The 51,878-nt window shown below is 36.2% G+C and overlaps 3 protein-coding genes and 1 non-coding gene across 4 annotated transcripts; all 4 read right to left on the reverse strand.

Moving 5' to 3' along the window:
• Positions 1-15,509: 15,509 nt before the first annotated feature.
• Positions 15,510-15,581, reverse strand: TRNAE-UUC. Its single transcript has one exon. It is a non-coding gene; the product is annotated as a tRNA-Glu (tRNA).
• An 854-nt stretch (positions 15,582-16,435) lies between these two features.
• On the reverse strand, positions 16,436-19,918 carry LOC110605531 (glucan endo-1,3-beta-glucosidase 7). Its single transcript, XM_021744152.2, has 6 exons — positions 19,676-19,918; positions 19,191-19,486; positions 18,665-19,033; positions 17,897-18,220; positions 17,243-17,531; positions 16,436-16,684 (listed from the first exon to the last, which is right to left on the reverse strand). The coding sequence occupies exons 1-6, from the start codon at positions 19,734-19,736 to the stop codon at positions 16,647-16,649; spliced, it is 1,377 nt and encodes a 458-aa protein (XP_021599844.1). The 5' UTR covers positions 19,737-19,918; the 3' UTR covers positions 16,436-16,646.
• A 3,549-nt stretch (positions 19,919-23,467) lies between these two features.
• Positions 23,468-29,973, reverse strand: LOC110605463 (cyclase-associated protein 1). The gene is made up of 10 exons (XM_021744055.2): positions 29,434-29,973; positions 28,535-28,703; positions 28,384-28,448; positions 25,892-26,186; positions 25,639-25,786; positions 25,435-25,544; positions 25,268-25,323; positions 25,086-25,142; positions 24,828-24,971; positions 23,468-23,930 (listed from the first exon to the last, which is right to left on the reverse strand). Exons 1-10 carry the CDS (start codon positions 29,710-29,712, stop codon positions 23,844-23,846), a joined length of 1,410 nt encoding a protein of 469 aa, XP_021599747.1. The 5' UTR covers positions 29,713-29,973; the 3' UTR covers positions 23,468-23,843.
• Positions 29,974-34,214: 4,241 nt separating this feature from the next.
• On the reverse strand, positions 34,215-37,875 carry LOC110604644 (probable receptor-like serine/threonine-protein kinase At4g34500). The gene is made up of 7 exons (XM_021742904.2): positions 37,026-37,875; positions 36,471-36,575; positions 36,253-36,375; positions 35,639-35,809; positions 35,295-35,424; positions 35,003-35,212; positions 34,215-34,579 (listed from the first exon to the last, which is right to left on the reverse strand). The coding sequence occupies exons 1-7, from the start codon at positions 37,643-37,645 to the stop codon at positions 34,460-34,462; spliced, it is 1,479 nt and encodes a 492-aa protein (XP_021598596.1). The 5' UTR covers positions 37,646-37,875; the 3' UTR covers positions 34,215-34,459.
• Between the last annotated feature and the right edge of the window lie 14,003 nt (positions 37,876-51,878).

Consider the following 51,878-nt stretch of genomic DNA (forward strand, 5'->3'; position numbering starts at 1 on the left):
ACCTGCTCCTGCTAGCTGGTCGAATAGATCATCGATCCTAGGCAACGGGTACTTGTTCTTGGTAGTGACCTTGTTCAACTGTCTGTAGTCGATACAAAGTCTAAGGGATCCATCCTTCTTTTTCACGAACAACACTGGAGCACCCCAGGGTGAGGTACTCGGTCGGATGAAACCCTTATCTACCAGCTCTTGCAACTGTTCTTTAAGCTCTTTCAGCTCTGCTGGCGCCATCCTGTAGGGAGGGATAGAGATTGGTCTGGTTCCTGGCATCAATTCTATTTCGAACTCTATCTCCCTAGGAGGCGGTAAACCTGGCAGTTCGTCTGGGAAGACATCTAAGAACTCTCTAACCACAGGCACCGAGGCGGGCTCTCTGACATCTCTATCTAGCTCTCTCACATGAGCTAGGTAACCCTGACAACCACTCCTGAGCAGCCTACGAGCCTGTAGGGCTGATATCAAACCTCTAGGTGTACTCCCCCTGTCTCCTCTAAAGACAACCACTGACCCATCCTGACATCTGAACTTAACTACCTTGTCTCTGCAATCCAAGGTAGCACCATGGGTAGATAGCCAATCCATCCCTAGAATGACGTCAAAATCTGTCAAGTCTAGAACCACTAGGTCGGCGGATAGGCATCTTCCCTCTATGAAAACTGGACTGTACTGGCAGACTGACTCTGCCACTGACGGGTCACACTTGGGTCCACTGACCCATAGGGGACACTCTAACCCAGAGACCATCAAACCCAATCTCTCGACCGCTCTCGGAGAAACAAAAGAATGGGATGCACCCGGGTCCATTAAGGCATAAGCATCTGAACAACCAATGATGATATTACCTGACACCACGGTGTTGGATGCGTTTGCCTCCTGCTGAGTCATAGTGAAGATCCGTGCTAGAGCTGACGGACCTTCCCCTCTGTAAGCTGATGAAGAAGAGGCTGACCCTCTCCTTCGGCCTCTGCCACTGGCCTGTGTCGCGGCTGAAGCTGCTGGCTGTGCCACACTACCCGAAGTAGTCTGCTGGGGCCGTGCCATAGGAACTGCTCTAGGACACTCCATGGACATGTGTCCCTCCTGCCCACACCTGTAACAGGCTGTTGTCCCAAAACGGCATACCCCTCTGTGTAGCTTACCACACCTTGCACATACTGCATTATCAGCACCAGAGCTTGAGCCACTTCCTAGTCCCAGACCTGATTTGATCTTGCTCCAGAACTTACTCTTCTTTGGTTTCTTAGTGGTACTGCTCCACTTCTTACTAGCTGAACTCAAGGATGAAGGGTCTATCCTTCCCCCACCTGGGGTCTTAGAACCTGAAGGCTGTGTCACTGACTGTTTAACAGTCCCCTCGATGATTGCACTAGCCTCCATTCTCCTGGCCATGTCTACAATGGCATGGAAACTTTCTCTATCAGCTGACTGAACCAAGGAGGAATACCTGGAATGGAGCCTCATGATATACCTCCTCGACTTCTTCGAATCTGTGTCCAGATGTTGCCCAGCAAACGGTAACAACTCTAAAAATCTATCGGTGTACTCATCGACACCCATTTCATCTGTCTGCTTCAGCTGTTCAAACTCAATCATCTTCAGCTCCCTGGAACTGTCAGGGAAAGCCCATCCTGCGAACTCATTCGCAAACTCCTCCCATGAAAGACTGTCCACCCTTGGTTTCACATAGCCCTTGAACCACTCACGGGCTTTTTTGCATTTCAGGGTGAAACCAGCCATCTGAATGGCTCTACTATCATCAGCACCTATCTCATCTGTAATTGTTTTGACCTTCTCCAGGTACACAAACGGATCATCACCGGTATCAAACTGGGGAGCACCCAACTTCATATAGTCGGTCATCTTGGCCTTGCTCCCTCTAGATGAGGTAGGTTGAGGTCTTTGGGTTTCTGGAACTGTGGGTTCTGCTGGTGGTGGAGGTGCGACATCCCCTGGGATAGGGTTTGCCGTGCCTGGATGGAAGGATGGAGGTGGGTACATAGGGTACTGTGGATACTGTGGGTAGAAAGGTGGGTATGGCATGTGAGAAGGGTAATGATTAAAACTGGGGTAATCCGATGTACTTTCCATCGAATACCCGGGGTATGGTGAAAAAGGTGGGTATTGGGGTGGTGGAACAAACCCCGAGGCCTGAGTGCCTCCCTGAGACTCACCCATGCCCTCTTCTGGTATGTTTACACCAAGGTTACTGTCCCTCCTCTGCTCCACATCCATCTCTTCTTCCCCATCAACTGACATTCTTTCTTGCACTGTACCCCTTACTGATCTGCTTCTACCCAGATCCAAGGACCTTCTAGGGTCCCTCACTGTTCTGTCCCTGTTGGACCTGCTCGACATTGCCCTTGGCAATGCTGGAGGACGGGCACTCGTGCCCTCATCCTCCGGTGGTACTCTAGTCAATCTAGCTGATCGACGAGTTCCTCGCATTCTGTTTACTGAAAAACAGCACAGATAACAAAACATTAGCATCAAATGGTTCATGTGGAAACACATGAACCCACATCATATACACATCATATTCAAAGCATAACTCATGGCATACATACTTGCATTCTAGACAGGACTCTACATCCTATCCTAGTGGACATGATTTCCTATTGTGCTTGACCTTTCTATAACATCTATGAGCCCGACACTCTAGGTCCGACCATATGAACCTAGGGCTCTGATACCATTCTGTAACGACCCGGAAACCGGATCGCTACCGGCGCTAGGATTCAGGTCGGCTTAAGGCCGCCGGAACCCGTAGCAAGCCAAACATACATCCTGTGAACCTGTTCAATCCCATACATGAACCAAAACATACATAAAAATTAAAATTTTTCTTTCATTCAAACATTTCTTTACCCAGTCTAGCCTGTGCATGCATAATCATAACATAAACCCCTCATTGGAGTTCTCAACAAATACTCCAATGGGGTACATAAAATATATCAGGCTTGGGTTACATAAACATCATAAAACATTTATCTCATGTATTTAAGGGATTACAACAGACTCTAGTCAAGCACACTATAAAACTTACATTACATTACATAACATACTTTTACATTATGAATAAACCATGTCCACAGCTATGCTATTACATAACCTCCTCTTACTCTTCTGACTTCTCTATCTACACAGTACCTGCAAGACTGGGGTTAGGGGAGAGGGGTGAGCTAAAAAGCCCAGTGAGCAAAAGTAAAAACATGATATTAATTCCTCCATTTTTAGGTATTTTATTCTTCATTTTATTATTTACATTTGCTTTAATTCCACACTTTTTAGGTATATTATTATTCATTTTATTATTAACATTAAATAACATAACTTTTACTTTACATGCTTTCATGAAATGCAACACATCACATTTAATCACATAAAGGATGGTATTGTCACCATTAGTCCTCACATCTCCAAGTGCCAGGGGCGTAGAATGGGCCTCGCTGGTCTTTCTCTTACATAACATACATATCATAACATTCCAAAGTGCCAGGGGCGTAGAATGGGCCTCGCTGGTCTTTCTCTTACATAATGCCAGGGGCGTAGAATGGGCCTCACTGGTCTTCCATAACATATCATCATAACATAACATTAGAGGACTATGGATCACCCAATAACCATCCACATCAACATCAAATTATGCAATGCAACATATTCGTGAATTTCTAATGCAAACATCCTAAAGCATCGCATGGCATTAATGATGCATGAGTATGCTATCAGATTCATTCATTTGCTCATTTATTCATTACTTAAAAACTTAGGGAATAATCCCACTCACCTGGTGACCGAAGCTTTAACGACGGACTCTGAAAGACTATCTCACAACCGGGGGTCTCGGGTCCTCGGGTCCGAACCTACACAGGTGGACTCAAATGAGGCACCAAACAACAAGAACATAACTCTAAACATACCCCCAAAAACTTCCTAAAAACACCTCAAAACATCCCTAGAAAACATGCAAGAAAAGGCTGGGAAGGGCACTTTCGGCGGCACCTTCGGCGGCCGAAAGTCCCTCCAGAGCCGAAAGTCAGGCAGGTTCGGCGGCACCTTCGGCGGCCGAAACTCCCAGACAGAGACGAAACTCATGCATGTTCGGCGGCACCTTCGGCGGCCGAAAGTCTCGGACAGAGCCGAAACTCAAACTTTCGGGGGCAGGCTTCGGCAGCCTAAAGCTGCCTCCCGAGCTGGTTCGGCGGCCGAAAGTACCTTCGGCTGCCGAACCTGGTTTCTGCCAAAGGGCAGAAACTTGGTTCTTCATGCCCAAAACAACCCCCTACACAACCAATCATGCATAAATCTATTCTACAACAAGCATACTCAAGCATACAAGCTCCTAGGGGCCTCCAACAAGCTTAAACCCCAACTACAACACACAAGCAAGCCACATTGCACATAAACACACATTAAACCATGGATTTTTCATAAAAACTCATCAAGCCTACTCATGCATTTCTACCCCAAAAACTTGCATAAAACTTACTTAAAACACATATAGAACTAGAGATCGGCTCTTACCTCTTGAAGATCGAGAGAGAAACGATCCTAGCTCGAAGATGGGGAGATTCGAGTTCTTGAACCTCAAAGCTCCAAAACTTGCTTAAACTTTAAAACTCTTCAAAAACAAGATGTAACTTGTTAAGATCTAAAGGATTTGAGGGAAAACACTTAAAATGACCATAGGAGGGCTAAAGCTTACCATCGGCCGAAATGGGAGAGAAAACCTCGCCTGTTTCGGTCACGGGGTCCTTTATAGGGCAGGTTCTGTCACCTTTCGGCGGCCTAACGTGCCCCCACATCTCATGCATGTTCGGCGGCCGAACATGAGGTTCGGCGGCCGAACCTTGAGTCTTTCAAACAAGGCTTTCGGAGGCCTAAAGCGCTCCCAAAACCCCACCATGTTCGGCGGCCGAACCTCACTTTCGGCGGCCGAACCTGGCAAAGCCTCCTTTGGTCTTTTTCATTAAAAACTCAATTTCCTTTTTGCTTAAAAACATAAAATACATTAAAAACATTTCATAAAACATGGTTTTACCCCTTCTAGAGGTTTCCGACATCCGAGATTCCACCGGACGGTAGGAATTCCGATACCAGAGTCTAGCCGGGTATTACAACTCCAGTGTGGGGTTTATGATTATGTATATGATTAGTGCATGCACAGGTTGAGTTTGGTGAATGAATGTAAAATTTCAAAATTTTTATGTATGTGTTGATCATGTATGGGATTAAACAGGTATACAGGAGGTATGTTAGGCTTGCTACGGGTCCCGGCGGCCTTAAGCCTATCTGGATCCTAGCGCCGGTAGCGGTCCGATTTTCGAGTTGTTACAGTACTTGCTCCCACCAAGCCTGTAATACCCGGCTCGAGTCCGGCCTCGGAATTCCTGTCGTCTGGTGGAATCTCGGGTGTCGGAACCCTCGAGAAGGGTAAGACATATGTTTTCATGTGTGTTTTAAGAAGTTTTGAATGTTTTCACGTGTGAAAGGAAATTAGTTTTGAAAGAAAAGCAATAAGGGAACATGCAAAGGTTCGGCCGCTGAAGGTCACTTTCGGCCGCCGTGAGTGGAACTTCTCTTTTCAGACTTAAACTGCTTTGAGCATTATCATGCATCATAATGAGTCTAGTAGGATGATTGCATTAGTTTCACGAATATGCTGCATTGCATAATACGATGTGTATGAGGCTGTGGATAGACCAAGGCGACTCCAATAGCCCAAACTCTGTTATAAGACCTGGCCGGGCCAGGCAGCCATCTGTAGGTAAGACCTGATTAGATCAGGCAGCAGAGATAGTAAGACCTGGCTGGGCCAGGCAGGCAGAGTGGTAAGACCTGGCCGGGCCAGGCAGATTGAGGTTGTAAGACCTGGCTAGGCCAGGCATCCTTTGAGTGGGATTGTTGGTGGTCATGTCTGATCCCTGAGATGATGTGATGTAGTGCATTCCATGAGATCATGTTTTCAACTCATGTTTTATAGTTCTGCTCATTGGGCTTGTATAGCTCACTCCTCTCCCCTATCCCCCAGGTTTGCAGGTTCAGAGTCCAGAGGGAGTCCAGCAGGGTTTGCAAGAAGAAAAATTATGTAATAGCTAGTATGGACATGTAATTGTAAAGAGATAGTGTACAGTGTATAGACTTGTGCTTGACTTAGAGAGTTGTAATCCCTTGTTGTATATACATGGTCAGTTTATGTATGTGTTTCCTTTATTGATGATGTCTATGAGAAAACCAGGCTTAACACTATGAATTGATAGACCAGATATAGCCCAATAGGAAAGACAAGTTTTAATGGTTTGACATAAAATGTATGATCATGTATGGGATTTCACAGGTACACAGACAGTATAGCAGGCTTACTACGGGTCCCGGCGACCTTAAGTCGATCTGGATCTTAGTGCCGGTAGTAGTTCGGTTTCCGGGCTGTTACAGATCCGAAGCCATCCCTTTCAGATGACAGACAACTAATTTTACTCTCCTTTCTACCAGAGTCTCTGCATGTTTGGAGTATCTTTCTATCTCAGCAATCCAATCTAAAAACTCTTCAATTTCCAAATAACCATTGAAGTAAGGAATATCTACCTTTAATCGAAAATCTCCACTGTCTCGAGCTTCATACCACCTCTGCTCATAGCCAGCCCTTCATTGATTTTGATCGAACCGAGGTAGTTCTGGATCGAATTCTTCTTTCAAGTCATCCTCCTCGTAAGCAGGTTGCGTACGTGCTGAGTTTGGTCTGTTGATAGGTTCACCATGAGTAGCATATCCTGGTTGTCTCCTATCATCATTCCTTCCCCTGTTTGTTCCGACTCCCTAAGCATCCCGACGATCTGCAAGCTCCTAAAAGCGTTTCTTGAAATGCCTGAACAAGCGCTCTATATGTCGCTCAAAGTGTTGCTCCAATCATTGCAACACCCTGTCCCCCTGTGGGGCTCTACCCTCCTAATCACCGTCACGGAGAGCACCGCCATTGCCTCTGGTCGCTATGCTCTGATACCATTCGACGGAGCGTAAAACGTTCAAAAGTAAATCCTAGATAGGTTTAGAGAAAAGTGTTTAATTCTGAATAGAAAATAAGTTATCTCACCAAAATATGATATTTATCTTAAATAGGCGTACAAAAAAATTTAAAATTGCTGATAAAAAACTTCAGAAGTCAATTTGAGGCCCTTAACAGCATTTTTAAGGTTCGTGACGGGCTGTTACGCATTTGAGGACAAGTAACAAACGTAGATCTCGGAACGAGCTTTTCGAATTGGGGTTTTAATGGTGATTCTGACACCCGTAGCAAAACTTACAGCTAAAATATCTTTTACCGTTCAATGGTCGCATTTGGGCCGATTTGTCCATTCTAAATATTATGGCCCATCTCATCCACATCACCTTCAGAGAGTTAAGAGCTTGAACTACTTTTAGAGACTCCATCTCAATATCAACAGGAAAACTAGCGATCAACCACAAAAAAATTCGATGGAGGGTAATAGCTTGCTTGAACCACTTCTAGAGACTCCATCTCAATATCAACATTGAAATAGTCTGGCCCAAAGTGGCTCAAATAACTTTTGGACTCACTTTCCACTTGGTCTAAAATGGTTTACCCAATTTATTTAGTAGTTTCGTACTAGTTATTATATACAATTTACATTTTCTATAATCTGATGATGTGGAACGGAAGCTGCAAGCAGGCAGCTGGCCGTTACACTCGGTGTAACATCCTCAAACACATAGCTAGAGCAGTGACATCACTAGGTAGGGCTAGGCTATTTCACTACTAATAACTGAATCATAGAAAACTCAAATAAAGAAACAGACGTATTCAGAAATAAAGCAGACAGTGTGATTAGCGAGTCGGGAACGAGTCACTTTCGAAAGGTGCTTAGGGTTTTCCGACGTGCTTGCTTGAGGTGCTTGTTTATATTCGTCATGCTTGCTTAAAAGGACTTCTAAAGGCTAAAAGCATATTTTAGTAGGTCAATCTATGATTATTGAAAGTTTAAAAAACTAAATTGAAACATGGTAAAGAGTTTAGTGGGTTAAAGTGTAAATATGGAAAGTTAAAACATAAAAGTCAAATTTTACTTTCCATGTGTCACCTAACTAAGGAAAGGAGAAATGAAAAAGAAAATTTAAAAAAGAAAAAGGGATTTTCTTCTTTCTTCCTCCACCATTGCCGTAGCTCACCCATTGAAAAAAACCAAAGCTTTGTTTTGTCTTCCTTCCACCAAAGCCAAGCCAAACTCCACCAAAGCCAAGCCAAACCTCACCAAAACAACTTCTTCCTTTAACCAAAATCTATCCTAAGATCAAGAGCTAAAGGAACAGCCATATAGTGAAAGAATTGAAGAAGAAAGGTTTAGGGTTCCATATACACCAAGCTTGAAAATCCAAGGTAAGCTTAGAAAGGTGAAGGAGATAACATCTTCTCATTTCTTCATGCATGAATTTTCATTATAGAGCTTTAATTTATAGTTTATTCACTCCTTTCCTAAGACATAAATCTACCTAGGTGAAGGAACATCAAAGGGAAAGGAGATAGCTAGAGATTAGAAGAGGAAAAGAAAGAAGGAATCCAAGAAAGGTTTGGTGTTTGTATGATTTTTCTGTTTTCCTTTGATTCTGCCATGAATAAGTGAAATTAGGGGTTGATTTTACTTGCTGGAAATGTTGTTTTGATTGTATAAATATGTTATATGAATGTTAAAATGATGTTTGAAAGGCTTAGAGTAAAGAAATTTAACATGAGAGCTAAAAGTGCAAATCTGGCAGAATAGGTTGTAACAGGACAGCTTGTGTTGATATTCTTATAACTTATTGTGTGGTTATTGAAATTAGGCCTAAGATATACCAAATGAAAGCTAAGACAAAGAGCTAAAACTTTCATGAATTGACCAAATTCTGAATTTGTAGGTAAGATGATGAAAATTTGAAGTGAACCTAAACTGGATACAGAGTTAGTGCATCCGGAACAGTGTGTATTGATTATACTATAACTAATTATGTACTCAGTGAAATTTGTTAATACCAGTGCCAAATGAATCCTAAGAATTATACCTAAAACTTTGTAGAAGACACTTAAACTTTAATTTGTATGGAAATGTATGAATCTGATAATTTTTGTGATACTATAAACAGGTACTAATACTGGACTGATTAAGACCTGATTGAGCAGCTTGTAAAGAAAAATTCATAACTTAAGTTAGGATGATCAGAATTGCATGAATCATACCTTGTTGGAAATATAAGACATAAATGTACATTTCTTATGAAGAAACTGAAGTTACATTATAAATCTACACTACTTGAAAAGTTAATGCAATATATGGCAGAATGTAGTTTTCTACATTAAAATGCTAAGTCAATAAAGTTTTGCACTATTTGCCATGAGTTTTCCATATTGTAAATCTTGGCATATGATATATGTAACTTGGAAAATGAATTCAAATAGCTTCAAATGGTATGCATTTTACATTGATACATTGAATTAATAGTGCTTGACCCTGGTAAACGTAATAGGAGTCGAGGTTAGTATAAGGGTATGGCATGCCATATAAACATACAGAGTTCGCAGTACTGCTACCGATACATGATCTATATTTGAGGTTACATATCTGGTACCTCATAAGCATGGCCACAGAGCTCTGCTATCACAGATTTGGCCTCTGAGCCTACCGTTCGGCACCCTGTGCCTACCGTTATAACTCCTTATCTACCTGGTCGATCCTACTATGTGTTTATAAGGGCTAAGATCTTAGTTAAGATTGATACTTGATTTTGTGAACTTATTAGTGAGTGTTAATATGTTTGCATCTATTACATGCACTAAGCTGTGGTGATTTGCTATGCATAGAAAATGTGCAATAAAGGAAAAAGAAGATGTTTTTATTCTGATTATCTGTAAACGTGAACTTGTTTACGCTATTTTGTTATTTGTTGTTATCACCCACTGAGCATTAGCTCAGCGTGTTGGTTTTTACCTCACGCAGGTTGTAGATAAAGTAGGCACGCGAAGTTCATAAAAGGTCTACATCATATATCAAGGCCATTATCATAGCTGGTTCTTTTGAGTCTCTGAGTCATAGTACAGTTTTATTTTGGCATGTACATATTAAATAGAGTGAGTTGTAAAGATTATGTAATCAAAAATAGTAAGATATCAAATGACAGTTGTTAGTGTAATTATAAGTGTGATGTTCATATGTATTACAGGTTAAAGTGCTAATGAAACAGAGGAAATTCTGCCGAAAAATTTTGGTTTAGAAATCTCACATTTATTTTAATCACTTGATGAAAGTTACATGCATTACCTAAAAACTTGGTATTTACAGATAAAAGAAATTGTTTAGTCCTGATATATCTAAAAAGGTATAGTTTGTGACATTCCTTGCTCTATCTACTCTTTGATAGGGTAAGGGTTTAGTCAATGGAGCTGCTATAAGTGAAAACCCTTTCACAAACCGTCTGTAGTACCCAGCTAGACCCAAGAAACTCCTGATCTCTGCAACATTCTTTGGTGGCTTCCATTCCAGTACAGCTTTAATCTTCTGTGGATCTACCCTGATTCCCTCTGCTGATACAACATGTCCCAAAAATGTTATTTCATTGAGCCAAAAATCACATTTACTGAACTTAGCATAAAGTTGCTTTTCCCTCAGAGTCTGTAATACTATCCTCAAATGTCTGTCATGGTCTTCCCTAGTTTTAGAGTATACCAGAATATCATCAATGAATACTACAACAAACTGGTCTAAATATGGATGGAAGATACGGTTCATTAGATCCATGAATGATGCAGGTGCATTTGTTAGCCCGAATGGCATAACCAGGAACTCATAATGTCCATATCGTGTCCTGAATGCAGTCTTAGGCACATCTGCCCCTTTAACTCTCAACTGATGGTAACCCGATCTCAAATCTATCTTAGAGAAAATACTGGCCCCTTTCAACTGATCAAACAAATCATCTATTCTGGGCAGTAGATATTTATTCTTTATAGTTACCTTATTCAATTGTCTGTAATCAATGCACAATCGAAGAGATCCATCTTTCTTTTTCACAAACAACACTGGTGCACCCCATGGTGAAACACTAGGTTGAATAAAGCCCTTATCAAGTAATTCTTGTAACTGTATTTTTAACTCTTTCAATTCTGTAGGAGCCATTCTGTACGGAGCAATTGAAATAGGTGCAGTGCCTGGCACAACTTCTATAGCAAAATCCACTTCCCTTTCTGGAGGTAACCCTGGCAACTCTTCAGGAAATACATCTGGAAAATGACATATTGTGGGTAGGTTTGACACACTAGGACCTTCCTTCTTAGTTTCAGTCACACTGGCTAGATAAGCTGTACAGCCTTTTCTAATCAATCTCCTAGCTGTAGTGACAGATATGACATTAGAGAGGTAATCTGACCTCTCACCCACAACTATAACCTCAGAACCCTCTAATGTTTTGAGTGTGACTCGCTTTAACTTACAATCAACTATGACATGATGTCTAGACAACCAATCCATGCCCAAAATCACATCAAACTCTCTAAAAGGTAACTCTATCAGGTCACCTAAAAAGGTATGACCTTGCACACATATAGGACAATCTCTGTAAACTCTATTCACAATCACAAGATGTCCTAAGGGATTGGTCACTGCTATGTCATGCTCTAAAGGTTCTACTTCAATTCCCTTCTCATTATTGATGGGTATGCTGGTGTATGAATGTGTGGAACCAGGATCAATTAATGCATAAATATGTTTGCCAAAGATAGAAAATTTACCAGCAATAACATCTGGTTTGTCCTGGTCTTCCCTTGCACGAATAGCATATGCCCTGGCAGGTGCTCTAGTGTCTGGTCTATCTACTGTCTCTGATACTCTGTGACTCTGAGCACTGCTAGATTCACCTCTACCTCTACCTCTGCCTCTAGACCCTGTCGGCAAAGATCTCTCTGTCTGTATAGGCTGCACTGACTGGCCTCTAGGACAATCCCTCATAAAGTGGTCTGAGCTTCCACATAAGTAGCAAGCCCCAGTCAATCTCCTACATACTCCACCATGTCTCCTGCCACAATGCTCACATACTGGTGGCAACCCTCTGCCTGGTCCTCCTGTACTGGATACTGAAGTAGTCTGCTGTCCAGACCTCACTACTGAACTCTGCCCCGGTCTCTGACTCTGCCTAGGTGGTCCTCTCTGCCCTGTCTGCTGAAATTCCCTATGTCTCTTACTACTTGTCTGAGATATAGAGGATTGTCCCTGATACTGGCTCTGGCTCCTTTTCTGTTGCCCTTTTTGCTTTCTACTTTGCTCTTCTTCTTTAATTCGTTCTAGGCTGTGGGCCGTCTCTACTAAAACTGAAAGTTCCTTGATATGCATAGCTGTGAGGTACATCCTGATATCAGCATGTAATCCCTGCTCAAAGCGTCTACATCTCTCTTCCTCTGTAGGAACTATCTCCGTGGCATACTTACTAAGTCGGACAAATTCTCGCTCGTACTCAGTTACTGTAAGCCTGCCCTGTCTGAGGTATAAGAACTCCCTCCTTCTCTCCTCTATATATAAGGCCCCAACATACTTCTTTTTAAACTCTGACAAAAAGAATTCCCAAGTCTGGCGCTCTGGTCGAACCATCTGTGTTAAAGTTGTCCACCATCGATACGCTTCATCTTTTAGCAATGATACTGCACACATCAAGCTCTCTACTGGTGAACACTGTAGCTGCTGTAAAACCCTTTCTGTACTTTCTAACCAGAATTCTGCAGCTGAAGGATCATCTTCCTTTTTACCTCTAAATTCTGTTGCACCATACTTTCTGAGTTTTTCTATTGGAGGCCTAGCTACCACAGGTGGGGGAACCTAGACTGCTACAGGTGGTGGTGGTGGTACCTCTGGTACATTTTGTGTAACCCTCCTAATCAACTCAGCTATTTGCTGAAACAATGCATCCTGCCCTGGTCCGCCAGCAGCAGCAGGTGGAGGAGCAGCAGCAGGTGGAGGAGCAGCAGCAGGTGCAGCTGCCTCAGAGGGAGCATGACTCTCTACCTCTTCATCTGCTGCTCTCTGTGACTCAGATGACATCTTTTATAGGACCTAAAGACACAAAGAAGAGATTTACATCAGAACCATATCATAGCTGTAACTCATTTTGGCATGTACATATATGACACATATACACCTACATACTATGACCTAGAATCGCCTAAACCTTTGCTCTGATACCACTAATTGTAACACCCCTTACCCTATCAAAGAGTAGATAGAGCAAGGAATGTCACAAACTATACCTTTTTAGATATATCAGGACTAAACAATTTCTTTTATCTGTAAATACCAAGTTTTTAGGTAATGCATGTAACTTTCATCAAGTGATTAAAATAAATGTGAGATTTCTAAACCAAAATTTTTCGGCAGAATTTCCTCTGTTTCATTAGCACTTTAACCTGTAATACATATGAACATCACACTTATAATTACACTAACAACTGTCATTTGATATCTTACTATTTTTTATTACATAATCTTTACAACTCACTCTATTTAATATGTACATGCCAAAATAAAACTGTACTATGACTCAGAGACTCAAAAGAACCAGCTATGATAATGGCCTTGATATATGATGTAGACCTTTTATGAACTTCGCGTGCCTACTTTATCTACAACCTGCGTGAGGTAAAAACCAACACGCTGAGCTAATGCTCAGTGGGTGATAACAACAAATAACAAAATAGCGTAAACAAGTTCACGTTTACAGATAATCAGAATAAAAACATCTTCTTTTTCCTTTATTGCACATTTTCTATGCATAGCAAATCACCACAGCTTAGTGCATGTAATAGATGCAAACATATTAACACTCACTAATAAGTTCACAAAATCAAGTATCAATCTTAACTAAGATCTTAGCCCTTATAAACACATAGTAGGATCGACCAGGTAGATAAGGAGTTATAACGGTAGGCACAAGGTGCCGAACGGTAGGCTCAGAGGCCAAATCTGTGATAGCAGAGCTCTGTGGCCATGCTTATGAGGTACCAGATATGTAACCTCAAATGGGGTGTTACACTCGGTCCTGCTAAATTTTCGACGAGATCAAATACAATTGCTAACCAGGACCGAACCCTTTGGTATTGTGGTTCACTAATACCTCGGGCGGCTCCATCTCATCTCACGGGGGTAGCTCTTTCCTCGTAGGCCCACTAGCTCCGCACAATTTGTCTGATCTAGGGTGGCTCTGATACCAATTGAAACAACCCGGCCCAAACTGATTCAAATAACTTTTGGACTCACTTTCTACTTGATCCAAAATAGTTAACCTAAGTTATTTAGTATTTTCGTGCTAACTATTATATACAATTTAAAATCTGACGATGTGGGATGAAAGCCGCAAATAGGCAGCTGATCGTTACAAACATGGTAAGGAAAACTAGTGATCAACCACAAAAGAACTCGGTGGAGGGTAATAGCTTGCTTGGACCACTTCTAGAGACTCCATCTCAATATCAACATGGTGAGGAAAACTAGCGATCAACCACAAAAGAATTCGGTGGAGGGTAATAGCTTCAGCAAGACGCAGACTAAATAAACCCATCATAGGACTCTGCAACAACAGCAGTGGCAAACTCTCCTCGATCATTTCTGATAATTGCTCTATATCCAGTCTTCCCATCTTAATTAAAACAGGCTGCATCTAGGATCTAATTAAAAACAAGCAACATCACACTTATCATGTTTGGAATGATTTTTTTCAACAAAAAAAAAATGAACTAATTTATACTTATGAATAAATCTTTTTATCTAAATAAATCTTAAAATAATAAATTCTAATTGAATTCTTTTATTTTAAATAAATTAATTTATTTCTCTCATTATTTTTATTAATTTTTAAACTAAATATAACTATTTATGCTTATAAATGACTATCATTTTTATTACATTGGAAATACTTTTTTAAAAAAATAGTATTCTTAATAGAGTTTAAAATCTAAACTTTACATAACTTTTTACCCTATAGAACCTTTTTTTAAATTAATAAAATAATATAATATGAATTATAAATACATTAAATATTATATAAATTATATTATAAAAAAGAAAGCAATTCTCTAAGCACAAGCAAATCCAAACATGGTGTTAATAATTTTAATTTAATGATATTAGATTTTTTCTGTAAAATAAAAATCACTGTTCACACTTTGATATAAATAAAAAATGGAATTAGTTTGAACTTTAAATTAAATTATTAAATAAAAATAAGTGAGATTAATCATATTTTTAATTTACTAGAATAACTATTTCATACCATAAAAGATTAAAAGTTAAAAAATTTATCATTTATCATTTTATAAAAAAAATTATGGTCAATAAAAAATGTAATGGAGAAGTTTTGTGGTACTCCAACAGTTAGTACTTCAAATCTGCTTTGCCCCCAAAGTAGCATTGTAAAAATAAAAATAATAATCAGAAAATTACGGTTAGGACTTAGGCGCATCACGGAAAAGAAAAAACATAAAGCTTTTCCGTTGCCGGGAATCGAACCCGGGTCTCCTGGGTGAAAGCCAGACATCCTAACCGCTGGACGACAACGGAACTAGTGCTGGATCATTTTATTCTTTAAAATCAGGTAAACACTCGAGAAATTTTTTCATTCACCAGTGTCCGAATACCTAAACACCACTTTGATTCTAACGTTTAAAATAAGAAAAACTAATCAACAAAACATATTTTTTAATTAGAAAAAAATTATATAAATTTTTGAAGTAAAGAAAAAAGTTATTAATATATTTTGAAAATCTTATTAATATCACAATAATAAATTTATTAATATCTTTATTTTTTAAATTAAAATTAACTAATGAAAAATGAATTATTTTATTAAAAAATATTTATCACAAAAAACTACATTCAATGGAAATTTTTTTAAATAAAAGTTATTTTGTACAAACAGGAATAAGTTTTAGGACTGGAAATTTTTAGACTTTTATAATTTTCTACTATTTAAGAGGAAATTTTTAAGGTAGTTATAATTTTTAAAGAGAAAAATCCACTAATTTAATGAGCCAAAAATGGAGATTTTTTAAAAGATTTTGAAAAGCTCAAAAAAACAAATCTTAAAAAAATCTCCACCTTTCCTAAACCAAGTACAAAATTTTTAAATTTTGAAAATCTGCCGTTGCTCTCCTCCAAACAAAGGCTTAACGAAAATTCGGTAATGTCTTGAATAGAATAATTTGGAATAAATAATGAAAATTTTGCATTGATCTATGATGGAGAGAGATTTTTAAACAAGAAATATTTTCCTGACACACCATGTGGCTTCAAAATCTTGTCAGGAAATTGAAAAAAGAAAAACTTCACTTGCCAATTGCCACTTGCAATAGATTTGTTAGTATGCCTTGCCCACTCAAGACACATGATTGAAAATTTGAAACATAGTACAAAAATGACAAAACCACGTGACTTTGCTGAAATTGAGTTCACTTCTTAAATAATTACACTTTTTGAAACACATGAAGAGAGATACAGAGAGAGATCTACACCAAAGCTTCCCAATCAAAGGAAGAATTTACAATTACAAATTATAAATAACAACCCCATTAAGATTTACCATCTCTTTTTTAGCTATTAATCAGATGAATCTTCTCTTGCTTTTCTTCAGGTACTCCCACCAGGGTAGACACAACTGTTGTAACCTACAAGGGAGCAATCAAGATTAAAGAGGAAAAGCAAATGTGTAGCCAAAAGCAAATGCTAATATGAAAGAAATTAAAGTATAATATACACCACAAAAATCAAATTGTGTTGGGCTTTTGATTGGGTATTGCCCTTATAAAGTTTTCATGAAAATATGAAAAGCTAATAATCTTTTACAACTCAGTAATGCATCAATGATGATTCTCATCCAATAAACAGAACATGAACTTTTTGTTAAATTCTATTCTCTCATCACCTCTTTTATAAAGTTATTATATGCCCATTGATGAAAGATTTGGCCATTAGTTATTCTAAAAGTTGTTCATTCCTATCTGGTCTCAAGTATAAAAAGCAATTCTGTAACCTTAGTGGGCATGTATCGTGTAAATCCAAATTAGTTGAGTTAGTGAAATTTGAAGTCCGTATCGTTTTTCAAAAAGAAGCATTCCTAGCAAAGACAAGACGCACTATTGCTAGTCCCTAATAATAAAATCACAACTGCTAAATTGTAGGATTCAGTAAATCATAAAAGAGAGCAGAAGTAAAAGAAAGATTACTGGGATTTGTGGATGTGAGTGCAGCAGTCTGCGAGAAATCACAGTCCCATGGGCTCTTGCCAGAAGCTTGGTAGTAGAGGTTCATAGCATAAGCAGCATGTGAAACTAAAGTATTTGGCTCGAAACAGGCACCTCCCGGTTGAATAGGGCTGCAATCTATCCCTTGACCACAGGCATAGTCAAGACTTCCCTGCAATTGAGCATCAGAAACACCGGACTTGGGCATACACCAAGCTGCTCCTGTCGGTCTTACTGACGGAGTTGCTGGTGTCTGCGGGGTCGATGGAGTCTGAGAATGAACCAGCAAACGTTAATCCTTACATTTTCAAAGAATTTCAATAGAACAGAACATATATGGTCAAGAAAACTTCCACTAGGTTAAAACATACGATTCTACGTTTTAGAGTTTAGACAGCAGTATCTTAACAGCAATCCTGAAATTATTGCCTTAATATTATTAAGTCAACAGTTTAACAGTATTTTAAAAATATTATAAAAAAAATTCACTCTTTTACCATGTAATATACTTTAATAAAATTATAATTTTGATATGCTCAACGGAGGAGCCAAGTGTAACTGTTCTGATCTATGGCTATAATTGTAATAATCTACAACCATTGCCTTAAACCTATTCTTCTAATAGTCATATCTTACCAGACTACTCTTTGAGAGACCAACATCATAAGTCATAGAAAGATCAGGTTTGAAAAGGCCGAAAGCTCTTTCGGAGCCAGGGCCAGGCTTCAAATCCTCATCATAGATTGCAAAGAGGTATGTATCTACAGATTTTCCAGGCATGAGTGGGGTGCCAACCAATGATCTAAGGTGAGCAATCAAATTGCCATTATAGGCTCTAGCATTCTCAATACTGGGTCCAACTTCATTACTGTCACCGCGGTAAGGCCATCCTGTCTCAGCAACCAATATCTCAATATCCTTGAATCCCAATGCATTCAAGGCAGATCTCACTGCATCCACCTGCATATCATTTTCAAGTAATCCATCATTACCTAAATGAGATCCATCAACAAAGATATAAATTTTACATCTAGGTTATTATAATAATGCGTTGGTGGGGTCATCACTAGTATGGTGTCCTGACCATCATGCAATTGTTTTTTATTTGCAGCTCTAATTTAGAAAATTTGAACCAAAGGTTAGATTGAAGGGGCACTTGGCAATATGTAATTGGGCGATCAAAAGGTAATCTAAAAAAGAAACTATAATGTCACACCTACTCGTAGAATTTGCAAAAGTTAAACGCGAGTGCAGAGAATCTAATCCCCCATGGAAGTCTTAACTCTTACGTCAATGTCTTCATTCGTATCTTCGCACACGGACTTTTGCCGGTTCGTACCGGGTCAAACCAAGCCCATTAAAACCTATTACTCTCTAATCAATTAATTATACACTTCAACTCACCTGAGCGTCAAACATGTTCATGTACAGAATCCCATTGCCCGAGTCGACTCGTCCAGCGTTAGGTTGAAAGAGACAAAAAGCCAAGGTCTCTGGTCTGGGGTCACTCTGATAAGCGAAAAAAGGGTACGGGTTGATAGCAAGAGGTGACCCGTTGTCCCTCTGGAATTGAAGTAGCCCTCTCATTGTATCTTGATAAGACGGGTTGAACAATCCGGAAGAGGGTGGGTCGGACTGTGACAAGACGGCCATGGAATGAACGGTGGAGACCTTGATCTTGCCGCCGAGCGAGGCGGCTTTAAGTGCATTTTCCATATTTTGCATTGCCGGTAACAGTTGAGAGATCAAGTTTTGGTCCCCAGATAACACTACCTGTTAATTGAAGCTCAATTCAGTTCACCGGAAAAATCATATCATAGGAATCCTTGGTTCATAAAATATTAAATTTTCTTGATTTTTACTTGAATTTTTCTTATGGAAATCTGGCATCTGTGTATAGAACTTGCAGGTGAAGAAAATATGATATGACCTCGTTACCAATGGTGATGAGAATGATGTTGCTTGCTGGGTAATAGGGCAAGACGTTCGAGTTGACCCACTGAGTAGCTGAGTTGGGATCTGAACCCAAAGCAGGAATATCACCATTTGAGGCTCCAATGACGATGCCAATCCCAGTATTGGCAAGAGCCTTGAGAATCGCTGGATCGGCACCGTAGAGTCTCACTTTCTGTACAGCAGTAGATTGCAGGAGTTTAGCGGTGGCCGCCGGTGGTGGTAGGTTGTCGGCAACCAAACCATAATTAATGCCAATAAATGACTGTGACCCTGCAGGGAAAAAGAACAACAATCAAATCAAGAGGTGGTACTGAATTTGGTATCAAGAAATGCATATCCATATATGGTTTCCCTTTGTAATAGTGAAGCAAAACTCGGCAAATACAGGAAGTGACCATGAAAGACTTGACAAGCACAGAATACCCATTAACAAAATGAAAAGGCAAAATTGGAACTTACTGGCTAACGAGAAGAAAGCTTGGAGGAGGAGGCAGAGAAGGATAAATCTTGAAAGCCCCATTAATCTTTTTTTCTTCTGGTCCTACTTCTTGATCGTGTGAAAGTTTTGAAAAGGACAATGAAGCTGGGAACTGCGGAGGAGAATGTGAGGCGGCAGATTTAGAGAAGTGGGGATGGTGAGGCTAGTAGAAAGTAAACAGTGGGGAAGTGGGCTGGAGACTTTTATGGACGGACCCAAAGCCAAAAGAAAATAAGAGAGAAGTTTTGTAACGGTAATAAAGCGACTTTTTGTGTAGGAAAAGAGAGGAGAGGAGACTTGGGGGTTGCGGAGTTGGAATTCTTTATTATTTAATTTTTATAATATAGAAAAATATACTACTTAATTTTTTAACTTTCAAAAATATATTAAATATTTTTAATATTTTTAAAAAAATTATTAATTAATTCTTTAATTTAAAATTAAATATTATAAAAAATTTAAAATATTTTTAATATAAAAAATTAACTAAAAAATTTTAAAAAAATTTAAAAGATCATCTACTAAATTTTTCATAACTATAAAAATTAAATAATAAAATATTTAATGATAAAATTAACAAAAATTAAATAATAAACTTTTTAAAATATTAAAAATATTTTAATATTTTTTAAAATAAAAAAAATTAATTAAAAAATTTCTTAATATTATAAAGATTAAAAAATAATTTTTTTCATTAATTAATTTATTACTTTAGATGGATGTCCTTGTGCTGTGGGACATTGCTGTCTTTTTACAATAATGAAAATAGATTCCGTAAAATCCACTCCATGTCTAAACTTATACAAAAGAAACTTAAATAAAACTATAAAGACTATGAACTTATCTATTATATATATAGGGATCTCTTACAGAGAGACGAGAGAATAAGAAAATTATTATTTTTTTATTATTTGAATACTCCTAGTTTTTTTATTGATCCACGAACAATTTTTTTTTAATTTTTTTATCCATTCATGTATATATTTTGCAGTTATTATTGATAAATTCTAAATTATTCATTTAATTTATTTTTAAATTTTTTTTATACAATTCAAGTTGGTTTAATTTATCTTTTAAATTTTAGTTATACAATTCAGGTTCGCTTAATTTTTTTTTTATAGATTTTTAATAAAAATTAATTTATATTTATCTATTAATTTTGCTCTAAAATATATATATATATATATATTTTCCTTATACTGAATTAATATAATTTTAATGTGTTATATTTTTTTTTCGTGAAAATTCAGCATAACAAAAACAACAATAAATCTACAAATGCTATAACTTAAGAATACTTATTAATCATATGAATAGCTAACATAAAACTTGCTATTAGATAGTTTAGAAAATAATTATATTATATGTTATTTTTAATAAATAGGTCCGATTTTTATAGATTAATATAATGTTAAAAATTAAAAATATAATATAAATCATGGTGATTTAATCACTAATAAAATTTATTTGTACTACTATTTAAAATAAATATAAAAGATAAATTAAAACTATTTAATTTTAAATAAAAGAATAAATTAAAAAAATTAATAATTTTATAAGTACTATAGCTAAAAATTTTAATTTCAAATTTTATAAGAGAAATTCAAGTAATTTTATTCTTATTGCAACTTAATCATTCAAAAAATTTAAAGATAACATAGACCTCTTAATCATAAAAAATTTTATTTTTTTATCTTTTATCAATAAAATAAATAACTGTATATTTCAACTAATATGAAATATAATTAATAATTATTAAATTAAATATTTACATATAAATTCGTTAATCCGTTATATACATCTTAATTAATTTGATATTGATGTTCACTGAGTGAAATTTCTTTGACCTTTTAATCAGTAACTAACTGCTGTCTGTTCAACCCCTTTGTATAATTTACAAGAGATAACAATTGGGAAAGAAGGACTAACCCATAACATGCATTAAGTGGGCCTCAAATTGTATGGAAAGGGTTTTGAAAAATACTAAAAATGTTTATAAAATTTTTTTAAAAAAATCTACTGATTAATTATTTTATTAATTTTAATTTTTATAATTTTAATTTTTATTATTTAAAAAATTTATTAATTAATTTCTTAATTTTATAAAAAATTACTAATTAATTTTTTCATAATAAAAATATTTTAAATTTTTTATAATATTTAATAGTTAAAATTAATAAAAAAAATTAATCAGAAAACTTTTAAAATTTTAAAAATTTTTTAATATATTTTTAAAAATTGAATAATTAATTAATAAATTTTTATATACCTTAAATCTAAATAATATTTTTTTTAAGAAAACTAAATAATATTTTTTAAAAATTATAATTAACTCTAATTGTAATTCTAACTTCTCTACCTTCGTTGAACTTTCCATCAGCACTACAACTACAACAGAGGAAAGTTCCAAAACTATCTTGGGTATTGCAATAGCCATCAACAGAAAAGAATTTATTAAAAGCTCAAACCAAATTGAATTAGAAGTGAAATTAAATTTAATTAATTCAGTTCTATATATCGATTTGGATTCCATGTTAGATTTTTTTTTTAATTCATTAAGTTTTTTTTTTAGACATTAGGTTCTTTTCTGGCCTGCTGGATACTGTGAATATGGAGATATTCAAAAGGAAATAATCTTCATTATTTTTTTCAAACTTTATCTCTCAATTAAGATTCAAAATATAATTAATATTAAACTTTAGACTAAATTAGATAAAATTAAAAGTATTAATTATAAAATGTGAAAAATATTTTTTAAAAAAGAAATAAATTATTTCCTTTAAAACGACATAATTTTTTTAAGTGATCCATACGTTATGAAATATAAAAAATATTTTTTTACTAAATATTTTTCATCAAACAACCAGGGCCTAATCATCTTTGCTTTTACTTGGACAGGACCACTCACACATACATATGAAGGTAAATTGCATTTACTTTTCTGTATAAAATTGTAAGAATGGTCAGTTATACACTTGTTTGGAGCAAGCATTTGAAGATAAAGTTATAATTCATTAAAGTAATAAAATATTTGGAGTATAAATAGGTACACTTTTATCTCGTTTATAAAATTTAATTCTCAATAAATTCTCGTATTTTATTATTTAATAATTTTATTTCATATTAATTGGATAATATCTGTGATTATAAAAAAAAATTGTAATAAATACAAGTAAAAATTTGTTAGAAATGTAATATTTTCGAGGATTTTTGGAGGTTTCTAGTTTCCACTTTTGTTCAGGATACTAAATGCCATGTTTCCAAAAAGTTTTCCTTTTAAACGAAACTAAGGCTACATTTGTTTCCAAAAAGTAATCTGTATTTAGACAGTATTTCTTTATAGAAAATATTTTGTCTGCAAAAAGGTTTTTTTACCGTATCTTCACGTCCCTTTAGTTCACAAAAAACCAAAAATCTTCAAATCCCTTGGAATTAAGTTTTGATGCAATGGCAAGAGTAAAAGAGTTAAAAAAAAAATGCGGGGGAATAGTTTAATGCGCTCACTAGGACGAGGGTGATTCCATCAGTAAGGCTGAGTTGCAACTTGCAAGAATTCTGAAAAAAGATTTCCAACGAGACTTCAATTCCCTCCTGGAAGTGTATAATCAAGTAATTGCAGATGATGCTTAAAAGTGAGGACAAATAATCGCGAAGACGCAGATGGTGCTTTGTATAGATTAAAAATAATAAATAATTTAAATATTTTACCAACAAATTTTAGCTAAAAAGCTCAAAATTTCAGCCTCGGGAAACATTAACATAGAGATAGGGTTAGAAAAAAAAACAAATAAATAAGAAGCTTTCACAAGTAAAATTATACAAAAGTTGGTTCTGATTACAGCTTGCAACACAATTCGCAGTCAGAAAACCCTCACAACGAGAAAAGCGGTCTACAGACAAACACCACCAAAAAATAATGCGGAAATTTCCAGAAATTGGTTATACCCAAAGAATAAACATGTAGAACAACCAAATGCATGAATAATTTATCACAATCATATATTAACAGCAAATTGAATCAAGGAAAACAACAACCAACCCCCCCCCCCCCCCCCCAACCTAAGAAAAAATGTTGAAGCCACACCCCTCAGTCATCCTACAAAATAAAACTAAGAAACTGGAAAACCTGATTTTGCAATGGAAGACTATTTAACCTCCAGTGTGGGAGATCGGAGTTGTTTCAAAACGGCCATCCTTAAATACATTAATGAACTGTTGTGGCAAAGCATGTTCCACCTACAAAAGAAATATGCATAAATTAATTTAAAGTTTCATATGTCTAAGTATACAACCTGACTTTGTTATTATTAGAAAAGGTATAACTTGAATTTCCCTCCAAAAACAATCTAACCTCTTCAATATGAGTAAAATTGATCCCCTCAAACTTACATAGATAGCATATACTAATATTCCTATCGTCATAAGGTTTCTCATATTGTGAGCTCATAGACATCAAAGGCACAAAGGATCTCAAAATAATGGCTTAGATGCACTTGGAAAATGTCTCCCTTGCTATTATGCACAAGCCAAGAATTAATTCACCTAGGCAATTATTCAATCATCAGAAACAGTGTCTAGGACAGATTAAACTAGTCTTGGCCACGGGCCGTTTCCCATCCAGAATCGGACCAGAAGCACCAGTTTTGGTTAAAAACTGTTCCACTTCAAAACAGTTTTGGTTTGGTTCAAATTCTGGTTCGGCTTTGATTCAAATTTTTGTATACAAACAACAATATTAGTATTTTATACATTAAAAAACAGAAACTTATAAGAATTAGATTTATAAACATCATTTATTTAGTTTCTATAGTAAAAAATTAAAGAAAACCAAATCAACCAATATAAATTTATTTAAGAAAAAGAAAAAAGAGTATTTTTTTAATAAAGCTGATTCTGGTTTGAAACCGGCAGTTCAAACTGGCCAGTACTAGTCATTGTTCAAAGTGGGGATGCTCGTAACTGGTCCCCTAATAAACAGTACTAGAACCGCTTTACCGGTTCTGGTCTCGTGTTTGACCAGTCCAGTTCCTGTCTGGTTCCAGTTTGAACCAGACCATGGCCAGGTCTGAATTAAACCATAATGCTTTGCTAATCAACTCATTCATTGAGAGTTTGAAGAAGTTTGAAACTTACCCAATCACCATTAGGCTCTGCACCTGGTACCAAAACATTGATCTCACTTGACTTGGCAGTAGTTATAGATGCTCCCAAAGAATCCTTGCTTAAATATAACTGGCAGCCTGATGTATTGTCCACAGAAATTGTTGGGGATGAACCCTAGATTGTAACAAAGGTTCAGTATATCCTACTTAGATCACATCATACTCTATAAACTAAGAATTGGACATTTTAAGAATATTTAGGGTTTCTACATAGGAAAATTAAAAATACCTGGCATTGCACCTCAACACCATTGCAATTTACAATCTCACAAGCAGCAACAACATCCTGTTTATCAAGTTGAGAATGTGAAGTGAGACATCATCAAAACTAAAAATATAACTATACCAGAGTAACAGTGTTTCTCTTTTTGCCCTTTTTCTTTTTCAATTTTTGAGATCTTACATACTAACCACAAATAAAACTCCCATCTTAGTGCATTTGTCAACAGTTATGTTGTTGACTTTCCCTGCAAATGGTCAGAATAAAAATTAGGTTGCTGCGGTGTTCTAAGCAGCAATGCAATGTGGTTGGCATACAATGATAAGGTTATCAAGCTCATAAGAAAATTAAGAGTTACCTTGAATCTGCAAAACAGAGTCTTTGCATCCAAAAATGTATACAGACTGTTTTGCATCACAGTCATCAATTACTAAATTCTTTCTTCCAATTTGATTCTCAACAACCCACCTGCAAGAAAAGAGATGCAAAACACAAATCAAATCCAGCATCACGGCAGCTCAAATATATATCAAACACGGATATAAACATGAGGCATACTCACTTACGACCCATTTGAAGCTCAAGTTTTGGAGGTCCTGTCTTAGAAAAAGAAGGTGAACTAGTACGGCTTTCCTTTTCACTGGCACTAACAACACCAGTTCTATCTGCACGGTTCTTTGTCTTCATATCAGCTGTGACCTTTCTAAGACCTATGAAGCAAAATATTGGAGAGAGAGAGAGAGAGAATTAGAATTAGAATTGCCCAACATATACTCAAGGTAAAAAGGTTTTTATTCAATCTGAAAAGAAAGTACCTGCAGTCACCAACTTGCTTGAGTTGATATCTTGGAAAACAGCAGCCATCCCTTCTTTTGGCTTTGATGATGAAGGCTGGGACGATTCAGCGCTAAAGAGAGAAGCCGGTGGAGGAGGTGGAGGAGCAGGAGCTTTAGATGGAGCAGACACTGGTGCTTTGCCAGAAACACCCCATGTTGGGCCCAAGGGATAATGACTCTTAACATAATCCCTCAAACCTGGAAGATATAACTCCTTCATGGCTTTAGCCCACTCAACATGATTTGGGTCTTTGCTTTTGTACTCCACAAGAATCTGAATGTTGCAATGGAAATGTCACCAACAAGTTAAAATTAGTTTATTCCTTAACTAAACAAACCATTGACATATGCAACAATTATAGGCTCTAAAAAATACCTAAGCTACACAGGGATTTATTAGATTAGGGCTGGCAATTTTGATAAGACCCGCTTACACAACATGTAGTTAAGCGAGGTTAGGTTTGGCATAAATGGATTTGAGAAATAAACAGATTAACCGGTAAACTCATCTATGATATGCTAAAAATTACAGGTCTACTTGGCAGACATATGAAGGCTCATTTATTTAAGTTGGTTAACAAGTTTTACCTGTTCTTTTTGGACTCACTTAAACCTATTCTGACCCATTCATTTCATTGGGTTAATAGGCTAAGTCGTTTAATTTTAATACAGTTAACTCATTATGACTCGTCTAATTTATGAATAAATTTTATATAATCATATTTTTAATATGATTAATTTTTATATATTAAAACAAATAAGTAACATTTACAAAAATATTTTACAAATTTAAAACTAATATTTTATTAAATCTTTCTCATATTATTATCTATTTCTTTCTTTCAACGTATTATTCCTATTTCCATTTACCTATCTTTTTCTTTTTTCAAATACTATCATTTTCTATTAGAAAATTTTCAAATCACAAATTGAATCAAACCAAAATAATCAGTTTGGTTAGGTCTAGTTGCAAACTCCTATTAACAAGTTAAATGTGTTAAACGTGTCATCTCTAAAATTTATGACAATTCTTTTATAAAACAGGTTAAATCATATACTGTTGTGTTATGTGATATATTAATAACCTATTTATTTAAACATGTTAAATGGGCTGTACTGTGTAACCTATGTATTAAACATGTCCACATTAGGGTTGAACTTATTGACATGATTAATTAAACAGGTCATCTTCGGGTTAGCCATTTTTAGGTTACACGTGTGGGTTGACACAACTTGTTTATGACTTGCGAACACGAGGTGCCAGCTCAAGTATTTATAAACTAACTAACAATACTGGGATTAGGAATCCCTAAATAGGAAAACACTATACCAATGCCAATTAGGAAATAATAAACCTGGTCGAACTCTTTAAATACTTTTAAATAATGGAAACATGTTTTCCTAATTAAATTTCCTAAATAAAAAAGAAACCAAAATTTCTTAAAATTTTATAAAAGAATAAGTTGAACCGTGGAAAGTTATTTGTTTTCCCTTTGCTTGTTCTCTTGGTTCCACTACGATGCAATTCAATGGAATGAAGCTAGATTTAATGATAAGTTTATTTAATTTGTATTGTCAATTTATAATTTTCATTCAGATTCTATTTTATATTAGTTACTATCATTTAAGAAATTTAATTAGGAAGTAGTATCTTAATTATGCAGGACTTCTACTATTTAGACCTTCCTAGTTACTGTGGGTTCTATGTTCCTAATTATATTTGTTTAGTATTTTCTTATTTTAGGATTCCTAATTCTAATAGTAGTAGGGTTACTATTGAACTGTAATACTTACATCATCTACATATTTTATCAAAGAACTTACTAGTAATGATATTGAAAAATGAAAATTAATGCAAAATATTTTACATTTGTTTCTCTCACTTTTTGAGTGTTCTTTGCGTTCTACATCAATCACTCAAATGAGGGGAAAAAATCAAAATTTCTATTGATTATCAAATGTCAATAACAATCATCTCCAGAAAAATACCAAAGTTGTAGGTATTTATAGGCCAATATTAATCCTACTATGACACTACTAGGATTAGGAATCCCAAACTAGGAAAAAACTAAATCAATATTAGTTTAGGATTAGGAAATAACAAACCTAATGGAACTCTAGTAATTCCTCAATGTTAATAGAATACCTAAATAATAATAAGTGTAAACTTCTCAATTTTAAAATGAAAAATTAAATGAAAACAATTCCTACAGTTTAATTTTCCTTGACTGAATCACATATGCTGCTCAAAGATTTCATATATGAATCACTTCATATGATAGTGATATAAAAAACAAAAATAAGAGGCAAAGAATAACAGAATTAGGAATTAGCGTCTAATTTATTAGCACCCTCGAAAAGCATCCACCTCAATCACTTTTCCATCCTCTGCTTAAAGTAATAAATAATACATGCACCAAGAAGCAGTTTCGTAAAGCGATGGGTTGGATTCCAAGAAAGCTATAAAGTACCTTATTGTTGTAAAATTCAGCCATTTGCCAACTCTCTTCAACATGTGCAATAGGCATGCTCATACCTTAAATGAGAAAGAACAATATAATCAAAGACTAGACAATCATGAATTATATGCTATCAGAGTATGAAACCACACAATTCACTTACCTAAATCTTTCCCTATATAAGCAATCCATGCTAAAGCTGTCAGACCGTCAGCAGCAGACTTCAAGTGGTTAAAAAAATCAGATCTCCTTCCCTCAGTCATTGCATTTGCTTTCATGATCACTTCATTCAATGGCTTGAGAAATTCAGCCAATCCCACAAGATCAGGTTTCTGCACCAAGGAAATCAAACCATTTAACATCACCAAAATTTGATTTACACAATCGAAACAATGTGTTGAGAGTAGAAAGTCAGCATATTCTCTAGAGCTAGTCGCTGATACATTGCTACTAGAGTTCTCATTCAATAATTACAACATCAATTCCGACCAGAAAGCATTCGCGCCAAATGTAAGACTATGTAAGTACCACAATTCACGAAAGGTGTGTTCATTAAAGATCTTGTCAGCGCAAGTATTGCATGGATTTTGCTATTAAATATTCCTCAGAGAACATATCGAACATAAATTAAGGAGAGTCAAGCAACCAATAGTTTTTGAACATCTTCCCTAATTATGATAGACATAAGATCTATACCATAATACTATCCATCCCAATGAATATTTACAAACTTCATCTAATTTCCATTTAATCTTGTACACACTGACCACATCACAGTTATAGTTCTGTCCAACTAAGACAAACTATTGTTTTATACACTTTTCTTCAGCCAAAAAAATGCGTAGCATTTTCATATCATCTAAATCTAGTAACTTATTTTAGAAATTCCTACAGAATAACTGGACCAATATTGACAATTACACTTCCAGATTCAGTATTCCCGATACAGCACGAAAAGTTAATCCAATAGTTCTTCCTTCAAAGTGGAACTAATGCTATAAAAACCAAGCTCCATAACTAAAACTCAAACCCAAAAAAGAACAAACCATACAAAATCACTACCTGAGTTTGCTTAGCCTTAATGAGAAGCTCCTTCTGAACACTAAAAGCTTCTTGCACAATCTTTGTAACCTCCAACACCTGTCCACCAATCTTCTCAGCCGCAGCCAAAACCCTACCAAAGAACTGTCCCAATAGATCGTCAAATGCCACAATTGATGGATCGATGGTCACATCAGCTCCACTAAAGTCCGAAACTCCGCGGTCCCTGAACGCCGACGTAGACAGCGCCTCTAGCCGCGCCACCGCCGATTCGAGCCTGGCAATTAGCTTCTCCTCCATGGAGCAGAGCAAAGCCCTACCTACTTCCTTCCTCTGTAGATAACTGAGCTTTGTTTCCTTCCTTCTCTATGGAAGCTTTCGACGGAGACAAAGAGCAGATCTGGGAGGACTGTTGCGCCTGTGGATTATAATGACAGAATGTTCTTGCTGTCGCCGAAAGTGGAAAAGGGCGATAGAGAGAGAGAGAGATTACTGAGGCTTTGTCTGGATTGAATGTTTTGGGAGGAAAGTAACGGGTGAAATTTCTCTCTCACTTGACGCTTGTTTGAATAAAGAAAGAAAATTGTAAAGCAAAATTTCGCCAAAAAAGACAAATGTAAAACGAAAGAAAAAAGATAATAAAAAAAATGTTTGGATAAGTAAAGGAGGGGAAAAAAGGAAAAAAAATAAGTAAAGAAAAATATATTTATTTTCCTTTTTTTATTTGGTTATGAAGAAAATAAATTTATTTTTTTGTTTAAATGAGAAGAGAATAAAAATATTAGTTTTAATTTATATTTATACCTTTAACTTATAAAGACTTCTACTATTTAATATATAATAACAATTAATTTATGAACTCAACAATTAATTATAAAATAAATTTAGATAAAAAAATTTGTTGCAAATAATATATGTTTTAAAGCAGTAAATGTGATTTTATGAAAATGATAAATATTATGCATAAATAACAAGAGTAATGGTAATATTAAAAAGATAATATATTATAAAATATCTATGATAGTAAATGATAACTCTAAATCATATGCTCAAAAATAAAATCTTAAATATTATGCTAATATTAAAAAATTAAAATTAAAAGTCATAATCATTTTATTTTTTAATTTGTAATTTTCTTTCTTTTTTTTTTTTACTTCTTTTCTCTTACTAGTGCTTGTTATTTCTGAGGACTTTAAAACCTAAATAAAAAGGAAAAATAATCCAACTTATGAGCCTACAAAGTCTTGTGCAACCCGAAGTCTTATGGAAAACATGATTACCGAAATACTCGACCACCTATCACCAGTATTGACTATTGAAATTAGTCACAGAAACTCAAAATCGATAAACCAGCGCTATAACAATTTTCAGTCTGTTGTAATTGTAAAAAACCGTATCTGAAGCAACTTGCACTTCCATGTCTCTTCCATTAGCTTTCACTAATCATCGACGATAATTGAGCAAAGTAAGAGAAGTATGTTGTAGCAACCACACAACCAAGCCATTAACACCAACCACTCAAAATTAGCACCCATCAAATAAAAAATCACGCAAATCAGAAAAAATAAATCAACATATAACTATTGAATCGAAACAACTAAATCAATGCAAAATAAATTATCACCGAAAATGGATAAAAAAAATTCATCTGGATTTTAAAAGTTGAAAAGATAAACTGAAGTAAATAATTAGTGGTTATTAAATCGATTAATACTTCTTTAAACTTTTTTTTGAAAAAAATATCTTTATCTATATTAATTTTAATATTACAGCGTGGCTTTAATGGCCTTGCCTCTATCCCAGTAAAATAAGATCGGTCAAATTAATACTTTGAGAATCTTAAATTTCTTTCCATTTATAATTTTCTTTTAATGGTAAATTAGAATTGCATTAAGGGCAAAGATTACAAGGCCTAAGCCTAGAATAGAATAAAAGCCCACGCAAAAAGAAAGCATAACAAGCCCAAATCTTCCTCGAAGAACCTTGGGACTCTGAACTGTCGCAAACACCAGCACCAAATCCACCCAGCAAGAGTACGATCAATGGAAAACAATTGCTCCGAATCTCATTGACTGTCAGCTGAAACCAAACCCAAACATAGAAGGGTTCCACAAGCACAAACAACCAAAGCCTCCAAATTTAGTGAGCTCAAAAAACATTATTTACCTTTTATTTGGGAAGGCTTTTTACAGTAGTAAAGGTTTTTTCAAGATTTAAAAACTTAAATTTATGTTTGATGGATTTTTGGAAGAGTTAATAACTTCTAAAATCCTTCCATTTCAACCCACCAATCATAAAACAATCTTACCTTATAAAACAATCTTACCTTATAAAACTGTATTTTAAAAATTTTTATTTTACTCTAACTCATCTAAAGAAAATGTAAATATCTTCCAATACCTTAAAAAAAATTTATATTTCTTTTAAATAATAAAAAATTATTAAGATTTAAAAATCATACCTTATAAAAACATATTTTAAAAAACTTTATTTTATTATACCTCATTCCTTTCAAACACCGCCACCGAGCACTAGAAACTCACTCTCCTTTTCTGTCAAAAATTTTCAAATGGAACACAGCTGAAAAGGAAGAAAAATTAAATACATATCAAACATCCACCCAATGCATCTCGGACTCCATGTCAACATCTACAAGAAAGTCAAGCAACATGGCAGTTGTAGCCTCTTATAACCATGGAGGGGTCCGTCGTTGTGAGGCTCACAAGCTTTGGCATCTATCCCACTGATCTTCATAGAAAGAGGCTCTTATCCGCCAACCACACAAACCAACCAAAACTCATATCTAAACTATAAACAACCAAAGAAAAAATTACGGAGATATAGCAAGCATCCCTACTGCCTAAATCTAGCTTCCTTAGGTCCGATGAGAAGAAAACTCTCAAACTAGTTTGGGAGAATATTATTTCTTTGGCATACTAGAGAGAATTTTTATTTTACTTCCATTTATAATGAATATAGTACATTATGTAGCATTTTCTTAGCTATCACCAAAAAGTGGTTCATTTTCAATTTTTTTCACTAGAAAAATTTCAATGACACAAGTCATTTACAAATCATTTTTTTCTTCTATTCTTAATTTAAGATATTCCGAATAGATAATAATTGTTAAAATAAAATTAAACTTACAGATAATATGATTATCCAATGTCTCCTAAGACTACTTTATTTTATAGTATAAGATAGATAACATTTTTTGTTATACGTCTATTAGTCTGCATAATTTTTTAATTTAAGGTTCTTTAATTATTCTGCGTAAATTTTTAATTCAAAAGTTTTCTAATATCAATTATAATAGTATAATTCTAACTTTCCTAAATAATTTTTAAATATTTTTCTATTTAATCCAATTGATTTAATAGTTTCGTATCTAGGTTGTATAACCCTTACCACTTTCATTTCCCCCTGATGTGGGACTTGGGGGGAGGGGGGGATGTTACAGAAACTAACTTTGCAGTAATCTGAGTGTTCTTTGCTACTAAGGTTTTTGAGCTCCTCTTAAAATTGTAAAGAGATAGAAGGAAGTGATACATAGAGAGAGAGAGAAAAGAGAGTGAGAATAAGAGCAAAGAGAGCAAGAGAGTGGGAAGAGACTTACTGAATTTTGTAAATTTATGGTCTGTAAATTTACTGCTGGGGCCATTTTTACGGGAAAAAGAATATAACCATTGTATGTAATAATACTCCGAGTCCTCTGCAGATCTCATTAATAAATCAGGTACACAGAATGGATATGTTATTCATACAACAATGTCATTAAATAAATTTTAATATGGAGAACAATATGTGCTGGAAGTTGAAGCCATTAATTTCACTGTCTGAAAGGACTAATTAATGCTCGCTTAACAAAATATCATCAAACATTGATCTGTTTTTTAATCTTTTACTTATTTTTTTATATCTCAGGACCCGCCTTCACTCCGCCCCCACCGACCACCGGCGGTGGCTCTGAACGACATAACTTGCTTTCCTGTTTTGACAAGCCTCAAGCTTACCCTTGATGGGTTGGGAGTCACTAAGGGTGGTTTTTAAACCCATTAGGCTGATTATATTAAAAATGGTACAATTTGATTGAGTTTAATTTGTTCTTTTATCTTTAAAATTACTAATTGAGTAAATATCAATACTACATGTCCATACCTACGTTTATTTATCAAGCGATCACCTGCTTGTCTTGATTGCTTTCATTAGATTGATTTGTTGAGTTCCTTTTCCTTTCACATAATATTATGCTGTTGAAAAAAGACAAGGAAAATAGAAGAATCAAATTCTTTGGAAAAGGAAATATGAACTGTAAATTTGATTCTAAGGAAAAGAAGTTCCTAACTCTTAGCATACTTGACATTGACAAAGGGAAACTTAACCATGTGAAGACGCCGACTCGCATTAAGGCATGTGTGATGATGTCCTTGTGATATAGGAGATGGGCAATTGCAGTAAACTAGCACACAGAAACCAACTACAACAATATATTAGTGAAAGCAAAAGAATTCCTACCATGATGACCAGGGCAGAGACTTCTCTTAGGTGGTATCTGACTGAATTTTGAAGCTTTTGCATCTTTCCTTGTCCCTTCAAAAACCATCCATCTCTGATCCCTCACTATATTCTTTAGCCACAAGCGAATTGACGGGTTAATGTCTGCATTAAGTAGAAACATAGAAGGATCATACTGATTTACTGATACTTCTGTCATAGATCACATAAACATTTCAAAATAAGTAGGCATGAATCTTCAGAACTCATTAGTTAAGAAATGAGTTGGAATGTACATGTTTAGCCTAAAACACTGAAGCAAGCTGAAATTTGACATACCCAAATATGATCCATATTTACAAGGCTAACTTTATTTTCAACTCGTAGGATGCCATAATGCATCATTGAAATGTATAATATCCAAAAGGTGAGAGAAGTAAAATATAAACATCGGATACATGTAATTTTGTCTACGTATAGTAAATGAAAAATTATACTACAAAATAATTTGAAATTTTAAATCAGGAGCTGCTAATCTTCAAACCAACAACCGTCATCTTTGCTTTGATCTTTCTACATCACTCCCTCTTGCTTGCTTGGTTGGATGTGGAACTTTGTTGGACATGGCTGCATGAGAAGGGGGAAGATCTTTCTCTTTAATTGATCTGATTTCCTGCAGAAACGAAAGAGAAGTTTATCTTGTGATTTTTTTACTTCATAAAATGAAAACCCACAAGTTTGAGCAAAGAAAGATTTTAAATTTGCAACTGAAGGAGGAGAACCAAGTAACGACCTATTAATGGACTCATCATACATGCCAGTGTCTTTCTTTCAATTACAGAACATATACACTGATGCTACGTAACTATGATACTGAGAGGAGCAGATGTTTATCAGGGACGACAATTGCCAACAACAGTGAGATGCAAAATCTAATTTGCAACTACATGACCACCTTTTCTAGCTAATAATTCAAATGCAAATGTATGGAATATTTATAAAATCAATACAAACAGAATGAGGAGAACTGCATGCCAAAAGGCACATATTTAATATTATTGTTCAAAATTATGCATAATATAAGAGGCGTACTTACAGCACGAAAAGGAAAGTCATCTGCCTCGAGCGTATGAACAACTTGCCCCATTTTTGGTCGCTTACTGGCATCCAAATCTATACATCGAAGACAAACCAGCAATGTTCGTTTAAAAACTCTTGGAGAAGGCTGAACTTCAATTAGAGGGTCTAAAACCTCTTCTCCACGACGACTCGCCACCATTCCTTTAAACCAGTCCACCAAGTTCATCTAAGATAAATTCAACAGAAACAGTGTTATGTTAGAGATGTCCCTCTAATATAGATGTAACGCAACAAAACTTCATAATCACCTCTCCAGCTGGCCTGGAATAATCAATTGGGCTCCTTCCTGTAATCATCTCCATAAGCAGAATACCAAAACTATACACATCGCTCCCCTCATTAAGCATACCTGTATTTGCATAATCAGGGGAAACGTATCTGCCACAAAATGACAACAAATTAATTACTACTGCAGGTTAAAGGTTTACATGTCATTCACATTTTATTTTAATGGTTTATTTAGCATTACTAACGCAGGTTAAAGGTTTACATGTCATTCACATTTTATTTTAATGGTTTATTTAGCATTCACATCTAAGTTTCAATAGCCCATTATTGAACAATTGAATTAGGAATGTGAGAAAGTACAAACCCAAATGTTCCCATAACTCGGGTAGTTACATAGCTTGACTCAGATCCCAAGAGCTTGGCCAATCCAAAGTCAGAGACCTTTGGGTTCCATTTTTTATCCAGAAGTATATTACTGGACTTTATATCACGGTGCACAACTTTAGGTTCTAAACCTTCATGCAAATAGGTTAGCCTGCAGCAGACATAGAAACCCATAAAACTTCAGATAAAAGGAGAGGAGTGAAAAAAGTAAACATTTTTTTCGGAAAATTTAAACTTCCATGAAATTGTCAGCCAGCAACAACTACAATTTCTGAATCTTTGCAAAAGAACACTATCAAGTCAATCTGATGAAGAGGGGGGTTACAGGAAAGTAAAATTTCGAACAGAAGATACGAAGTGAGATGATTTAGGGTTCAATGAAAGTCGTAAGAGAAATAATGGGGAATTCCACATTCAGAATTTTCTTGGTGCTCAAATAATTTATGTTGACTAAGTGAAAAAATTATTTGAGTACCAAGAAAATTCTGAATATGGAATTCACCATTATTTCTCTTGCGGCTTTCATTAAAATCAACACTATTAGCATCATTTGTTACCAAAAAACTAAGGCTCAAGGAAACAAGAATACTGCACCCTTTTGCTGTCCCAATGGCAATCTTCATTCGGATATCCCACGTCAAAGGGCTAACAGGTCCAACATCACCATGTAACCATTGCTCTAAATTCCCATTGTCAACATATTCATAAACAAGCATCCTGCAAGGCCAAAGAAAGCACCCATGAGCAGAAAGAAAAAATGAATTTTCCATTCGAATGCAGAATAACAGAGCCAAATTTTCATATGGATATACCTTCGAGCACCTTCTGCGCAATACCCAATTAGACCTACCAAGTGCTTATGCCTTACTTTTCCAATGGCTTCAACTTCCACCCTAAACTCCTTCTCAGCCTGACCCCTACAAACACAAAACTCACAGCATATTAACTTTAGGCCAGGTAATTTTTTCAGGTACTCATTAAAATATGGAAATTTTTGAATTAGAATGTTCTTATTGTCATCCTGCTTCACAAACTCCCTCGGAAAATGATTTTCTTTATAGCATGAGATGAATACTATATTCTGAAAGATGACTAAAAAGCTAAAAGTGAGCCCATAAGGTTAAAAATAAAAAGAACTAAAGGAAGGAGAGACAACTAAAGAACAAAAAGAGAGCAGCCATCTACTTTTCCAAGAACTCCCTAACAAAGACCATCTGGCACCGACGCAGAGAGATGGTAGCTGTGGATGTTGCTATTGAAGTGAAACAGAAAAATAAAATTGAAACAGAAATTTCTGTAAAACTTTTTTCTAGAGAAACAAACAGAATCCCGAACATGAATTTCCAGTTACTTTAATGAACACTTACTTGTTATTAAGCAGATTCTTCACAGCCACCGAAGACCCATCTTCCAGTACCCCTCTATACACAATGCCGTATCCTCCTTCACCGATCACATTTTCCCTCGCGAATCCACGTGTCGCAATCTCCAGCTCCTTCACACTATACCAGCGACCCCACCCAATGTTTTGCTGTGCCTCCACCGACGACACGTCGCTACTCGTGCTGCATGACGCGTCATCACTCTCTCCACTCTTCTTCTTCTGCTGCTTCTTTTTCCCTTCTGCGGTCTCCAAATCAACAACAGCCTCAATCTCTTTCTTCTTTATCAAATTCACATTTCCAACTTTTACCTCCTCTTTCTCGTCATTTCCTTTCCGATCCAAAGCTTTGATTTCTACGATTTCTTTCGACACTAACGGGATCAGACCGGAGCTCCTCCTAGCCAGCACTCTGTTCCGTTTCCGGGAAGCCTTGTTCAAGCGGATGCAGAGGAACACAAGAAGCAAAACCAAGAGTATGCATATGGAAATAATTGCTATCAAAACATAGAGCTTTAGATTGAGAAACGATGTTTTTGATGTGAGTTTGTGAGGCAAAGAGTTGTCATTGTTGTTGGTGGAAGTATCAGTGCCGGAGACCGACATTGGGCGGTTTCGGGCCGGTATTGGAACGAATTAGATGGGACAAATGCAAGTGTTTAGTTGACGAGAAAGTTGAGAGAATCAGTGGAAAATTTAAGCGTTTACAGGGAAAAAGAAAAGTTCGGTTTCAACGGATACAAAATTACAAAGTAAAGGGGAAGAAGAAGAAGAAGAAGAAGAAGAAGCAGAAGAAGGAGATGACAGGTTGAAAGAAACGTTGAGTCAGTTTTTACGCTTTGTGTCCGAGTATCTAAATTTATTACAAGATTGACACTTAGCACGCTAACCAATAATAAAACAGAAAATTTTACAAAATAAACAAACAAATTAATAAATAACATTGACTTTTAACAGTTTTCTATCCATACCCTCCCATTAAAAAATACCCTCTCCGTTCAAAATTTTTTTTTCCATTTTAAATTTTTTATTAAAATTTTAATTATATATATTTTTAATAATTTTATTAAAATAAAATGTTATAAAATTTATATTATTTTATAAAAAAATATTAAAACTCTCAATATTCATTTATTTACGTAATATTTTGAGTAAGATTCTTAATATTAATTTAAAATATTAATATAATGAACGCAAGTTTTTTAAAGTAAATTAATATAATTAATTAATTAATTTTTAATCCGATATATTATTTACTTGGGAGTTTAAGGTTGTGGTCCTCCTAGGCAAATAAATTCATTACTTTAGAATTCACACTTCACTTGAAATGCATGTGTAAAAGTACATCGTTCATAATAATTTTAACGTTTAATTTTAATATATAAAGACAAACTAATAGTCTAAATTTACTGCTAAGTGCTTCATATTTTGTTTTTTGTCTTTTACACGTGGATTAATTTTTTATCTCAAAATTTTATTGAATATTTTATAATTAACAATAATTAAAAATATAGTAATCCATTATAGAAATTATTAAAGATATAGAATAATTTAAATAGGGTAGTTTATGATATTTTCATATTCATTAGTCTAATTACAAGAATGTAAATATAGTAAATTAGTATCATAATTTCTATCTTACACATAATCTGAAAATTAATAATTGAATCATAATTTAAAGTAATTGAATAATTAATTAATGAAAATAAATAAAATATATTTATAAATAAAGTGCAAACTTAGTGTGTGTGAGAGAGTACATATATTTAAGTTTTTCTTATTTACTATTATTAAGATATTTTTTTATTAATAAAATATGAAAAAATGTTTATCTAAATCCAATTCACTATAAAAAAAATTAATTATAAAATATAAATAAGTGATTTTTTTATAAAAAAAAAGATTCATATATTTATATTTGAAATTAGTTTTGTCTATAATGATGAAATGTATTTAAAATTTTTTCTAAAATAAAAGATTATCTTTCATTATATAATTCATCAATTATTTTTAATTTGTGTGTCTCTTTCATATTAAAAAAAATATATTATATTTGTCTTTTTCAATTTGTATTAGGTTATTCACTTTTTCTTTTTGGTAGAAATGGATTATATCATCAACTACTATGAAGAATAAAGCATGTAAATTCCACAACATTTCATTAATTATTAATTGCATTATTGGAACTGAAAGTCATATTTAGCATATTAAAATTAAGAAAAATATATATATATATATATTATTATAAGAATTGAATAATACTAAAATTAATTTATATTTATTATTTCTGTTCGATTTTAATTTTTTATTAAGAATAAAAAACTGTTTCAAATTAAAATAAAAATAAAAGAATCAATTTTATATTTATATTTTAAATGTATTTTACAATATATTGTGAGTAACTTAATTTATTTTTAATTATTAGAATATAAAATTTAATATCATATTTTATCATTCTATTTTTAAAATAATTTCAATTATAAATATATTAAATTGTCTTGCTCTGCTTAATTATATGATTGGATTATATACAAGTTATTTAATATTTTTTAATGTTAATTATATATGTGTTTTTTAATTAAAAAATGTATAATATTAAAAACATATAAAAATGATATAATATTGTTTATTATGAATTGTATACAATTACTCTTTATATTAGTATTAATATTGTTTTAATATCAGCATTATTTTTTATTTTTTTATATTAAAAATTGAAAATGATTTGCTATTTTAAAATAATAAATAAGAGTGTTTTAATTTTATGTATAAAAATCGAGATTCAAATTAAAAATAAACCAAAAATAAAGTCAATATACAAACGAAAAAATAATTAAAACTATATTAAAATTACTTAGAGATAAGCCGAGACTGGAATTTAGTTCCAAATTTAACTACTTAAAAATTAAAAAATAAAAAATTTAATTTCTTTTAGTATAATTATATATGTATGTATGTATGTATGTGTATATCAGTACGGAAGAATTCATGTGACGGGAATTGAATTGAATGCGGATGAGCTGTGGGAGCGTGGGCGTATTAAAAGGGGAAGCTGCAAATTCTGGTGCGGAGAGAAAATTGAACTTTGGATTTTGGAATTCGTCTCCGATTGGCTCCTTGTAAAATTTGGGTGAAACAAGGTCATTTTAGTAGCGTAGCCAGTTTAAATATCTGGCAGAGGCGGTCCCACAGGGATACATCTCGCAAACAGAAATGACCCATCTCCTTCTCATGGGACATGTAAGCGTGGGGCCCTCCTATTTTGGCAAATATTAATTATTATTAGAAACAAATCGTGAGTTTTAAGCCATTGAAATTTTGGAATTATATTATATGGTGTTGATGTACGTGCATGTGTATTTATGCCGTTTAAAGGAAGGAGCGTATTTGAAAATGCAACCTCCAATCTATAAATCATTTTCTTGACAAATGTATTTTAGCTAATTAGAAATGTGAAAAGTATTGGACAAGCCTTCCTATGTATATTAATCTTTATAATTTTAAAAAATCAAGAAATTTATCCATATATAGCCAGATTTCTTTATTTTATTTATAATTTAGTCTTTATATCCTAAATTTTACTGTCTGGAGAGGTTAGTGAACTATTAAATTAGTATTACACTAATATCCACTCATTTGACTGATCTAAAAAAAGACAAATAACTTGATCAAGGAACTACTTGTCGTTTCAATATTTCATAACGGTATTGAAGCTAAAATGAGGTGAATAAAAAATATATGGCCCACAAGAGGATTGATTCTCAAGTCTTAACCGTTATCCAAGCCAAGAACCGTTTTATTACATGACATGAGAAGTGACATTGGATTACTGAGGCCTTTCTTTTCTTTCTTTCTTTTTTTTTTTTCTTTTTAATATTGAAGCTTAAAAGATGGATTTGCATAAACCTCATAAAAAGGTAAAAGGTCAAAAAAATAAAGCCTTTAGAGAATCCAGGTAGAGAAAAAAAAGTCAAATTTTTTTGTCAAAACAGCCATTACGATGCTATTGATTGGAGAACACAATATTCAACTACTTCTATTGCATCTTTGCAATGCTTTCGTTGTTCCACACTGATAAATCTTTTCCTCTTCCTGATCCATAATAGATCTGGTTTTCTTCTGGGTCCTTTCTTACTGGGCTCTATGATGGGTCTCTCCATATTCTACCTGGTGAAAGGACCTGTAAAATAAGAAAGAATAGTCAGGGGCCTACCGGAGGTGCCCCAGTGGAGGCCCTCCGACGCTCCAGTCAGATTTTATGGCTCAGAGTAGTATATTTAGGCAAGGGTTGTAGAAAGAATAAAAATGGTGTCCAGGAAGGAGAAGGAAGAAGAAGAGAGAACCCCCCTGTGCGTGGCCTCTACTGTGATATATATATCTGTCTCTCTGCCACAATGCTAGCTGTCTTTTGCCGCCTAGCTCCGTATGTACGGATGTGTCAGGCGCCTGCTCCATGCGTAACGGCCATTAATTCTCCTTTGATACGCATGCGGAAGGACCTACCAGCGGGGCATCTTGGTCATTTTCCCCTTTCCGGGCTGGGTTGAATGGTAGGGCTGAAGCTGAGCCTGGTGAGGGCCTGATTATTGGGCCGAGAGGTTTGGGCCTGCTTGATTGAGGAATCTAGGCAGAGTCCAGCCCTGTGACTGAGCGGGCTAGACCTGGCTCTCGAGGGGAATATTGAAGCCTTCGGATCATGGACTGTTTTCATGGGCCTGGCCTTTAGGCCGGGGTGAAGAAATCCAGCAGTCATCAATTGCCCCTTTATCTCCTCGGCAGTTATTCCATGACTGGTGAGGGGATAAATCTTTAATTTCTATTCATGACCGTGTGGTCTGAGAACTGCTCTTGTCAAAAGTACCATTTCTTTGCCTTTTTATTATTTTTGTCTCTTTACTTTGATGTTTGAATGTATAGCGTTATGGAAATGTGTGTTCGATGACGAATGATATTTCACCTCGGCATGTACTTCATCATTATTTTCTACTCACACTGTCTTCTGGTTTTGTCAACTTTACTTATTTGTTGGATCAGGCCGGCTCTACTGGGTCTTTGCTGGTTGAACCGATCCGGGCTAAGAGCTCGGAGTCTGGTTAAGCTTCTAACTTGCGAGTTTTTCTTATTCTCATGAGGGCATTTCTATTTTTGGCTCGCGATCTCGTCATTGTCGCGAGCTCAGGAATATAATACCTTGTTCCTCTTGAGATATCCTTCCGGTAATCGGTGTGGTTTGAGCTGTAAGCTCCACTGGGATAGAGTACTCGTTCTTTTGTTGTTTTCCTGTTACGAGTTCATCCGAGCTGGGAGCTCGGTTCTTTGCTTTTCGCTTAGGCTTTTGTGCCTATAGCCTGTGATGGTGTCTATATCGCGAGCTCCGAAGTTCGGAATTTCACTTTCTTCACTTTGGTGCCCCGAGCTCTTTTGTGAAGTCGGACTTAATTTCTTGCTTTCTTGTCGAGCCTTTTTCGGGCTGTGTTTCAGTCTGACTGTTCATTTGTTTGGTTTTAACTTTTCTTTTATAGGCTTATAGCCTTGCCGGTCCGGATGTGAGGCCCCTCCAGGCTTCCGGGAAGGTCGACCTTGGATTGCAGGGGTCGGACTATCTGTTTTTGGATTTGACCGTCTAGCCTTCTTGATTCTTTATCTGAGCGTTGGACTCTCGTGTATGTTTTTTGCTCCCGAGTATTTATGGGCTGTTTGCTCTCGAGCCTTTTGCGGGCTCTTTGTTGCCTGGACCTCTCTCTAGGTCAGCTGAGTTGGTTTAGTGTGAGCGGTCAATTCTCGAGTTCGGTGCCTCTTATGATTGCCCCTGATTCTCTGTTTGGCTTTGTATTTTGGTATGCAGTTTGCTTAGGAATCGCCTTACCTTAACTCGGTCTGCCTATTGGGTTTACCAGTACTGCGCTCGTTTTCTTGAGATCGGCATGGTGCTTTGGTACTTTTGGCTGTTGTGTGAGATCAAAGTCTCTCTACCTGATGACTCGAGGTCCTTTGGGAGGTCGGAGTTTAGCTTTTCATTTATGGTCTCGTGCCCCAATCTTTTATGTGAGATCGGAACTATTGTTCTTACAAGTTGTTTTTGCTTGTGGCACTGGACGATCTTGGGGATCCTGGCCATTTTTGCTCCGGGAGATCTTTGAGATCTTCGCCGGTCTTTTACCTCAGTGAGGTCTTCTACCTTTCAGTGAGGTCTTCTGCCTCAGTGAGGTCTTCTGCCTGAGTGAGGTCTTCTGCCTCCGTGAGGTCTTCTGCCTGAGTGAGGTCTTCTGCCTCAGTGAGGTCTTCTGCCTCCGTGAGGTCTTCTGCCTCATTGAGGTCTTTTGCCTCAGTGAGGTCTTCTGCCTCATTGAGGTCTTCTGCCTCATTGAGGTCTTCTTTTGCCAGGACCTCATTGAGGTCTTCTCTTGTCAGGACCTCATTGAGGTCTTCTCTTGCTTTGACCTCATTGAGGTCTTCTTTTGCTTGGACCTCATTGAGGTCTTCTTTTGCTTGGACCTCATTGAGGTCTTCTCTTGCTTGGACCTCATTGAGGTCTTCTCTTGTCAGGACCTCATTGAGGTCTTCTCTTGCTTGGACCTCATTGAGGTCTTCTCTTGCTTGGACCTCATTGAGGTCTTCTTTTGCTTGGACCTTATTGAGGTCTTCTCAGTGAGGTCTTCTTTTGCCAGGACCTCATTGAGGTCTTCTCTTGTCAGGACCTCATTGAGGTCTTCTCTTGCTTTGACCTCATTGAGGTCTTCTCTAGCTCAGTGAGGTCTTCTTTTGCCAGGAGATTTTGGGGACCCTGGTCTTTGTTGCTCCGGGAGATCTTGGGGATCTTCGCCGGCCATTTTTATTTTGTTTTCCCGGAAGTTCTAGGGGATCCCGGTCTTCTTTGTTTTTCTGGGAGTTCTAGGGGATCCCGGTCTTCATGCTCCGGGAGGTCTTTTAAGATCCTCACCGGCCGTTTTTATTTTATTTTCCGGGGAGTTCTAGGAGATCCCGGTCTTCTTTGTTTTTCTGGGAGTTCTAGGGGATCCCGGTCTTCATGCTCCGGGAGGTCTTTTAAGATCCTCACCGGCCGTTTTTATTTTGTTTTCCCGGGAGTTCTAGGGGATCCCAGTCTTCTTTGTTTTTCTGGGAGTTCTAGGGGATCCCGGTCTTCATGCTCCGGGAGGTCTTTTAAGATCCTCACCGGCCGTTTTTATTTTGTTTTCCCGGGAGTTCTAGGAGCTCCCGGTCTTCATGCTCCAGGAGGTCTTTTAAGATCCTCACCGGCCGTTTTTATTTTGTTTTCCGGGGAGTTCTAGGGGATCCCGGTCTTTTTTGTTTTTTTGGGAGTTCTAGGGGATCCCGGTCTTCATGCTCCGGGAGGTCTTTTAAGATCCTCACCGGCCGTTTTTATTTTGTTTTCCCGGGAGTTCTAGGGGATCCCGGTCTTCATGCTCCGGGAGGTCTTTTAAGATCCTCACCGGCCGTTTTTGTTTTGTTTTCCCGGGAGTTCTAGGGGATCCCGGTCTTCTTTGTATTTCCGGGATGACCTCGGGGCCTCGCCGGTTGTTTGTGCTCCAGGAGATCTTACGGGATCCTGGCCGTTTTTGTTCCGGGGTGACCTCGGGGCCCCGCCGGCTGTTTTTTGTTTTTTTTTCCCGGGATTTCTAGGGGATCCCGGTCTTCATGCTCCGGGAGGTCTTTTAAGATCCTCACCGGCCGTTTTTATTTTGTTTTCCCGGGAGTTCTAGGGGATCCCAGTCTTCTTTGTTTTTCTGGGAGTTCTAGGGAATCCCGGTCTTCATGCTCCGGGAGGTCTTTTAAGATCCTCACCGGCCATTTTTATTTTGTTTTCCCGGGAGTTCTAGGGGATCCCGGTCTTCATGCTCCGGGAGGTCTTTTAAGATCCTCACCGGCCGTTGTTGTTTTGTTTTCCCGGGAGTTCTGGGGGATCCCGGTCTTCTTTGTATTTCCGGGATGACCTCGGGGCCTCGCCGGTTGTTTGTGCTCCAGGACATCTTACGGGATCCTGGCCGTTTTTGTTCCGGGGTGACCTCGGGGCCCCGCCGGCTGTTTTTTGTTTTGTTTTCCCGGGAGTTCTAGGGGATCCCGGTCTTCTTTGTATTTCCGGAATGACCTCGGGGCCTCGCCGGTTGTTTGTGCTCCAAGAGATCTTACGGGATCCTGGCCGTTTTTGTTTCGGGGTGATCTCGGGGCCCCGCCGGCTGTTTTTTATTTTGTTTTCCCGGGAGTTCTAGGGGATCCCGGTCTTCTTTGTATTTCCGGGATGACCTCGGGGCCTCGCCGGTTGTTTGTGCTCCAGGAGATCTTACGGGATCCTGGCCGTTTTTGTTCCGGGGTGACCTCGGGGCCCCGCCGGTTGTTTGTCTTCTCAGTTTGGTTCATGGTGTCAGGAAATCTAGGGGATCCTGTACACCTACCTCCCTGAGGTCTTGCGCAAGATTCGGGCTCTGTGGCCTTACTGTCGCTTCGTCATCTCAGCTGGTTTTGTGCCTAACTGAGGTCTTGGGTAAGATTCAGGCTCATTGGCCTTACTGTCGCTTCGTCATCGCAGCTGGTTTTGTGCCTAACTGAGGTCTTGTTCATTTTTCTGAATTTTTCTGCAAAATAAGAGCTTGCACAGAGCATATATAACGAGGATGCTCGTTGTTAATTCAATAATATTCATCAATAAATGATATGGCGCTCATGCCACTTAGTTTCATTTTTCAGATGCATGCAAGTATTAACTCATGCAATTTTAGAGATGCAATGAACAATACTTTTGCATGTATAAATTTCTTCAGGACTTTTCGATCTATAAAATGCAAACTATTATTAGGATATCTAAACTCATAGAGGTTTACTTTAATTAAATTTAGTCTTACTATTTACATGCGAAGCATGCCTTTTAATAATCTATGAAATCATTTGTATTCAATAATATTAAAATAATTGCCAATAACTAAAGGCATTCTTGAAATTCTGAGGCAAGATAATAAATATACACAGCAAAGTGTGATTTGGGTAACTGGAGCATATATATATATCATGAGTATTTAAAATAAGCAATTAAGGGCTTATAAATTTCTCCAACAGTAATTATGTTAATGACGCATGTCAAGTAATGTGTACCTTATTTCAATCATCAATCGGCATGATTGTCAAAAATGTGGCGAGCAGCATTTCAGATGAGTGCAGGCTCTCGAGGACTGAGTGAGTGCGGGTTCATAATTGGAAGTGCGGTTCGCACCGATCCACTCACATGATGCCTAATCAGTGGATTTCCAGCTATTCCAAAGACCAAGTTCATCATGGAGGGCATTCTTAAGATTTGGGAGGTATTGCGCCTCCGGATTCAACCCCTCAGAAGCACAAATCAATAGCAAAGTGTTACGACGTATGCTCGTTTCCCCTCCGTTTCTCTGACTGTGATTCCCTTTTTTCGTCCCCAATATATATGGTAGTCAGGTAATAATATACTGCTGTTTGCTCTTGCTTGCTCTCTCTCCCTGAGTAAAAGTTGGGGTGGTGGGCCCGGCTGTTGGCTGTTTTCTTCCATTTTTTTTTTTATTATTAGTATTATTATTATTTTTTTTTTTATATATGCATGTCTATAAGTTATACTACCATGCACATGACATGGCATGAGATGAATACATATGTAGACACATACATACATAGAACTTCAAGAAGAGGAAATAGGAACCTGAATGGGAAGAGCATCCATGTCAGCTCTGATGGCAACAAACGGAGGCCCACCAGTACCGATCCAAACCCGAATACCCGTTTTAGTTGACAGATACTTGTATTCAATTTCCATCTTTCCTCGAAGGCGAACTCAAGATTCTCGTGAATCTTCCTCCTCACGCTCTTCAACCAAATCACAGTCTCCGGCCTCCGAGCTAGGTCCAGAACTGCCTGAGAGCAGGCCTTACTCCAAATCTTGCATGCATTAGAAGGCTTTTGTGGCCTCGATGTTGATTGATTCTTTTGTAAATTTAGAGATTTGGAATTCGAGGAAGTTATAGTGTTGAAGAAAGAAGAGAATTCATTTTCTGAATTTCTTTCCGGATCTCGGAGAAATCATAGAAGCGTTTTTCCGTGAAGATGCAGGAGCTCGCCCCACTCCTCCTCTACGGCCTCGGCCTTCCTTTTAGTCTGCGACCGTTGCAAAACCGACGGCCACCGGGTGCGAATATCTTTTCCCCGAGGCAAGAAATCCCTTCCGTCGAGAGCTTCCAGCGCGCTGGATTTCCCACTGCTATGGTTTCCAACGATCGCCACCTGCTGCAGTAGCTCGATCGTCGACTGGCTCTTGAGGTTTTTGAACTCTGTTTCAGAGAGAAATGGAGAGATATGCTTGTAGAGGGGATCTTCAATGGGTGATTGGAGACGGACTGAGGCGACTGGATGCACGATCATTTTTATCCGACCTGAAATGTTAGTTCGAACTTGTCTATTTTTCATTTATTAATTTCCTCTCTAACTTGCTAACCTGAGATTTTACAGCCGACCTCACAACTTCAACAAATATATATATACTTCTCATTCTTTTTTCCTTTTACAGAAAAGATTAAAATCTACACTCAGAGACAAGCATTTCGATCTGAAGTTTCACCTCATCAGATCTCAAAGAAAAAGTTAGTAGTAATAAAATTCAATAAATGTTAAAATAAACAACGAGGGTAGGAAAATGAAGATTAAGAGACTGTCAAGATATTCTTAAACCAGCTGGGTCTTTCTTTTCAGCTGGGTTACTGTAAATCTCCAGTTTTCTTTTTCGTATAAGCTTTCATATCTCCATGTGGATCTCAATGGGTGGATTTAGGAACTCCGGTGACGAAAAGGTCCCCTTCGTTCCCACAGACGGCGCCATTTGATAAATCTTTTCCTCTTCCTGGTCCATGATAGATCTGGTTTTCTTCTGGGTCCTTTCTTGCTGGGCTCTATGATGGGTCTCTCCATGTTCTACCCGGTGAAAGGACCTGTAAAACAAGAAAGAATAATCAGGGGCCTACCGGGGGTGCCCCAGTGGAGGCCCTCCGACGCTCCAGTCAGATTTTATGGCTCAGAGTAGTATATTTAGGCAAGGGTTGCAGAAAGAATAAAAATGGTGTCCAGGAAGGAGAAGGAAGAAGAAGAGAGAACCCCCCTGTGCGTGGCCTCTACTGTGATATATATATCTGTCTCTCTGCCACAATGCTAGCTGTCTTTTGCCGCCTAGCTCTGTATGTACGGATGTGTCAGGCGCCTGCTCCATGCGTAATGGCCATTAATTCTCCTTTGATACGCATGCGGAAGGACCTACCAGCGGGGCATCTTGGTCATTTTCCCCTTTCCGGGCTGGGTTGAATGGTAGGGCTGAAGCTGAGCCTGGTGAGGGCCTGATTATTGGGCCGAGAGGTTTGGGCCGGCTTGATTGAGGAATCTAGACAAAGTCCAGCCCTATGACTGAGCGGGCTAGACCTGGCTCTCGAGGGGAATATTGAAGCCTTCGGATCATGGACTGTTTTCATGGGTCTGGCCTTTAGGCCGGGGTGAAGAAATCCAGCAGTCATCACACACCATACGGGAAATTAATTTGGATTTACCCTAATTCAACATTTAAAAAAAAAAATTAGAAATTAATATTAGTCTTTAAAACAAATTAATTTTTGTTTGATTAAGCTGATTGCAGGATTAATCATAATTATTTGATAATTAGTTTTTACAATTTATTTTTTGTATGCCAAAAAAAAAATCGTATTGGAAGTTTTTGTAAATTGTTTATGAAATTCTTTTCATATTTTTTCATAGCATTCCTTTTTTTAATTTAAATTATAGGTATTATGTATATTAGTAGTTATGCGCAATAGTAATATAAAAACTATTGTGTGAAAATGTCGAACTTACTCTAAAAGGTTTAAATGCTAGTTTACTGTAATTATTTTCATCAAATTATTTATGGGATTTTTTGAATTTTCTTTTTTGGGATTTTTTGTGAGTGGCAACCTTTTTTGATCCTGTCATTGTAGACCTTTGGAATTTTATCTGTTCCAAAATATTAATAATAATAATAAGTAATTAGCAAGGACAAAAAAAAAAGAAAAGAAGAAAAATAAAATAAAAAAATGTGCTAAAATCAAATAAATGGAACTGTACAGAATTTGTAAAAAAAAAAAATAGGGTCGCGCGTGAATTACTCGTGGAGGAGAAAAGGACGATGCAATATTGCAATGGAACTGACGGTCCGCGACTCTGGAGAAGGAAGAAGGATTGTCGGTGATGGTGGTTGGCGATGGAGGGGTTGGTTGACGGAGAGGAAGGGAGAGAAGGGAATAGAAAGAGAATGGTGGCTGCCTTAGAGGAAGAAGAGGAGAAAAGAAAAAAAAAAGTTTAGAGTTTTATCCTTTTATGCTTAGGGTTTTTGAAAAATTAATTTAATTTATTTTTTTTTTTATAAAACCCCTCTTGAAAGCTAAAAGATTGCATAAAACATGGCGTAATTGTACTATCGGTTATGCAACCTACTGACCTGATTCTCATTTTGTGATAAAGTTTCCTTAAGAAGACCACAAGGTTGCATAAGATATGATACAATTATATCATTGATTATGCAACCTACTGATCTTAAAATTTTTACTCTTTAAAATGAAAACAAAAATAGAGAAAATTCAGGCGACTTTAATAAATATTGAAATAAAGCATACTCCTCATTAAATTAACCCTAAAAACATCTTAAAAACTTATTTAAACCCTCTAACATAAATTAAAACCCTTAAAATAATTATTTTTCATCTAAATCCTCAACAATTATGTACAAATCAACACCACATCAATCTCAAATTCAATCAAATATTCATAAATTAATATTTTCAATGATATTTCTACAAAAAGCAAGTTAAAAGAAAACTTTCCTTTCTTCCTTTAACATTTCATAAATCATCTCCAAGCCATTAATTGATCCTTTTTTTATAACAATTAAGCTCAATATCTGCCAAATGATAATAAACATGTCAAATTCAAAATTTAGAAGTTATAAAATTCTAAAAGAGAAATAAGAAAAATTGAAAAATTAAAAAAATGATAAATTTGGTTGCTTCCCAATAAGTGTTTATTTTAAGTCACTAGCTTGACCCCTTCAAGAGATTTTCAAAATGGATCAAATGTGTAAAGATTATTTCCTTTCTTCATAGATGCACCAATATATTTGAATTTTAATTTCCTTCCATTGCATATGAAGGCACCTTTTACTTTATCAAGAAATCCTATTACACCTTAAAAGAGTAAACTTAGAAAGTTTTGATTTCTTAGACTTTTTAGCAGTGTGAGAATATAAAGATTTAACTTGACCTTTGGAGCTTATTTTTCTCTCAACGAAAATGACCAATCTTGTTCTTTTACCCCTCTTCCAAATTTTACTATTAAGAATGTAAAGTATCATTGTCACCTTCAAACAACCTTATAAATGCACTAGAGACTTCATTATTTTCTAATACATCCACTCTGAGATAATAACTTAATGCAGCTAATGTGTTGAGAGCTTTAGGTTCAAACAAATTAAACTCAACCTCTTCTTCTTCAACTTTCAATCTAAGCTTTCCATTCTTGACATCAATATTTGCTCTTGCAGTAATTAAGAAAGGTCTTCCAAGGATTTTAGGAATGTTAATATCTTCTTCCATTTCTGATACTATAAAATCAGCCGGAATGAAAAATTTATCCACTTTTAAAGGCACATCCTCTAAAATTCCTATGGACTACTTGATTGACTCATCTGCTAGTTGCAATGAGATAGTAGTAGGCTTGAGTTGATCAATTTTCAACTTTTCAAAGATAGATAGAAGTAAAAGATTTACACTTACTCCCAAGTCACATAAAGTTTTTGCCATATCAATTTCACCAATTTGGCATGGAATTGAAAAACTTTTCGGGTCTTTTAACTTTGGAGGTAACTTGTTTGCAACAAAGCACTACACTCCTTCGTTAATTCCACCGTCTCATACTCTTTTAATATTCTCTTATTGGATAAGATATCCTTTAAGAACTTGGTATATGATGGCATTTGAGATAAGACATCAATGAAGAGTATTATTGACGTAGACTTTCTTTAAAACCTCAAGGAACTTGCCAATTGCATGTCTAACGTAGCTTTTTTGAATCTTTATGGAAAAGACAAAGGTGGCTTGTAAGACTCTAGTGGGATATATCTTGCATCTTCTTCTTTTTCAATTTCTCATTCTTTCTCAATCTCTTATTTTTCACTAACTCTTTTTTTTTTCTTTTCATTCAACTCATCTTTCTTTTCTTCTTTTGAATAATCTTTTCTCTTACATTTTTCTCTCTCATCTTCTTTTTCTTTCTTCTCAACCTCATTTTTCTTTTCATTCTTATTCCTAACAACTTTTTTACTTCTCAAATGAACTGCCTTGCACTCTTTTGGATTCTCGGGTTGGCTAGGTAGCTTCTCTTGAGCTTTGCTAGAAGAGCTTGCTTGTGCAATTTAGTTTTCAAGCATCTTGTTGTGAGTTGACAATTGCTCCATCTTGGAAGTGAGATGCTTGATCAATTTCTCTTGTTGTTGTTGTTGGAGTAGAAATTTCTCCATCATTGACTCCATGGAAGTCTTTTGCTCAAAAATAGGTTGAGATTACTGAAAATTCATGCCTTGATTTCTTTCAACTTGGAACCCAGGTGGTCCTCTATTTTGTTTTGGAGAAAAGCGTTGTTGTGGAGGAGGAAATTACTATTGAAAATTCTGATTTTACTTCAATTGTTCAACCTAAGAGAAGTTAGAACGATTCTTCCACCCTTGGTTGTAAGTGCTTGAGTATAGATTACCCATGCATCTTTGCCCATAGTTATTGACATAATTGATTTGCGCAGC

The sequence above is a fragment of the Manihot esculenta genome, chromosome 17, assembly GCF_001659605.2.
Source record: "Manihot esculenta cultivar AM560-2 chromosome 17, M.esculenta_v8, whole genome shotgun sequence".
Classification (NCBI taxonomy): domain Eukaryota; kingdom Viridiplantae; phylum Streptophyta; class Magnoliopsida; order Malpighiales; family Euphorbiaceae; genus Manihot; species Manihot esculenta.

Excerpts from the sequence above, each read along its gene's own strand:
- LOC110604644 (XM_021742904.2), bottom strand. The coding sequence starts at position 37,645 with ATGTCGGTCTCCGGCACTGATACTTCCACCAACAACAATGACAACTCT. Across the intron at positions 36,376-36,470 it reads TGCGCAGAAGGTGCTCGAAG|GATGCTTGTTTATGAATATG; the intron begins GTATATCCATAT and ends TTGGCCTTGCAG. Across the intron at positions 35,810-36,252 it reads GCCATTGGGACAGCAAAAGG|GCTAACCTATTTGCATGAAG; the intron begins GTGCAGTATTCT and ends TGTCTGCTGCAG.
- LOC110605463 (XM_021744055.2), bottom strand. The coding sequence starts at position 29,712 with ATGGAGGAGAAGCTAATTGCCAGGCTCGAATCGGCGGTGGCGCGGCTA. Across the intron at positions 25,324-25,434 it reads CTCTGTTTTGCAGATTCAAG|GGAAAGTCAACAACATAACT; the intron begins GTAACTCTTAAT and ends GACCATTTGCAG. Across the intron at positions 24,972-25,085 it reads GTGTTGAGGTGCAATGCCAG|GGTTCATCCCCAACAATTTC; the intron begins GTATTTTTAATT and ends GTTACAATCTAG.
- LOC110605531 (XM_021744152.2), bottom strand. The coding sequence starts at position 19,736 with ATGGGGCTTTCAAGATTTATCCTTCTCTGCCTCCTCCTCCAAGCTTTC. Across the intron at positions 19,034-19,190 it reads TCATCACCATTGGTAACGAG|GTAGTGTTATCTGGGGACCA; the intron begins GTCATATCATAT and ends TTCAATTAACAG. Across the intron at positions 18,221-18,664 it reads TGAACATGTTTGACGCTCAG|GTGGATGCAGTGAGATCTGC; the intron begins GTGAGTTGAAGT and ends AATGATATGCAG.